The 57,009-nt window shown below is 39.1% G+C and overlaps 1 protein-coding gene and 1 long non-coding RNA gene across 5 annotated transcripts; both read left to right on the top strand.

Annotated features, from left to right (window-relative positions):
• Positions 1-322: 322 nt before the first annotated feature.
• On the top strand, positions 323-4,798 carry LOC134166495 (uncharacterized). The gene is made up of 2 exons (XR_009965901.1): positions 323-451; positions 4,624-4,798. It is a non-coding gene; the product is annotated as an uncharacterized LOC134166495 (long non-coding RNA).
• A 3,287-nt stretch (positions 4,799-8,085) lies between these two features.
• Positions 8,086-56,652, top strand: IFT56 (intraflagellar transport 56). 4 transcript variants are annotated; one of them, XM_062624172.1, is made up of 19 exons: positions 8,086-8,270; positions 8,359-8,496; positions 8,914-9,006; positions 14,674-14,788; positions 21,898-21,947; positions 23,562-23,707; positions 27,181-27,352; positions 27,740-27,814; positions 28,912-29,014; positions 31,505-31,560; positions 33,956-34,009; positions 34,360-34,423; positions 41,158-41,246; positions 47,124-47,207; positions 49,438-49,507; positions 52,294-52,400; positions 54,018-54,151; positions 55,498-55,632; positions 55,882-56,652. In XM_062624172.1, exons 1-18 carry the CDS (start codon positions 8,268-8,270, stop codon positions 55,607-55,609), a joined length of 1,665 nt encoding a protein of 554 aa, XP_062480156.1. In that variant the 5' UTR covers positions 8,086-8,267; the 3' UTR covers positions 55,610-55,632; positions 55,882-56,652. The 4 variants fall into 4 exon arrangements, 3 of the variants coding, with proteins under 3 accessions (XP_062480156.1, XP_062480155.1, XP_062480157.1); XM_062624171.1 differs by having other exon boundaries at positions 55,498-56,652; XM_062624173.1 differs by lacking the exons at positions 8,086-8,270; positions 8,359-8,496 and adding an exon at positions 18,115-18,160 and having other exon boundaries at positions 8,989-9,006; positions 55,498-56,652.
• Positions 56,653-57,009: the final 357 nt, after the last annotated feature.

The raw sequence follows: 57,009 nt of genomic DNA on the forward strand, positions 1-57,009 counted from the left end.
TTGTGTGGCAAAAATGTCTGACTTGCAATCCTCCAGACCAAAGCCTTTGTTTTTACTTACAGAGTAGGCTCAGCACAAAGTTTGTCTGCTCATACTCATCCAGCATTAGGCACCAAAGCACCCCAGGTCTGCTCTAGACACATTGCTCTCTGGCAGCACAGGTCTCACTGCCCATTGCTTCTTTGTAAGACAGCTCTACAAATGGGGCCCAAACATACTCACACTTAATGTGATTCAACCTCTTGCATCACACAAGGATTAGCAAAGCTGAAGGCCACATCTCAGATCTGTGGGACCAAAGCTAAATTTTAAATGGCATCGCTAAAAGCCATGCACTGAAGGACTCTGCGCTATCACTTCTGTGTAGGGTTCTTGGTCTTTCCTGAATATTGAATGGCCTCAGGGAAGGCAGATAGAATGAAAGGAAGACAAACATCCACAAGCCTTATGGGTAAGTCTGGGCTCAAAGGAGAACTGTAAGATAAAAGGAATCAACAGGCAAATCTAAATAAAGTACTGAGTGTGACTGGTTTGAATTTGAGGTGTTTATGCAAGCCTACATCAGCTTCTTATTTTCTACTGAAACCTGGACTAAGGCTGTCAGATAATAAATCTGTTTACTTTTATTACCTTCCTGAAATAATTTTAAGAAAAACAAGCAAATAATGAAACAAGGAGGCACAAAAGTACAGAATGTAATCAGTTCTAAGTAATGTTAAGTTTGATGGCTTTGTAATGGAAAATAACTGCTGTGCTTGAAGGTAATTGACATAGTTTCAGGCCCTCAGGACCTCTGTACAAAAGGTGTGAGAAAAGCAGAATAGAAGGACAGGACCTGGGGATGGGGAGTATCTGGGGGGCTAGCAGATGTCCGGGGTGGGCACAGATAAACTAACTGATAAGTAAAAGGACAGGATGATTGCTATGCTTGAGGTGTTAATAACCCATTAAGCTGGTGTAAGCATCTACTAGGGAGTATCAGGGACTAGCAGATGTCCAGGATGAGAGCAGTTAAACTAACTGATAAGTAGAAGGCCAGGATGATTGCTATGTCTGTAATGTTAATTAAGCTTGTTGGGAAAAGTAAACGACCCTTAAAGACCACCACAGTTTTGTATGCATGCCGGAAACTTCTTAGAAAATGATGTAATATGCTCAGTGACCATATAAGGATGATCTGTATAGCAATTCGGGGACACACGTTAGGAGGAGCTGTCCCCCGTGTCTCCCGGCGCCGCAATAAAGAATACCTGCTTGTCAACTTGAAACTCTGCTGGCAAGTTTGTTCTGGAGTTTTCTCTGAATCAATTTGGAGTTTTCTCCGAATCAATAATCAGCAGAAGTGTAAATAATAGTGCTTTTGGGTTTAAAATAGAACTGCAATTCCATGGTTTCTTTCAAAGCTGTATTTAAAGGGGGTTGAATACACTTCAAATATATTTGCATAGACATTTTATATGATTTTATTTTAATACCAAGTGATTATTGCTTGAATCTTTCTTACACCAAACAAGAAAGGAGAATGTAAGCCAGCATTCAAGAGCAGGCCTTGAACACCTCAGCATATCTCATCTAGCATTTGTTATTAGTAATACAGTAATTCTTAATTAGCAGTCTGCCATTTAAATATCTGGAGTAGTATGGCTGGCTAGAGCCACACAATGAGAACGGAATATAGCTTTTCATGCTGAGATCATGGGCTCATCATGACCCCATTTAATAGGTATTTACAAATTCCTTGAAATTTCTCCCATATAAGTCAGCAGGAGATTTCTCATTAACTTCATCAAAGCAGAATTTGCAATTTTGTACTCTTTAGTACAAAATTTTTAGCCTACTTGAGAGAAACCATTCACTATCATGGATAATACAGGTAGAACTGAGTATTTTACACTGCTGGTCACACAGGAAGCATGTAATAGCACTGAGGTCTCCCTGGTTTTGTATCTATTAATGTATTTATTTGGTTTTCATAGCACATTAAAAATACCCTTAAAAACAAAAGGTAAAATCAACAATATCCTTGGCACAGCATTTCTTTTTAATCTCTTCCTTAACCCCTGCCTTCACAGTGCCACAGGGAGTCCCCAGACAGAACACGTTATAAATAAGTTGTTGACCTCTCAACTATTTAATTGCCCACTGTTTGTAGTCTCTCAGTGTCAAGTCCCATGAGTACACGTTTAGCATTGGGTGATGTGGAGCTGGACGGTATGCAGCAAGAGGCTGCAGCTGGAATGAAGCAAGTGCTCCCTGGAACCTGCTGAGCACCGCACTTTCCCTTGTACCTCAGGGCTTTGCACATCAAACACAGTTGCCTGGCAGACTGATTAGTAACATCTGCTTCATGGTGTGAGAGAGACAAAGAAAAGCTGCGGCATCATGCTGTAAATGTGAGAGTTACTGATACTAGAGGAGATCATAAGGAGAGAAGAAAAAGTAAATGAATGAGTCATAAGTGTAAACCACAAAATTTGATGGGCCTGCTACAAGGAAAGCAAAAAAAAAATTGTATATTTGTAATATACAGTTTGTTACTGCCTGTGCCTGAGAGATCTTTAGTCCCTGAGGAATAGAAGCGGTGAGACACCAATGCCAGTCCATTCATAGTGCCCTGGCTGCAGAATGAAGCTAAAACCCCTACGATCCCAGCTAACTTCATCTAATTCTTTTGCAAACTCCAGCCTAGCAATCTATAAAACCAAGAGGTTACCAGTGACACAGATCAGCCAGATACCCCCAAAAATCTTCCATATCTCTTCAGGCCCCACTATCTCAGTAACTTTTCTCCAACTGTGAGCCAACTCTCACACTTCAAAGGTTAGTCAAGGAGGGATACAATTCAGAAACCTAGAAGCCAAGTTATGTGTCAGAGGAAAAGAAAAAAAGGCTTTTTGACTCCTACAGGCAACTGCAGCTTTAATTAGAAATACTGTCTTAGAACAGAATAGCATTGGAGCACCCTGAAGGCGATGCAAATGGCTCTGTCTACCCCTGAAAGGATGTGATGACATGGCAAAACAGAGCAAAAGTCTCAAACACCAGGAATATCTTGCCTAAGGTAACTTCTCCTGACACCTCCAGGAAACCCACAAAATTTATCCTAAAATATCTTTAAAGCACATCTTCTAGAACTACTTATTCTTTCTTATGAGTCAAGGTTTAATCACCTTCTAAGGAATACAGTGATAAGAAACTGCATCTGACATCCCCAGTGCATTTTTTCTGGCTGTGGTTTCTAGGCACCAGCTATTGCTACCGTCTTGTCAGAAAGTTAAACATATCCTAGCATTGAACAGTTTCACTATATGCAAGTATCTATCTAAAAAGACAGTTCTTAGGTGTACATCACCTTGAGTACCTCATCTCTGTAATCCTAGAATTATGAATAGCTGATGGTGGTCTACCCTTGAATCATTGAATACAAACCCTATAGTTTATCACTTATTCTGCCTTCAGAAGCACAGGAGCAAATAAGATTCAGATAGGCAGGCCCTACATTTATTCATCTGAAGACAGAATTCAGACCCTCACGAACAACAATACCTGTGCATATATTGCATAGTTACAAAACACCATAATAGATCTCTGTGGGTGTTCTTATAATCTGTGTTAGATTAGAAATACCATCCTAAATTAACTCACCAGAGAACTGTAGCATTGGTTTTAGTGAAAAGTGATTTTTAGTGCCTGATTCTACAGCACTATTTGTTTGTTCTGACTTCTGTTTTATTGGATAATAAACAACCAGATATTATAGAGTGTATATAAAACAGATAATCAGCACTGACTTCCTGATCTGAAACTACTCTGAGAGTTTTTCTCAGTTTTCTGGAATACTGAAAGACACATAGACAGGGAAAAAGAAAGCAAAAGAGCAAAAACCATGGAGTTTTTCCTCTAAGTCCCTCAGCCTGCTATGCCCTACAGAACATTTCTAGTCCTTTTTTAATGGTCCATGTGACAAGGCTTTCCTCATTTCATTGGTTTCTTTTTTGTACAGAGTCTGAGAGGCCTGAAAAATGGTAATGAGAGGACAACCTGAGCATCACAGAATCCCTTTGCCTATTCTGCTCATATTGTAAAAGTGCAACTGTATTCAGAACAAGGCACTTGTTCTGAATGCATCTCCAATTCCTTTACCATATTCATTTTTGCTGTCACATGGCCTAATTTATTTTTTACTTAATTACAAATCATTATTTCCACTTGACTACTCGGGAGACGAGAAAACAGAGAGAAGATATGAAATGAAAACTTCAGAAAGCTCAGAAAAGCCAAAGAGTTACATGCAAGTCCCAACTGCTCTCAGTCAGTCAAACTACTACTGTGGAAGTTAGAACAAATAGTGCTAGTAAGTCTGACAATAATGTAGACATATTATCAGTTCCTCTTTGGTAGCAAAGACAATCAATGTAGCATTTTTCAAGCCATTATTTTGTAAAGAAACATGCATTGTGATACAATTGTCTTATTTTGCAAAATAAAATATTTGACAGTATCCTTTAAAATAGACATTTTCCTACTTGCTACAATTATTTATTTTCTCACTGTCATTTAATTATGATTGTTATGATCAACTTACAAGTTTCACAATTGTACATTATCGTTTATATTCTCCAGAGCCAGGAACTTTTACAGTACACAAGAATCCAAGTTTCCATTAAAATAAGAGCAATGCTGCAAGTCTCCAGCATTGCAGAATTAGGAAATGTGAAAAATGGACATTTAAAAAAAAATCTGAAAAGACATGTAAATTAAAAGAACAGCAGATATAGTTATGTATTTAATTCTCATTTTTAAAAAAAAAGAGAAATTCCCTGGTTTCAGTGGCCGTGCCTGTATTTTTGAAAAACATGAAGTTGTCAATTTTGTTTATGTACAATACAGGATTTTTAATAGTAAAATTGCATGAGGTACTGTATGTTTCAATATATGGCTTTATTTAGACAACAGGATAAATGTAGAAAAACTTTGATGTTTTCAAGTTCTATCCATTCTTAATATGACTGATTGCAAATTATTTTGTTTGCTTGGGGCTTTAATAATTTTTACCCTGTCATTAAAAATATTCAGGAAATCATGTTGAAGAAAAATGAAATAGAAATGTTTCAGTTTCCTCTTTTTTCCAGTTTTATTAGAGGCTGGAATCCCAAATGTGATGACAGACAGAAAAGAAAAGATTACAGTATGTCTGTGTTTATTTAATGTCAGTAACTTACAGGTCTAGCCTGTATAGTATAAAGATGTTTTTAACTTTCAGTATTACAGAACACCAATGACATGGTATATTTTTTTCTCTTTTAAATGGTTTTTACAATCTTTCTACTGTCCAGATTTAGAAGACAGTAATGTAAATTACAAACATAGCTGTACAGCATACCTATTTAGAAGCTATATACATGTATATAGTATACATGTATAGCAGCTGCATAGCAACTACATTGACTTTCCAGAACCAATCTTTTTTCTCATTTACTATACAAGAATACAAAAGAAGATTTTACAAATATTATTCTTTGAAACAACAAGCCTCCAAAAAAGCATGCAAATATGTGGGTCATATATTCCATGATCCTGATGGTACAGCATGATCCTGACCCAGTACATATCCTGATAAAGTAGAAGTTCTGATTATATTGCCATCGTCATGGGTTATCAAGAGTTTAGGTCTGATCTTGGAGTTCGCGGTTGCTGCCACATATTAGAATGAAATTACATTGCAAAGAACTGATTGTTCTCATCAGAAGTTACTAATCTAGTGAAAGGAAATCCGCAGGTAAGAAAAAGAACAGTTGTAATTGAAATCCTTGTCTCTAAATTGGAAAGACATCAATATGATAGATGGACAACTCAGCGAATAAAGAACTGGCTGGATGGCCGCACACAAAGCGTTGTGGTCAATGGCTCAAGGTCCAGTTGGAGACCAGTAATGAGCAGTGTCCCCCAGGGACTGGTGTTGGGACCGGTCTTGTCTAACATCTTCGTCGGCAACATGGACAGTGGGATTGAGTGTGCCCTCAGCAAGTTTGCCGATGACACCAAGCTGTGTTGTTCAGTTGATATGCTGGAGGGAAGGAATGCCATCCAGAGGGACCTTGACACGCTTGTGAGGTGGGCTGATGACAACCTTATGAAGTTTAACCATGCCAAGTGCGAGGTCCTACACCTGGGTTGGGGCAATCACAGGCACAGCCACAGGCTGGGCAGAGAAGAAATTCAGAGCAGCCCTGTGGAGACGGACTTGGGGATGTTGGTTGATGAGAAAATGAACATGAGCTGCTGAAGTGTGTACTCGCAGCCGAGAAAGCCAACCATATCCTGGGCTGCATTAAAAGGAGCGTGACCAGCAGGTCGAACGAGGTGATCCTGCCCTTCTATTCTGCTCTTGTGAGACCTCACTTGGAGTATTGTGTACAATTCTGGTGTCCTCAACATAAAAAGGACATGGAACTGTTGGAACAAGTCCAGAGAAGGGCCATGAGGATGATCAGGGGCTGGAGCACCTCCCGTATGAAGACAGGCTGAGGAAGTTGGGGCTGTTCCGTCTGGAGAAGAGAAGGCTGCATGTAGAGCTCATAGCAGCCTTCCAGTATCTGAAGGGGGCCTACAAGGATGCCGGGGAGCGACTATTCATCAGGGACTGTAGCGATAGGGCAAGGGGTAATGGGTTTAAACTTAAAGGTTAGATATAAGGAAGAAGTTCTTTACTGTTAGGGTGATGAGGTGCCGGAACAGGTTGCCCAAAGAAGTGGTAAATGCTCCATCCCTGGTGGTGTTCAAGGCCAGGTTGGACAGAGCCTTGGATGACATGTTTTAGTGTGAGGTGTCCCTGCCCATGGCAGGGGGGTTGGAACTAGATGATCTTAAGGTCCTTTCCAACCCTAACTATTCTGTGATTCTATGAAATTGCATCATAGTACCAGCAGCCTGGCATGTGGTTACCACATACCAGTAGATGAAGCCAAATATGTGATGTATCATAATATCTAGCTCAATTAATAAAGACTTCTTCCTTTTAACCCTTTTCTAACACATACACATGTGAAAGTTAATATTATTCATCTATCTAACTTGTACACTACCAAAATAAATAGTAATAAATCTTTTCTCTTAACTGTTGTTTCATACTCTTTCTCTAAAGGACTTCATTTTCAGAGTGACAGGCTGTATATTTCTTTTCAGCATAAAAGTTAGACTCTGCTCTAGACTAAGCAGGATACAGCTTCGTCAAGTGACTGTCATCTGTCACTGTTTAACCTCAGCCGGCATCTAAGTACAATGCAGTTGCTCACTCACTCCCCCTTCCTGACATAGTGGGATGAGAACAGGGGAAAAAAGGTAAAACTCGTGGGCTGAGATAAGAATAGTTTAATAATTGAAAAAAAAGCTATAATAATAATGATGATGAAAATGAAAGAGAGGAATAAAATCCAAGAAAAACAAGTGATGCACAGTACAAGTGCTCACCACCCGCTGACTGATGTCCAGCCTTTCCCGCTAACACCTCCCCACCCAGTATATACACTAAGCGTGACATTATATGGTATGGAATATCCCTTTGGCTAGTTTGGTCAGGTGTCCTGGCTGTCCTCCCTCCCCGCTTCTTGTGCCCCTCCTCACTGGCAGAGCATGAGAGACTGGAAAGTCCTTGATTAGGGTAAGCAGTACGAAGTAGCTAAAACATCGGTGTGTTATCAGCATTATTCCCATACTGAATCCAAAACACAGCACTGTACCAGCTACTACGAAGAAAATTACCTCTATCCCAGCTGAAACCAGGACAGTATCCCCCAGGTTTGGGGAGGAACCAGTATGGAACACAGGACAAGGGGACAAAAGGGGGTGGTAACATGCAAACCGGTTGCTCATCAGTATGTTTCTCTGGTGTCTCTCGGCTCCATCATACACTCCATTTCCAACTATTTTCCTGAATGAGGGGACTCTCTATTCTGAACCCGTATGTGAATCTGTGTTTACGGGGGATTAAGTGCCAGCAGCTGGAATTAGACCACATTAGGCCTACGTTTCCCGCATGCCAGTGACTAAAGACAGACCGAGAGTCTGCTCCCCTGGTTCCCCGTCTCGTGTTGGCCCTGGAGACGGGCGCCCGGCGCAGTGGAGGCGGAACCCGAGGGACGGCTCCAGTCGCGAGCCGGCGCCTATTCGCCGCTGCGCTCTGGCCTGCGCCGCGGCCCTCCCCCGCCCCACCGTTACCCTGGCAACGGCGCCGTTGGCAGAGTGAGGAGGGCGGGCTTGGTAGCAAGATGGTGAGAGGTGGTGGGTTCCGGGGTGCGGCGCCTCCCTCGTCTCGGATGGGGAAACCTCTGCTTAAGCTCCGCTCTGCTTTTTGTCCAGATGCTCTCCCGGGCCAAGCCGGCAGTGGCGGATACGCCGCCGCCGTTAGACAGCCGGAGGAAGAAAGGGAAGAAGGTGCCGCAGCTGGAAGAGCTCCTGGCCCTGAGGGACTTCACCGGCGCGATCGCCTTGCTGGAGGTAACAGTGGCGACGGCCCCAGAGACCTCAACTCGAGGGCGCCTCCCCTCCTCCCCCCCCGGCTCTCGCGCTCCCCTCAGGAGAGCGGTATAGCGGTATCGTTGTTGCCAGGCCTGTGCCCGATGCTGCTGCGGGCCAAGGCGAGCCCTTCCCCAGCCTTGTGTCCTCCTCTCTTCCTTCCGCACCCGTTAGGCCTTGTTGCGGCAGCTTTCCCCTCGGTTCGCAGGGCTAGGTTCGGCATGTGAGAGTTGGCGGCTGCATCCCTCAGAAATGTTAGAGCAGCTCGACCCCTGTAGCATCCATAGCTGTCAAGCTGTCCGTGAGATAAGATGGCCTAGTATTAGTTTGATGATTTGTGGGGCTTTATAAACTGTGTGGCAGCGGACAAAACTCTTACATTATTTCTTCTGTACAAAGTTTAAACGGCAGGTGGGTGAGCAGGAGGAGGATACTGACCTTTGGATGGGATACTGTGCCTTTCATTTGGGTGATTACAAGAGAGCACTGGAGGTAAGGTGGGAAAATACAGCTCCCTGAGGCTGGAAATCAGGATATGATAAAGTGATGACGAAAGGAGGAAGATGTTCTGTAATAGAGAACAGTTTTACCAGCCAGTTAAGATACAAATGTATGGTAATAAGGTAGATGCTGTGCCCATAAAAATAAACCTTTTTTTAATGTTACCTAGTATCTGATTTAATACTAGCTTACTAGCCTAATTTAAATGGCAGAGATCATGTCCTAAGTAAGTTTTGTGGCTGCTTGGCTCTGTACCTCCAAGAGCTGGAATCTGTACACAGCAGAAGAGGGGGTGTTGGAGTGGTGTGGTGATACCTACAAGGCTGCATATAAGCTTGTCAAGATTTGAAAAACAACTTTGTCTCTCCCTAAGTATTTTTTGTCTCATTGCTGTATTCCTACAGGTGTGATTGCTGGGTCCTTGCAATGCTGTAATGCACCATTTAGGGCTTACTGGTTTCAGTCAGTATCAGCTAGGGAGTTCTGCACTGTGATTCACTGTGAAGTAGAGCTGTGAAGTATAACTGGTTTTGCAGATTCTTGATTTTCCTATTAAGAAAATATTAAAAACAGATGATAACTTGAAGTATTAACAAGCAGAAATAACCACGGAGAATTACATTCTAGAGCAATGGTGATAGTTTCTATCCTGGGTAAAATTAGGTGTTTAACTGTAGTCATACGTGGTCACATGCACAAGATGCAGATGTAAGCAGAAATAGAATTTCTAAAGTTTCCAAGTAAATTCACAAGGTGCTTTTTCCCCCTTAAAAAACTGAAGAGGAGACATCCATTAGAGATGTTAGAAATGCTCAGTGAATCAAATTGACAGTACAGAATGCAGAATAGTAGTACAGGACATAGTGGTAACTGGAGTTGCAGAATTTAAGCATTATGAATGTAACAGTCAATTGCTGTAGTTAATTTGTATCTAGACGTTAGGTGTTAGTGGATAGCGAAAGTTTAAAAAACAGAAAAATGTTTGTTTACAAATGAAGAATAGCTTGCAATTTCTTTGAAATCACTTCTGCTATTTGGAATATCCAGTGGGTGCTTTTATAGCCAAAATAGATTTTTAAATGTTTCCTTCAACGAAAGAGTAAGAGGTTTTTTTTGGTTGGTTCATTTGGGTTTTTTTTTATAGATTAGGTTTTGTATGTGGCGTTTGATTCACCACTAGGTGATGCTGTTGATTCAGGCTTTTAAAAACTGTAACAGTCCTCTTTTTCCCGGTTTTCTGCCCAAGTAAGGACAATAAAAGGTTTGTATACATGGTTTTCGGTTGGTTTGTTTATGTGCATGTTTTAAGTGAAAAATCCCAGGGCCTGTCTTTTCAGATTTAATACTGATCTTTGACACAGTGGTGAATCCTGGTAACTTTGTCATTTTGTGGTGGCATGTGGGAAATGAACCTGTGCATCTCAACCTAGAGCACTAACCGCAGCTTCACTCAGGTCATCACACTTTTCCCTTCTTAGTAAGCAAACACCTTTCTCAAAGAATATGACACTGACACTGGCCTGGTAGGATCATCCCTACTGCTGTACACCAGTTGACAAATAGTACTACACTGGGCTCAAGTCTTCCAGCAGTCATGGTGGTGGTCCCTCCCTGGGGACTCTCTAGCTTCCTCCTCTGACAAATTCAGTTTTACTAACACTGAGTGGCTAGTGTTTTCCTGGCATTGTATGGCAACCAGAGCTCCCCTAGTAATGACAGCATCTAATTACTTTTCTGGAATCTTCCACATCTACTGTTCCTAATGGGGAAAACCCTGCCTGTCTTTCTGCCATGACTTGTTCACAGCACTTATCTTATATCTTTCCTGAAAAATTTCTCAATGTCACCCAAGCACCAGAATAAGTCCAACGATTCTTTTTCTGAGATGCCTGAACTTATGAATTGTAGCAGCTGGGGCCTAGGAAAGGGAGGGTTATCATATGCTTGAGGTAGTAACAATTTAAGAGAGGAATTGGCAAGGGCAGTTCCACTGTTAGGCTGAATTCAAGAACAGGTTTCACATTTGCACTCTGCAACCTCTGCCTGGGTTTAGGAATGCAGGATGGTGGCATGGTATGGCTGCCAGACATGGTAATGCCATTTTGCTCCATCAGCTGCACATGTGAGAGCAAAGCATGATCCCTGGGCTAGAGCCTTCAATGCATTATTTTGGTTAAAATCTCACAAACTACAGTCAATGATTCCTGCAGTCTCTGACAGTGTGTGCTTGCAGCCCAGAAAGCCAGGCATAATGGGGGCTGCAACAAAAGGAGCATGGTCAGCAGGTTGAGGGAGGGGATTCTCTTCCTTTACTTGGCATTTTTAAGATCCCCACCCGCAGTACTGCATTCAGTTCCGGGGCCCCCAACACAAGAGGGACATGGAGCTGCTCAAGCAAGTCCAGAGGAGGCCACAGAAATGCTCAGAGGGCTGGAGCACCTCTCCTAGGAAGACAGACTGAGAGACTTGGGCTTGTCAGCCTAGAGAAGAAAAGGCTCTGTGGAGACCTTAGAGCAGCTTCCAGTATCTAAAAGGGTCCTCTGAGAAATGTGGAAAGGGACTTTTTACAAGGGCATGTAGTAACAAGACAAGGGGGAATGTCTTTAAACTGACAGGGGGAGATTTAGGTTAGACATCAGGAGAAAAATTCTTCACTGAGGATGGTGAGACACTGGAACAGTTTGCCCAGAGAAGCTGTGGCCCCATCCCTGGCAGCGTTCAAGGCCAGATTGGATGTGGCTTGGTGCAACCTGGTCTAGTGGAAGATGTCCCTGCTCATGGCAGGGGGATTGGAACCAGGTGATCTTTAAGGTCTTTTCCAACCCAGACCATTCTGTGATTCTGTCTGCTGCCTCCTTCCTCATGGAGACTCGGGAGTCATTCCACTCTTCACTGGACTGGACTTCCTGCCTACCCTCAGGATAATTTCAGTCAAATAGTAAATCAGGAAAGGAACAGGGCTGTACTAGAGTAATGGTTCATCCATTAACAGAATCAGGTCTTGCTTGAGTACTTCAGTGAGGTGTGTGAGAATACAGGTACACCCAAGTTCCTGAGAGATGAAGCTAGGAAATAAAAGATTTTTGTCTTGGTGAAGTTTTCTAGGCTTTTCTGACATAGCCAGGTTATGATGAGTATCTCCACACCTCCTTTGAGCACTTGTGGGGCAGCTCTATAGGTTGGCCTGTTATTGGCACTTCAAGATACATGTTTATGGGCAGACAAGGAATAAGGGCACGGAGCAGAATCCTGCTGGCTGCAGCATTGTCAGTAGGTGTCCACAGTTGTAAGCAATCAGTCTGGCAGCCTGCTTTTGAGGAAAAGTGCATGTGTCTTGTGTAAGGCATGAGAGCTGCAGGAGGTTGAAATAGCAAGAAGTTGTTATGCTCCTGGTTGGCAAAAATATGTCACAGGTTGACTGCTGGGAAAGCTTTTGGAGTATTTAGTTTGTTTGAGTTTGCTGGGTTTTTGGAGAGGAGAGTGAAGGTACTTGTGAAGCAGTCCTCCAGAGACTGATGTTGAATGTGTTTTAGTGAGGGAAGGGGCAACAGCACATAGTCTGGGCTAATGGCTCAGAACTACAGGGTAAGTAGTACTAATAGTCCTAATTTCTATTTACTGTGTTTCCATAGGTTCACTTTGGTACTTCTAGAGCACTCTTTATTTATTGCTTGCTTTGCATGGCCAAGCCAGAACATGACATGTGTTTATGCACTTTGTCTTTTCTAATTAATCTGCCTGAAGCTATAGTCAAAAGAGACCTCTGAGTACATTTCATCTGGAAGGGTTTTGAAAGATTCCAGATGGTCCCAATAAACAGCAGTGGCCTGTCTCTTAGAGCTCTGTGACAGACCTGTATCAAGATTGAACTGGCCTCAGTAGAAAGATTGGCCTCTATGTAAATATTTTGGTTTGGTTTGTTGTTTTTTATTATTTATTTTAAATCTTGAAGGACAGTTAGTCCCTGAAGTACTGGCAAGACTCAGCTGGCTCTTAAGAGCATACCTTACTAATATCTTCTCTGTTTTGGAGTGCAGTTTACTTTTTCTTGGCAACAGAAAGAAAAAATGTCTTTATGCTTGCAAAGTATAAAGTTTATTGTTGTCAGCATATTTCTTTTCTTGGGATTCACTGACCTTTGGGCATGGCTTGTTTTATCTGGTGCTACTGTTACGTCTTGTGTCTTTCCCCAAGAGGTAAGAAGTTTTTGACCCATAGCAGCACAACCTGATAAATTCTTCCTAGGCAGAGGGAAATACCAATTCATGTGTTTGTAGAAGAGTACAGAGTCAGCAAGGTGGTTGTGTTGCTGGAAGGGATGAGAGGCTGATGGTGATTGGGAGTATGTAGATGGCATTCTTTCAGGTCTGGTGAGAACTTTGCATGACCCTGCTTGCTTTGCCTTATGTTGCTGGTTGGACAGGGCCGAATGGAGAGCAGGAGCACCTAGCAGGAAGCACTTTCACTGGGATGGTCTTTCCTAGTAATTAAACAGAGGGAAAAAAAATCTTCAGGAATGTCACTGTTCTGTAGCTGCAAAGTTGAGTCTTTTCAATTAAAAAAAAAAAAAAGTAGATTGAAAGATTCATCTGTTAAGTGCTTATGTTCCACAAAGAAATGAAGCAGTCTGTGTGGCAGTATTAAGGGGTATGTAATTAATGTGGATGTGTAAGATACCAGAATATGGTATCTACTGGTTTTCTATTGCTGTTGGCTGTAAATCTTAAAATGGGAAATGGTGGAGTTATGCACAGTTTAGTAATATTTAATTTTATCTATTAGGAAATTTTGAATTTGCACAATACTGACTTGTAGGTTTGTATTTTAATGCAGTGGTTTCCAAACAATTTTGGTCATGCATCCCATCAGTAAAAAAGTTTTGAACACACCCACCCAATATACATACCTGTATGTATAAATATACAGTACCATACTAACATGTAATTATAAAAATACACAAAATAGGAATTTAAAATCATGAGGTAAAGATTAAATAAACACTATTTTTAAAATATTTATTTTAGTTATTAATGGTACCAAAAAAATTCTTCCTGCACACAATGGTATTTTCTTGCACCACTGCTGGAGTGCATTGTTGCATACGCTCCACTTTGGAGACCACTGTTTTAATCTATGCTAAGACATTACCTACAGGTTTATAAAGGCATGTTTTGACACTTGCTCCAGTAAATATTCACAAAGAGATTTCCCTGGCATTTATAGCTCCCAGGCTTTGGAGGACCACTTAGGAAAGCGTCAGAAAAGACTGTGGAAAATTATTTTGATGCCTTTATAAATTTAATACATTAATCTTTTATAAATATAAAGAATGTACTTATATACAATTATTTCTATTGTATATTTATATATTTATAATCTCAGTATTGACAGAATTCATGCTCATACAGTGAAGATTTATAGTGCTGCTTGTTCCTTTTTTCTGTTCCTATTGCTGTAAACAAAAAAGAGCTAGGGGCATAGGTTAAAATGAATAGTTTCATTGTTAGAACTGCAATGAACTTGAGAATAAGTCATTTAATATCAAGAATTTAATGATAAATTGTAAAATTGTGAAAGAAATATGGTATACAGATGATATTTAACACAAGTCTGTGCTATTAAGCATTTTTTAAAAATTGACCCTCTCTTCTGTTACAGGAATATGAGACCTTAACCAAACAACCAGCTTGCAATCCAGATGTTTGGGTGAACCTTGCCTGCACATATTTCTTTCTGGGAATGTATATACAAGCTGAACAAGCAGCCTTGAAAGGTAAGATGTATGTCTCTGATGGAAAGGACTACTTGTGGACTTGAACACTTAAAGTGATTTCCAGACAAAGTATTTAATGTCTTTTTATATATATAAAGGAATAAAGGAAGGACACTTTTGAGCCAAGTTGGGCTGGTTCTTTTTTGTGTGTTTATTTCCATTTAACAGGAGACTTTTATTGCAGTTTAGTTCCTAAAAATACTGTGGGCAGGTGGAGCAGCTGAAACTGAAAAGAAGCATCTGGAAAATAAATTATCTTATTAATTTCTAAATACAAAACCTAGCATGTGATGACCAGCAGCAATAAGTTACTTTTCTTTTGACTGATTTAGTATCTCTGTGCCAGTGCAGATGAAGCTAATTAGACAAGTGAAATTAGCACAGAATGCACAGCTGAGAGGGGTCAGCATTATCGCTGATGTAGACAATAGCTCTGTTTACATAGTTCGAGTGACTTAGTGGGTGGTCTTGTTGCCTCATAAGTCAGATATTGAGTATGTGATTCTTCAAGGTGCGGAGTTCACTGCAGTCACTTTGTTAAATTTCTACTTTAATCTGAATGGGATAATTTAAAAAAGAGGAATGAAATTAGATTCCAAGGCAGTTTTTACTGCCTAAAAATGTTTCTGCAGTTTGTTACCCATCACTTTCTTTTTATCTCCATGATGTATATTGTCTTCCATAGCCATAAGTATCCTGGTGCTTTCTAAATAGAATTAATAGTAAAGATACCTCATTCAGCTTCTGACTCTTGCCTTTGAAGGATAAAACTCTTACAGATTTTCTCCTTTCTTTCTTTCTGTATTTAGTCTTCTAGTCTTGGGCTGAAAATAGGGTAGGGAGGAAAATAACTGTACTTTCTGCTACTGTGGAGGAGTAACTTCAAAAAGGACTGTTTTGTAGTATCCCTTTAAATCCTCTGGAAGACCATTCTGTTTGGAAACAAAACACTGGAATGTTTTGTTTGTAACTATAAAAATTCACAGAGCTTTGTGATCTGTATTCTTCAAGAGGTGTGTAAAATTCTAATATTCACAAATAATTTAATTTTTAATGTACTACAGATTTGATCTTTAGAGATTACAATATAGGACTTGAACTGGAATCTGAAAATACTTGGGCAGTACAGCTTGAGGTGTCAGTATGACTTAAACCATGGGGGAAGCAAGCAGCTGCACCCTGTACCTGTTGGAGTCATTGTCATCAGCTTTACATCATATGAATTACAGTAATCTATTTTAGAGGTGACAGATACACAGCTGGGCATGCACCTTTATTACCTGTGAGTTAGCTCATGGTGAGTGGTAGGATAAGAGGTGCTGTTAGTGGTACTTGGGTGCTGGAGGCAAAGGCAAGAATATTAAGAGTGTAAGATGTAGAGAGTGTAGCCGAGGGAGGGAACAGAGAGTAACTGGGTGCTCATGCTAGTCCTGATTTTATGTAATTGTTTAAAGACAGCATGCCAGGTGTTTTAGTGAGGTGCTAAAACTTTTTTTGTGAGTACTGTAACAGTGATGATTTCTGGCTACTTAAGTTTGGTGAGGAGGCAGACACAGCTGAAGATTTGTAGCACTTGTTGTTTTTCTACTGAAGGCTTCAAAGTATTGTATATTTCTCTTCCCAATCCCATCATTTCAGTCTTTCTACATTGAGGTTGAAGGGTTGTTTTTTTTTTTCACTCAAGACAGACAGATCCTCTTCTAGGTTTTCTTTAACATCTCAGGATTGCATCAGTGATGGCTGTTTGTAATATATTATTGACAGCTGAGGCCATAACATCTTGAGAGCTCTTACATGATTTTGCAAAGATCCTAAAGAAGCAAAATATTTCATTGGTTATAGACATAACAGGTAAAGTCTCTAGAAGAATACCATTTATCCAGTACTGCCTTGAATAATAGATAGTGTTAGTGTTGGACTGCTTATCTTTGTTATTTTGGGATTATTTTGCCTAATTTCTTGCATACTACTTGCTGTTTATTTCTGCAGTTATGTTAAGCTCCTGAAAGTAGCGTAGTGCTAAAGCAAATGAGGGAGAAATAATTTATTTTCAGCTATAATTCTAAATTACTACAGTGATGGAATCTCTCTGTGAAGGGAACATAACCGTCAGATAGCTTTCTGTAATAAATCTTCTACACAAACATGTAAATATCTAGAAATCAAATAGAAGCTCCTTCTTGCCATGTACTGTAGCTGTTGCTTGAGAAAATTATTGTTAACTGTGTGAGGAGAAACATGCAGGATACTTAAAAATTAGGAAATTAGCATTAAAAGCCATAAGGTAATTATTGCATTTCATATGAGATATATAGTCCACAATCTCTTGTAGAGCAAGGTTTTACATTTGGTTTGTAATATATGTGTTCTTTCAGCTTGTCGTTACCTAATTAAAACGTCGTGGTACATTCTCTCAGGAAAGTATAAATCTGTGTATCAAAAGTCATATAAACCAGAATTAATGCAAATATAACCTCAGAAGTAGAGCAAAAAGTCAATAAAGAAAAATCTTTGAAAGTTTTTCACTGCAGTTGTACTTTACCTCCTCTAGGCTTTCTTCCAAGTTCCTCTCATATATTATAGGCTAATCCCTTTTCCCTGCTGTCCTCTTACATTGCAGTTGTTCATGTTCCTGTATTTAAGGCGGAGTTACGTCAAGGCAGCTACTGTTGTTTCATAGTCATTCCATAGTGAAGCTGCCAAGTGATGCTTTGTTTACTCCTTCTGCCTCTCTGCTGTGATACATTGGCTGAATGTGTTTTCCATGTGTGTGATAGCCCTTCTAGCCTTGGGAGGATGAGGCTGAAAGTCTCTATCTTGGTTTAATAAGTAATAACAAATACATGCTTTTTTATTATAAAACCAAATAACTTTATGGTGCATTTACAGTTCATGTGTCTTGCAAAGGAGAAGGAGTAAAAACTTAGCCTGGCACATTTGTATGGTGATCCTGGCAACTGGTCCTACTGTTTAGAAGCCTGTGTAGTGCTCTCAGAAGACATTGGCTAGCACTGCATTAAGAAAAACACAAGAACAACTGTTCTTTTAAACCACAAAATGTACATAAGTGGGGCTACAGTTAACTCTGTTATGAAAAGCAGTCTTTTTTGGATAAACGGAATTTTACAATTAAATTAAAGATTCATGTGCAGACAGAGTTACATTGCTCAACCAGTTATTAAAGTTGTTTGTAGTTTTGGGATTTTTTTTTTCCTCCCTTCTAATTTTTGATGGGCAAACCTTGTAATTACATTACTTCTTCACAACTCTGCATGTGTCAGATCTGAATGTGATTTAACTGAACAGAGATACTTCTCATTTCACAGGCTTTACTGGAAGGAGCAATGTTGTACAAAAGCAGAACAGAAATGGGTTAGTAAGAGCAATGACATTTTCCAAACCAGTTTTGCTTATGCATGTACTAATGTTTGTCAGGTGTCAGAGAGTTGTCACCAGTGAAAATGTGCAGTTACAAGCAGGCATGGAAAAGTTGCTTGAGAGCAGTAATTCATTTTCATTGCATTTAGCTGTGGTTTTGAACCAGCAGATTTAGATATATAGAACTTTCAAAGTGTGTAAGTGAAAACACCAACTTATACGTATTTAAACTTTAAAAACTACTAACCCTATTTTCTTGCTTTCCTTTTAAAGTATTGTGAAAGCTACAGAACAGTAATAATTGATAGTGTTTGCTTCAGTGATCTAACTTCCTGTGCTTAGGCATGACTGAAATTAAATGTGTATATATTGCAAGTAACTGAACATAGCTGCACTAGCTTTTATGTATCTTGGGAATAGGAAAATCTCAGTGAATGTCCTCTGTAAATTTCATTCAAGAAAATTCTAAACAGTTGAGCTATTCAAGTGTGCGTAAGTGTGAACCTCACTGCCTCACTATGGCTTTTACAGACATTTTTCCCATACTTTTGCATATTTCTTCCACCAGTGAAATTGTGGTTCTGAGGCACAGAGGGCTTCATTCATCTACTGTATTCAGGTGAGCAGGGTGTTGTATCTCAGGGACAGGCGAATAATATTCCCTCTTGTGCTATTTTGGGTGCTGTCAGGCTGGAGCCTTCTTAACCCTTTTTCATTCCTACCAGCTCCTGCTATGTATAAGAAGTGTTCTATGTCCATTAATGTGTGAAGTGTTGCTACGGCATATGCATTACATCTGCTAGATGGGATTTGTTAATACTGGATGCATGACCAGCATTGCCTTGCACTTTTACAAGAGGGCACAAATGCCACATTGTCCATTACTGTGTTTCATCATCTTCTTACTGCCTGTGGCAGCAAAATGGAACCCATGAGGAGTCTGAGCTGCCATTTCTAGCGAGCTTAACTTTTTGTTTAGTAATTAGTGAAGATAACTGTCTTCTGTTCATTATACTTTTACAAATACTTCACTGGGTACCTGTTCAGTGTCAGCACATAAAACTATACAGAAAACTTTTGAGATCAATGTCAACTATGACTTTAGTACCTGGAACATCAGCACTGATCATGACAAAAATTCTAGTGTAGGAATATTGGTGTGTTTCCTAGCTTGAAAACGGTATATTCTATCTAGCTGTCACAGTCATGTCTTTAGCACAAGGACAATACTAGATTTGGAGCAGGGTCCAGTTTATTGCCATGCAGCATTGTCATCATGTTTGTTATGATCCCTAAATTGCTTAGTAGTGATAAAAAAAGTAATAATTTACAATCATCTTCTTGAAAAAGTAGGATAGGAAAAGATTGTGTTTCCTTGTGGCGTCAATACGTCAGCAACAATGAAATTCAGTAGCAGCAAAGAGTAGTGAAAGAACAAGCCTAATGTCCCTTAAAAGTCATTATCTCTGATGAGGCAATTGTATCACTTCCTGCTTGATTGACAACAGCTTTATCCAATATTCATAACCAGATTCTTTCTGGAAATTAATCTGATCTTATTCATATGTTTTCTTGTCTTCCTCAAAAAATGCATTTGGCACTGGTAGGAAAGAAACTGCTGATATTTAATATTTCCATGGCTCTGCTTACTATATCAACAGGACTGTTTTTTTCTTTTGTTTTTTGCCCTCTTGTTCTTTGGCTGACATTAAGTGTCTTATTTTAAAGACTATCAAATGGATAGTATCATATAATACCATATGACAGAGAACATTTTTTTCTCCCTCCATATGTCCAAGCCTACCATCAGTACTCAGGTTTCATCTTTTGCCTGGTTTTAGGTGTAAAATAACATGGACTAACCCTTCAGTTTTTGCCAAGAAGTAAATAATAATTTTAATGTGAGATCAGATGCTAGGTCTAAGAAGGCAGCACTGCAGTCATTGGTTGACCAGCGAAAGAAGAATTCCTTGGTTTAGATTCTTGAGGGAGTATTGCTTGCAACCCTTCTAAACTTTGATATTGAAACCTATCAGTTAATGCTGGGGCACATGTAGAGTTGTCACACTATCATTACCAACAACATTTTGAAGAACATGCGTTTAAATTAAGGTACCTTAACTTTCTAACTCAGTGAATGAAAGAATTTCTGACACAATAGTACATTCTAGTTATCCTGTTGCTACTGTTGCTTATACAATATTGATTGTAGATCAGAGAAAAACTTTCTGGTCTTTAATAATTAGGCTAATGAAAATTCCCATTTTTTTATCCTAGATTGAAGGTCATTTAACTTCTTAAAAACTTGATGCTCTGTTGTTAAGATGTGGCTTTGTGAGAGCGCTCTCATACCACCTTGGCTTTTTTGGGACATTTGTGTTGTAGCAGTTGTTAAAAGATACAACTCTCTGTTTTCTTTTTGTAGTAATGTGGTTAAATAACACAGCTTGGGAAGGAGGAAGTGAAATAATTGCTGTACCTATCAGAAATATGTGGGCAGGCTTACACCGCCAGCCTGATGAGAATGACCTGGGTTTTGGCAATGTCCACTTTTACAAAGGGTGTTTTTACCATGTAAAGAAAGAGTAAGAAGCCTGAAAATCTGTCCCTACATGCTTAAAAAAAAAAAAAAAACCACCACAAAAAACTAACTTATTACTAGAAAATTCCATCTTGGGAGGGTGGAGGGAAGAGGTTTTGGTGGTTTGAGCCCTCTTTCATGGTTCAGGATGTCAGAAGAATTACAGCCTTGTGTTACAGGCCATTGCTTTGCTAACTCTGCAACTTTTGTGGCTTCATAAGCACAGTAAGTCATTCTGCTTTTTGAAAAATTCCATGTTCATCCTTTCTGTTGAAACATAGGTTGCCAGCTGGTTGGTGAGAGCAAGAATGAGAGTGCTCATTAGCTGAGTAGGCTAAAGAAAATACAGGAAACAAGGGAAAGCTTTTTGGAAGATTGCTTGCAAAAGAAATTAATAGCTCTGTTGGACAAGGACTTTTGTCCCTCTCAGTGAAGCACAAGGCTCTCTCTAGTGACTTGAAGCTGTACAGTTAACAATTTGTGTCATATGGAGTGAGTTAAATGGAATTTCTAATCCAGGTTCAGCAAGAAATTTAATGAACTTCAGGGGCTTTAGAAAGGATATGTCTCCCTTAAATCTCTTTCCATATCTTAGTTTGAATCTTAGCTGAGCATAATATGATGTGCATACATAACAAAATGATAGCAGCAATGGGTTTCACAATACACTGGAAATTGACAAGATTCCTAAAATTATGAATCACAACTTATTTTAAATGTGACACATTGTAGAAGGAGCCTTGATTATGAGTTTATCTGTTGCTGCTTTTTATTGTCTGAAAGATGCTGTGCTATGTGTCGCAAAAAAAAAACAACACAAAACCCAGACGGCCCTGCAGGGAAATGATAGTGCAATTCCTAAATGTTTAAAGGCTCATGGAAGACAGAGGCCAATAAAAAGTTATTTTCAAAAGATATTTAAAAAGAAATGGTCAGGTAAGAAAATAGGAAGCAGGGAGGCCTTTAAATCACTCTAAAATTGGTAGAATATGCCATGGGGTATGACCTGCAAAGGCTAAATCAGTGAAGAACTGTTCTTGGGCCAGTTAATGAAAGAATATGGGTGCATACATGTCTATTGAGAAAGGAAGTTAAAAATAAGAGACAGCTTGAGTTCTGTGAAGCTATAATTACTGAATTTTCCTTTCAGCACCTAAGAGCCGTCTTCAGAACCGTTTACTTTTTCACCTGGCCCATAAGGTATGATGTCTTTTCTTCACTCCTGCTTTGTTTGTTTTCTTTTCAATTTGATAATGTGTAATTTATGCTGACAACCTGGCAGAATAATTAAAATGTCTGTGACAGCAAGAGAACAAACATTTTCCATAACCACCCTTCTGTATTAAAATCTGGATGCAAAAGTGAGTGTGAAAACATAGTCTTAGAGTCGATGGGCTCAGCATGTATCTAAGGAAAGTCTTACAAGCACATTTCACATAAGTCATACAACAGGAACCTCATGGTATTTTTGATCACAAGGAACCTGGAACTCAAATAGAATCAGAAATGTATAAGTCACTATATTTCTTCTTCTATGTACCAATTTTTTTGCAAGTTGCAGCTGCCTTATATTTAGCAATTTGACTAAAGTGGTCTGTATGCTGTTACTGATCCTCCTAAGTCATTCAGTATCCAAGAAGTTACATTGTTTATAGCATGAAATTTACATTAGTTTCAACAAGAATTAAATGCTTATTTAATTTACCACACATAGCTATGTTCCCTTAAATTTGGGGTTGTGTTATACTGTGTTATACTTAACAAGTATTGTGCTACTGAAAAGACTGAGTTGAAAAAAAGTATAAATCGTGAATGTTAGCTTTGACATCAGATTCTCTTTACTTAAATCTTTGTTAAGAGAGAAATCTTAAAAAACATTTTTCTAGTGCTGCTGACACTGATGTTTGTGACAAAGAGAAGTTGAGTAATTATTAGTTCATCTGGTTAGTCTTTGGAATATAAAGGGTTTTACAAAATTGTGAAGCTCATTGCCTTTAGTTCTCTTCAGCAACTTCTCTTGCCTTTATGCTGGGGTATCATTTTGTGACTGACCCAAAGAGGGAGGAAAAGGATTTGAAGAAAACCTGAAAGACAGCCAAAAACCAAATACATAATATTTTGTGGGTGAAAGAATTCATGATTACTGTTGAATTGGCAAAGGGAAGCACTGGAATAACTGATTTGGGTGATTAGGTGAATAGCCTCGCCTTTACTATTGTAATACAAATATGATGGGTATGTTTAACTCTATTCCTTGACTTTATCCTTGTGTGCATGTTATGTACTCTTCAGCAGTCCTTTAAAAATAAACAATTTAGTTAAAGAAACTAATTTTAAGAAGCTAATGAAAGAGATTTAATGCTGTAAATAAGTCTTGTCAAAACTAGTGCTTGTGTGTTGGGATGTCTTGAATTTTTGTGCTATCCATGAGAAATAAGATTTGGATCTGCTAGGAGTAAGATTTCTGCTGGCTCACTTAATGACAGTCAAATCTTGTGTTAAAATTCTGTTTGTGAAATAATTTAGCTCTTTCCCTCTTATCCACCAAGGCATGTGACATGTAACTACGTATAAATCACACTTTAAAGGAAAATGTCTACTTAGTTTTCAGCCTCACATTTATCTAGTTTTAACTGGTCTGCCTGCTCTAAATGTTTGCTCTCTCCACTGGTCAAATTAACTTTAAAATAACAGAGGTTTTCCAGATGTTTAATATTAATCACCTGCTGTTTGCCAGCAAGGACAAAACTAATCCAGCTAATTAAAATGTTTTTCTCACTGAACTCATCTGAGAATATGTCACATTCTTTTTAGTTCGGTGATGAGAAGAAACTGATGAGCTCTCACCAGAATCTGCATGACATTACAGAAGATCAGCTTAGCTTGGCATCTATCCACTACATGCGGTCCCACTACCAAGAAGCTATTGATATCTACAAACGCATTCTTCTTGATAATCGGTGGGCGCCTTTACTCTGAACCTTACTGCAATTTCTCTGATGCTGTTGGTATTTGAGTTATATTTAGCTGCTTGGTTTCTGAAAGTAGGAAATTTTCCCAATCACTATGTCCCTTTCCCACCACAAAATGTGCACAAGTTGCAAACCCCTCAATTTTGTTCATTGCAAAGCATTATTGAAAAATTCATGTTTAAAAAAAGTCTGCTCTCTTTTGCTTTCTTTAAGTGATATTTTTTTTGTAATTAATTCCGAGATTATTTTTTTCATTTTGTTACTTACTTCTGAGATGATATATGGTTATGTACCTGCTTTGTCTTTTTCTTCCCCGCCCCCTGATGGCCAGTCTGGTGACCCTTGTTTGCAGTTACTGACTTCTTCACCTCTTAGCCTTTCTAAGAAGGGTTCGGTTCTTAGGTTTTATGTAGATTGTTCCTTGTATTTCTTTTAAGTCTGAAATTCTTTAATTTCTGTTTAGCATAGAATGGTTTGGGATGGAAAGGACCTTAAAATCATCTAGTTCCAACCCTCCTGCCGTAGGTAGGGACACCTCACACTAGACCATGAGGCCCAAGGCTCTGTCCAACTAGGCCTTGAACACTGCCAGGGATGGAGCATTTACCAGTTACTTGGGCAACCTGTTCCAGTACCTCACCATCCTCACAGTAAAGAACTTCTTCCTTATAGCTAACCTGAACTTCCCCTGTTTAAGTTTAAACCCGTTACCCCTTTTCCTGCTATGACATGTGCTGATGTTTTTCCTATCATATTCTGCAAGTTTTTAATTTGGAATTTAACAAATAGCAAATTGAATTCTCAAGTGGCTGAAATAATTGTTTAGTAAAATCGAAACTGCTTTCCCAGGAGACATAGCTATCTTTTTTTCCATTTGAATGCTTTAGAGAAGTCCATGATAATGCGTGTATATATGTTGTGTAATGCTCAGGGAAGAGAACTAACTTCCAAGACCCATAGAAAGAAACACTCAGAGCTAAACGGGTAACCTTCACAACAGTTACACTTTTATTGTTTCCACGAATGCCTGTCTATCTTTTGTGTCTAGTTCTTCTGGCTTGATAGCTTGTAATGGCAAGGATTTTTTGAAATAATTGTACTTCATATAAGATAATAATATCCATTAAAATATTTTCAAACTTCTATGTGCATATTAATGTATTTGCATAGAAAATCCTGTTCTGTAAGGCCAAATAGTGCTTGTCTTCTGTGCATTTTCTTAGTGAAAAGTTGCCACCATTTCCGCAATTTGCAAACCAAAAGTTTTACAGGTAATTCTTTAAAGCTGCAGTAGCTGCCATTGAAAGCACTAATGCAAATCTGGATCTGTGCAATCTTAGCTGACAGAGCTCTAATAACTCTAAGTATTTCTCGGAAACCCCAGTTTAGGCTCTTCAAAAGGGTTAGGCAAGGAAAAAGAGGTGGTGGGGTTGCATTGTATGTCAGGGAGTGCTTTGACAGCCTTGAACTCGATGTGGTGAGTGAGAAGGCTGAACATTTATGAGTGAAGATCAAGGAGAAGGCCAACCAAGCTGATATCCTGGTAGGAGTTTGTTATAGACCACCCAGCCAGGATGAAGCTGCACATGAAGTGTTCTTCAAACAACTGGGAGAAGTTTCACAACCACTTGCCCTTGTTCTTGTGGGGACTTCAACCTGCCAGATGTTTGCTGAAAGTACAACACAGCAGAGAAGAAACAATCCAGAAGGTTCTTGGGGTGTGTGGAAGATAACTTCCTAATCCAGCTGGTTACTGAGCCAACTAGGGGAGATGCTTGGCTGGATTTGCTGTTCGCAAACAAAGAAGGACTGGTGGGTGATGTGATAGTTAGAGGCAAAGTGATCAAAAAATGACTGAATTTTCCATCCTTGGAGAAGTCAGAAAGAAGGTCGGCAGAACCTTCACCTTCAACTTCCAGAGGGCTGACTGGCCTGTTTAGGATGCTGGTTGGCAGAATTCTTTGGGAAACATTACTGAAGGACAAAGGGGTCCAATAAGGCTGGATGCTCTTCAAGAATGAAATCCTTAAGGTGTGGGAGCACATGGTCCGTATGTGCTGAAAATCAAACTGGTGGCGAAGAGACCAGCCTGGCTGAACAGGGAGATATTGCTGAAACTCGGGAAAGAAAAGAAAATTTATCACCTGTGGAAGAAGGAACAGTTACCCCATGAAAAGTATAAGGATATGGTTAAGTTATATAGAGAAAAAGTTAGAAAGGTGAAAAAGCACAGGTGGAGCTAAATCTGGCCACTGCCATAAAAGATAATAAAGCATGGTCTGGATAGGTGGGTTCTTTGCTGGGTTGCAAACTGTCTGGATGGTCAAGCCCAAAGAGTGGTGGTAAATGTCATCACATCTAGTTGGTGGCCAGTCACTAGTGGTGTCCCTCAGGGCTTGATGTTAGGGCCAGTGTTCTTTAATATCTTTATTGATAATCTGGATAAGGGAATCAAGGGTACCCTCAGTAAATTGTGGATGACAGTAGATTGGGTGGGAGTGTTGATCTGCTGAAGGATAGGAAGGCTCTGCAGAGGGATCTGGACAGGCTGTGGCCAGTGATATGAAGTTCAACAAGGTAAAGTGCCGGGTCCTGCATTTGGGCCACAACAACCTCATGCAATGATCCAGGCTTGGGGAAGGGCGGCTGGAAAGCTGCTCATGGATAAAGGACCTGGGGTGCTGGTTGACAGCTGCTGAACATGAGCCAGCTTGTGCCCAGGCAGCCAGGAAGGCCAACAGCATCAGAAATATTGTGGCCAGCAGGGCCAGGGCAGTGATCATCCCTCTGTACTCTACACTGGTGAGGCCACACCTCGAATCCTATTTAGTTCCTGTATCTTGAATTCAGTTCCAGGCTCCTCACTACAAAAAAGACATTGAAGTGGTGGAGCGGGTCTAGAGACGGGCAACAAAGCTGGTGAAGGGTCTGGAAAATAAGTCTTTAGAGGAATGGCTGAGGGAACTGGAGTTGTTTAGTCTGTAGAAGAGAAGGCTCAGGGGTGACCTTGTCGCTCTCTACAACTACCTGAAAGGAGGTTATAGCGAGGGTTGGTCTCTTCACCCAAGTAACAAGCTAACGGATAAGAGGAAATGGTCTCAAGCTGTGTGTAGGCTTACACTGGATATTAGGAAAAATTTCTTCACAGAGACGGTGGTCAGGCATTGGAACAGGCTGCCCAGGGAAGTGGTGGAATCACCATTCCTGGAAGTGTTCACAAACCATGTAGATGAGGCCCTCAGTGATATGATTTAGTGGTGGTCTTGGCAGTCCTGGGGTAACGGTTGGACTTGACTTGATGATCTTAAGGGTCTTTTCCAACCTAGCTGATTTGGTGATTCTGTGATTTGACATGCTTGTAAAAGATGTATAGACACGAGAGCTTTATCACTGATTTTAATGTTCTGTAGTATAACTTTGTGGTGGAATTTAAATGTTCTCTTCAATCCTCTTTCCCACAGGGAATACCTGGCCTTGAATGTATATGTGGCCCTATGCTATTACAAACTGGATTACTATGATGTATCACAGGAAGTGCTAGCTGTTTATCTTCAGCAAGTTCCTGACAGTACCATTGCTCTTAACCTTAAGGCTTGTAACCATTTCCGCCTTCACAATGGGAAGGCTGCTGAGGTATCTATTGAACAGCCCTTCAGTTCACTTTTATTTTAATTCAAGATTCTGTACAGGGTTGTTTGGTTGTTTTTTTTCCTTATCTGTCTTAATGAGTAATGTTGATACAGGTCTTTACTTTGTCATTGTGGTCTTCTCTTAGGAATGTCACCTCTGTCAGTTTTCCTGGTGTTAAGCCATCTGTCCTCGTGTGTGCCCAGTAGTCTTAAACTTTTCCTACTTATGATCTTGTGTCTAGATATATTACCCAATTGCTAAAACATTACATAAAACTGTTAAGGCAAAAACCTTCCAGTGATCCAGAATTGCTGGAGATGTCTTTCTGTCAGGCTTGTATGAAACTCGATTTATGCTTGTGTTAAAATTTTGGAATATATGTAATTCCAGGCAGAGCTCAAGAACTTGACAGAGAGTGCTTCATCATCATTTGAGTTTGGCAAAGAGCTCATTAAGCACAATCTGGTGAGTAATGTATTTCTTGGACTTAATATGAACTACACTCATTTGTAGAGCTTTCCTTGATGATTCATAAAATGGAATATTTTAGGACTTGCAGACCCAATTGAATCTCTGCTGCCACATAAATCCCACTCCAGACATCCTACCTATATAATCAATGCGCCATCAAGTGTATTTTTATCCATGGCATTTTTTCCTGTCAGTTTGAGACTGTGTCAGGAAAATGATAATGCTGTTGTTTTTAACCCCGAAGGCATATTAAAATAATTTATGTCCTGTAATAACACCTTTGCAAGTTATTTTGTGGAACCCAGTCAATAAGGACACTGTAGAAGCAACAGTTGTCAGGAAAAAGCTGCAGTGTTCAGCATGCTGCTGTGTGTTCTGCAGTTAAAAGGTCACTAATCACCTGTTAATTTTCCCTGCAGTGATATTATTTGCTGCTCAACCCCTAACAGTATATTGCTTTTGTTTAACAATGAGGAGTTGCTTGCTTTGTCTTTTTTCAAGAGTAGTCACAACAAACTAACACTTTTCCCCCCAAGAGTTAAAACTGCTTTCCAACTGAGCTTTTGTAAGTCAACATTATTTATTTTGAATTTCTGTCTTTTTGCCAGTGGTTTACTGAATAAGTATGTTAGATTCTGTTGGAGGAACTGTCATGTGAAACAGGAATGTAATTGACTGCTCCTAACCAATTTAGGATCTTGTGGCATTCTAAGTAAATGCAGAGTTGTTAGCCTAATTTTTCCATATGAACACTTCATAAGCAAATTGTAATTCTGTATGTATTCCCCTCACTCTTGTCTCAGACCATATTATTCTTTAAAATCTTTGATATATAATGTATCACTGCTTTGAGTTGCTAAAAGCTGGAATAAGTTATTATTTACTGATGAGGGAAATACTTTATATTCTTCAGAATAAAGATTGTCACACAGCATAATTCTATAGTTATATTAAAGTAGGGAATATGGTAATGTCAGTACACTGCCCTTTTCCTATTGTTAATATAGGAATTTAAGGATTAATTTCCTTGAATTAAGAGATCATAGACAAGGTTTTGATAAGAGTTATCAAGATGCTGCTTTTCTCTGCAGGTGGTGTTCCGAGGAGGAGAAGGGGCTTTGCAGGTCCTGCCTCCTCTGGTTGATGTTATTCCTGAGGCAAGACTGAATCTTGTGATTTACTATCTCCGGCAAGGTAAATAACACTTTCCTCTTCCATAGCTTCAGGGATGACATTAATTCATCTGATCTCAACTGACTATTCAATTAAATGCTTTCTTTTTTCTTTGTAGTGAAATGCAATTTATTTCATTTTCTGCTCCTCTGGAAAATAATGATCTAAGAGCTCCCATGGCTTGTAGAGACGGGCTTTCATTGTGTGCAGTCAAATAAATCTACTTCAGCAGGGTATTGGAGGTTCTTGGGCTGCAGAAGATGGCTTTGGGGATGACGGTGTTTATATGTTTATAGTGAGAGTTATACTAGTTACACTACTTCTGTAAATATGACACAGAGTATGAGCCAAAATCACTGTGAAAAAAAGACTATAGTTTGTGAGCAAGACATTTCATTCCAAGTCTACTATACAACTCTCAAAGAATGCAGGTAGATAGCCAGAACCCGTTGGAAAGTATTGTTTCTCAGTTGTCTGGCTTCTTTCAGTTTTATATGATTTTACTTTCAGAGCCATTCCTATTCCTTCATTGTGTTCCTTTATTCAACTGCAGCTTGACTGGCTGAGCACTGAGTAGGTGTTAACTGCAGTCATCTAATAGAAGGTGATGTGATAACTGCTTTTCAGTCCACTACTTTTTTATAATGTGTTTTATAAGTTTAGATGACCAGAGCATCTGAAAGCAGAAAAACGTATTTTATTAATTTTGAAATAAATAAAATGCATGCCTACTTCCCCCCCCCCCCCCCCCATATTAAAAAAATGCCAGGAAAAAAGGAGATCTATACTTCTGGCAAAAGTAAGTCACACCACCTTGTTATTCTTTGTATCACAGTAAGCTCACCAGAGAATCCGAGCATACACAAGCACAGTACATTGAAAAAGCTTTGTGAGTGTGATTGACTTGGAGTTTCAGATACTGATTCTAAGTAACATCTGTAGGATTTGTAATTAACAAGACCGGTGAGATACAAATTTGCCACAATACAATAAAATCACATTATACAGCGTCCACTACTATCCCCTTATCCCTACAAGCAGTCATACGTCAGGGTAGTCAGTACATTTTAGCATTGGTAAATCTGTGCCTGCTGTTCCCAGCCACCTTTCTGTGCAGTATTTTGTTGCCAATATCACCACAGATAATACTGGTATTATTACCAATAATATTGTTAATAATACTATGTTTCAAATTAAGTTCTACTTACACAGAAGGAAAGTACATGTTCTGCATCACTTAAGAGTCAGCCTTGTTTATAAATTTGCTGTCAAACTAGCAATAATTTTCATTAGTTAGTTTCTGTTCTTCACTGTGGTATACAAATGACTTGCATACTGACAAAGGAGCCAGTACAGCTGTCTCTCGAAAACTTAGAGGTTTCTGATAAAGGTAGGCTTGTGTTACAACATGCTCTGAGCTGGACTGACTGAAGCACAAACATGCATCCCATTTTTTTTCAGCTTTTTAAGGTAGTGACTTTTAGCAGGGTTTGGGGGTTGTTGGAGCCTGAAGAGCATAATTCCATGCCGATGGTCTACATTAATGAAAATGAAGGCTGCTGGTTTGTTTGTTGGTTTTGTTTTTTTTTTTTTCTCCTGTTGGTTAATGGTGAGCTAAGCTAGCCAAAATTAACAAAAAAAACCCAAACTATTTGTAATTAAAAAAAACCAAACTCTTCTGGCTAGTCTAGTACTTGTGCTGGCTTACTACATGACTACTCAAGGGAATGGGTATATAAGCAGAGGGGCTGGATGGGAGCCATGCAGCTCCAATGTATATTGCCTTAAATCACACTAGAGTACTGTCCCCACAGTGTATGGATGGTATGTGCTAACAAAAAATAGTTTTGCTTGATGAGGCTGGTACAATGCTGTATTAACAAAATTTTGCCAATAAAAAGGGCATCTTCACTAGGTTGGTTTACGAAGCTGACCATAGTGCCAGCATCTTTTTTAATTTAGGTGTTCAAGATCTTTTCAGTTTGTTTATTTCTTGGGTGGAAGGAAGTTGTTTGTTGAATTTAAACTTTACATTTAAACTTCTATACCAGTAGTGCTTTTTGCTTGTTAGAATTAGGATCAGGTAAGAGCTGCTAGATAGATTTTGAAATATTGACAAGGAAGAGATGAAGTTTACCTCCAGATTCATGTTACCCTATCCTCCTTAAGGGGTAAATAAATACGAGAAAAGACAAGAAGGTGATGGATTTATTATCTTGACCTTGTACTGTTGAAAAGGCAGCCACTGGATAATGAACAAGGGGAGCAAGTCATCTCTACTAGGAAAATTGTAGTAATAAAGAAGCTATTACTCACTCCATGTTTGTTCAGTTCTAGAAAACCATCACCATTGTGATATAAATTCACACTGATTTATAGTTATCTTTCTCCTTCTGTCTGACTGCTTTATTTCTTAGTCTATGACTATTGGGGAATGTTGTAGAGGACGAGTGACTTGTTGTAATACAATGTGCTATGAGTTGTCATGCATTCTAATGTCTGGTATTTCAGATGATGTGCAGGAGGCTTATAACCTGATGAAGGACCTGGAACCTACAGCTCCACAGGTAATTGGAAACTGATGTCATGATACATAAAGACAGAGGTTATAAGTGGATATGAAATCTGCCACGTACAAAACTGGTATCCTGAGGACAGCTTGTGCCATTCCCACTCTTAAAACTCTTGTGTTTTGCATCCTTATCAACAATAGACTTAATGTGCACGCATAAATTATATATGTGCATGTATGAATACTTAGGATGTTTTTTACTGTACCTCTTGGGGTTAACTAAGAATACAGCTCTGTTGTGTACAGACTTGATTCTGGGGAGTTGACCATTAGTGCGTAGATGAAGGCCCTTTTCCAACTACAGCTACTTGTCACTTCTGCCCTGGTGATGGTTACCATCCCTCAGATCTGCTAGCTTAGATGCTTATGTGGATTGTCCTGAAGCCATTTCTTCTACCAAAAATTAGGTAGATTAGATTAAATGGTTTAAATAACAGGTCTTTTCTAATCCTATCTCACTTTGGCTGCAATGAGTGGGACGTGCAGTGTCCCTTGGCTGCTACTGTAATTTTCTTCTGTGGCTGTTCCAAAGTCTCTGATTTATTCCTCTTTGCAGTTTATTTTCCAAAGGTCACATAGCTGGGCATAAAAGAGACCTTTCATGAGTCTGTGGGAGGATTAGATGGAGGGAGGGGAAAGAAAACCTCAAGAACACAGATCTGGTGATTCTGTGCTAAGGAGTGTCTTCTGCTGTTGCTTTCCACTTCTTGCATTTTTCAGTATAGCAAGACTTAACGTGAACGGTTGTTCGGCATCTGTTGATCCTTTAGCCTCTGTTTCTGATATATGTGCCTAATACACATAACATAGTGTCATTCTTGGTCACATTTTGAAACAAGAATCTTTGTGAGTTTTTTCCTCCTATTTTTTCACATGGAGCTCCCCACTAAGACTTGCAAGACTACTTGTATATCCTTCTTCAGGTCTTCTCAAATTTCTTCTTTGTCATGATACATATAAGGTAATAATTTGGCATCTGTAAGAGTTGGTAAGAGTGCTAAAATTATTGTTTAGCATGCTGCCTAGTATTCTCAGATTATTTCTTTGCATTCCATTTTTGGTCTATGTAGGTGTTTCTCTTTCTCCATGTTTACATCTCATAGAATCATAGAATAGTTAGGGTTGGAAAGGACCTTAAGATCATCAATTTCCACCCCCCCTGCCATGGGCAGGGACACCTCACACTAAACCATATCACCCAAGGCCTCATCCAACCTGGCCTTGAACACTGCCATGGATGGAGCATTCACAACCTCCCTGGGCAACCTCTTCCAGTGCCTCACCACCCTAACAGTAAAGAACTTCCTCCTTATATCCAATCTAAACTTCCCCTGTTTAAGTTTTAACCCATTACCCTTCGCCCTATCACTACAGTCCCTAATGAAGAGTCCCTCCCCAGCATCCTTACAGGCCCCCTTCAGATACTGGAAGGCTGCTATGAGATCTCCACGCAGCCTTCTCTTCTCCAGACGGAACAGCCCCAACTTCCTCAGCCTGTCTTCATACGGGAGGTGCTCCAGTCCCCTGATCATCCTCATGGCCCTCCTCTGGACTTGTTCCAACAGTTCCATGTCCTTTATATGTTGAGCTCACCAGAACTGCACACAATACTCCAGGTGAGGTCTCACAAGAGCAGAGTAAAGGGGCAGGATCACCTCCTTCGACCTGCTGGTCACGCTGCTTTTGTGACAGTGCTGGCCAGATTTATCAAAAGTACTTATTAAAGCAGGTTTATAGAAATAATTCTTAATTAAAAGATTTTAGTAAGACAAATGAGTCTGTTACATGCTGAGAAAATCTTGTTTAGAGAAGAATTAAACTAGACTTGTATCTCAGAGTAGAGATTACAGGGTACTCTAGTCCTGCTCCTTATTTCAGTAGAGTAATAAAATGACCACAGAGCACAAATCCAGTGACATTTTTGCCCTGATGAAAAATGCGGTGCATTTTGGAGCAAGGATGTTAGTGGTTATACTTAACCAATATGCATACTTGATGTGAGATCTGTGCCTTAATATAACAATATAGCACTTATGATTCTTGGTTATATGACTGTGAAGAAAGCATGATAGTATGTTATGGTGTTCCTTCTGGTGTATTGTCTTTGAGCATAAGACTTACCAGAAACCACATTACACCTTTGCATCCCACATACTTAGCAGAAGTGACTAACTAGTGAGTAAAATGCATTTTTGGGGGGGTAACTTTGTCCTACTGTGCTGAAACACCATCATAGTATCATATTAACCAGCTACCTGTTAAACTGATTTGGGATAGAGTTTGTATTTAAGAAGAAAATATGTACACATAGGGAGCTCTTACTCGTCTCCTCAAATCTTCACTTTGTCCTCTCTAATACTTTTAACTTCTTTCTTTTTTTTTCCCCCCAGGAGTACATCCTCAAAGGAGTGGTAAATGCAGCAGTTGGACAAGAAATGGGCTTGGTAAGTGAAGCCCATGAGATTCTCCAACTTCTTCAATAGCAGAATATGAACAGATCCATAGGGACTGGAATGGAATAAAAGAGCCAGTCATTTAATTGCAGGATCTCTGAGTCTCTTAATCTTTTTCTGTATAATACTCAATCTAGAATGAGTGAAATGCAAATCTCTGTTGCTAGTCCTGACAATAAATCAAGATGAATTTGGCTTTTCTGTCCTGCTTCCAAAAGGCCTGTTTGCCTTCTAGGCATATATAGTGGTACATCCCTGTCTGTTCCTCAGCGTGTATTTTCACTGTGTATTGGAGCATCAGCTCTGGAACTCATGTTGGGTTTTTTTCTTTTGTCTCCCAGAGAGATCATCTGAAAATTGCTCAGCAGTTTTTCCAGTTGGTGGGTGAATCAGCCAGTGAATGTGGTATGTTTGAAATGTTCTTTCTCCATTATGTAATCCTTCTTACAGTATCCAAATATATACCATCATATCTCTGTCTAACTGCTGACTGTTAGCATGACACTTGCTAGGTATTTTGTTGCTATAGTGTAACAGTCTAACATATATTTGAAAACAAATTTGCAAGCTTAAATTAGCAGTCTCGATTCTAAACCTTACTACATGAATTTGGCTGGAAAACAGGCTATACTGCAAGCTGCTAGTCTTCACTGATAGATTCTGTGGCAGTTTGCCTTTGACTAATAATCCCCATTACAGAAACAGAAGACAACAGCATAATTAGAGGAAGTGTGTGGCTGATGCCTCACAGGTACAAATCTAGGACTGCTAGCAAATGCCTATCGAGTTCATAGAGTTCTAGCACTGAGTGTGCCCTGGAACTGAGGATGATAAAAATGTAAAGAAGAATTGGACTATAGAGAGAAATGGAGGCTCTGTGACTAACTCTTTGGTGGAATTAAAAAAAAAAACAAGAAAGCAAAAATGAAACTTAACAACAAAATCAATATATTTTCAATATTTACTTATTCAATAATATACCAAAACAAGACCTTGTTTTCCCTTCTCCTTACCAAAGTAAAACCAAAATCCCAAATAAAAAGACAGTAGCTGGAACACAGAAATTCAGCCAAAATGGCGCTTCGATTGTAGGCATTGTCTCTAGAACTGTTTCTTTAGGTGGATAACTTAAGCATGTTTATGGTGCAGAGAGCTTATAGTCCTCAGAGACAGAACACTGTCTCCTGTGTCCATGGTGACTAAAGAGAAGGAGCTCAAGAGGCAGAGTGGCAGCACTGATGAAACTTTCAGAAATACTGTTGAGCCATTATGTTCAGCCCTTGCAGCCCTTATTCTGTTGAGATTATGCAGCAGAGTGCTTCATGTTGGAAGGCTGGAAGTGATTCCATAGATGAGGTTTTTCTAACGCATTCCTTTTGCATTGGGTCTTTCCCTTTGGAGCTGGGATCCAAGTTAACAGAAGGAAGCAATATGAACTGCAGTAGTGGAGAATTCATTGGGCATATAACTAACAGGGTTTGTGATGCCAGTAAAGTCACAGCGTGAGTGATAAAATGGTGGTAGACCTCTTAATGCCCATAACACTCATGCAGGTGCCATGAGTGACTGTAGCACACATGGATAAAAATAATGCAGAGGTAGTCTGAGAAGAGATACCCTGAAAAGATGTATAGTGAAGATGTAACCCAGACCCCAAATTGAAATTGTTAGGAAGCTAGAAGACTTAATTTTATTGTGAAATATTTTTAAACCCATATGCAGAACAAGATAGAGGCTGAGACTTGAGGTATGGTTGAGGGGAAGAGAAGAGGAAAAAAAAGAATAAAAGAACAGAAATGTAGTTCAATTAAGAAGGTGGGTTATTTGGGAAAAAATGAGCCTATGGGAAGGATTGGTTCCAACTAAAGGTAAGTGGAAACATTGGTTTCCACTGCAAGCATCTTAAGAGTCTTGGTACTTCCATGTAAAAACTGCTTTTTCATCTTTTTAGAAACTTGTGGGAGAAAGCTGACATACAGAAGAGCACGCAGTTCAAAGTAACTCCTCCTTTAAAGGTGAAATAGTGTGGGGGGTTTTGTAGCTTCAAATAAAGGACAGGTGGAGGTAAACAAACTGTACACAGGAAATAGAAGAGGCAAACAGAATTCACTTTAGATAGGACAAAACAAAAAGCAAACACATGAAAACCAAATATGTAAGTGGTTTTAGACAAATATTAGATGTTTTAAAAGAAGATGAATAAACTAGAGCACCTGGGTTTAGAAGAGGAAGGTATCAACCTAAAATAATTTTTAAATGTGATAGGAGAAAGGTAACATGTAGAATATTGTTCCTATTTAATCTATAATGCAGTATTACTAAATAGATGATGCTAGTGGAGAAGTGGTTCTAAATGTTATAGAAACCTTCTCTCAGAGTAAAGTAAATATATTTTCTTTATCAGTGATTAACATGAAATTGTTTTAAATGACATGCTCAAATAGGAGTTATCATATTAAGGCTAAATATTCACCAGCCAGCCTGGATGGGAACAGTGAGTGGCATATTAAGGAGGTTAGAGATTTTATATAGAAAGATAATTAAATAATTGTTGGAGACTTCTGTTCTGCCCATATTGGCCTACTAAATGCAATGACATAGCATGATATAAAGAATTCATTTTTAAATGCCAAGTTTTCATCTCTCTTACAGGACACACAAGTGAGCAAGTGACTCTAGACCAATACAAAGATTACATAGAACCTGATTAGAAATTTTATAATGAAAATCCCATTTCGATATAGTGATCCGAGTATAATCAAATTCAAAATCCATGTGTTAGCAAATACCTCAAAAAAATCCCACAGTACTAATTTCAAGAAAGGAAGCTACATAATAACCTTTCTCATTTCTAACAGAAATTTTTTTATTGAAGTAGGAGTGAAAAGGATAAAATGCACCTGATTTGAACACTTGAAGGAACCTTTTGTTTCTTTAAAGAAAGGGCTTGTATTCATAATTAATGAGGTATAGGGGACAAATAATGACATGACTAGGTTTGCCAATGGTACGAAATTACCCAATGAAGGAAAAATGAAAGCTTTCAGAATGATGAAAGCTGTGGAAGAATATCTAAGGCTTGGTATTAATATGCAAATTGAATTTAGCTTTGATAAATGCAAAGTAGTCCATGGTGGGGGCGGGACACCTTAAACTGTATTTGCAAAATTATCAGAAAAGTTGAAGAGAATTTTAGGAATTAATGAGGAAAGAGAGAACAAAACAAAGTAATTACTGAACCCAGGACACATTGTATACCAAAACAGTTTCCTTTCTGAATACTGTCTGCAGTTCTAGTTCTTACATTAAAAAAAAAATGAAAGGGTACAATAAAGACAGCAAAGATGATCAGAGAAAGAGGATACATGGCCTGGAAAATAATGACTGGGTTTAGTTACATTCACAATACAGAACATCATACATGACAAGAAGAGGAATAGAAAAGAATTAGTTACTGTACCATACAAAAACCAAGGATCATTGACATTATGCAAGACAATTAAAATAAAGAGCACAAACTACTTTTTCAAATAACACAACTTTTTTTGATACAGAATCTTGTGAAAATGAGAAGGTATGAGAAAAAAAAAAGACAAGAAAAGCCCAGTGGCTGTTTAACACAATATTTCAGTGATGATTAGGAAGTCTTCAGTGCAGATTGTTGGAAGCTAGGAGAAACTTCAAAGGAAGTGGCATTACATAGCACAACATGTATTACATTTGAAATCAGAATATATTCTTTTGATACCTATATTCTTATTCAGCAAGATTCTAAACCAGATAGACTTTGGCTCCAATGGGATAATTTTAATGTTTTTACGTAACTTAGCATGTTAGCCACTATGTTGTATATTTGTGGTCATTTTTGTTCTGCTGCCTTTGTTTTGCTGGATTTACGATTAAGAACAGAATTCTTGCTGTTTGGGGTTTTGCTAAATAGCCAGCCCTGCTCCTGCTATTCAAGCATGTAAGTCATGCTTCAACACTTCCCATTGGGCCAGTCCTTGCAAGGAGCTTGTACCACTAGATTGTCTGTTTAAGATCTTTATCAAATCACTTAGCTGCTTTGTTACAAAAGTAGATTGTGTTCACTAAAGTGAGTAAATCCTTTGCTCACAACTGTGTCTACAGGGCTCCTGATTTTAATGTGGATTATCAAAAATTAATGGACTAAAATGAAGATGTGGAAAATTTTTTCATTACAAATTTCTTTCTGACTTGCTCTTGTTAACTGTAGAAATCCCATGACTGCATTAAGAAAAAAGCAACATCAGAGAGTTTAGGAAAAACACAGTGTAATGATGTGTTTGTACATGTGCACATTTCATCTCATGTGAAAGTTATGTACTTTAGGAGGATTAGGGACACCCAAACAAAAAAAACCCACCAAGACCAACCCCCAAATCCCTCAAATCGGGAAGCACTTACGATGTAGGAGTCTATACTCTCCCTCTAGCAGCAATAAATAACACCCAGAACAGCAGCTTGGTTTACTGCTTTGGGTTTGGTTTTTTTTAAGCTTATTAAGCATTCTTAATCCCAGTGACATGACATAGAACTGGGATTACAAAGGAGGGTATAACTAGATTTTTATAGTTAATTCTCATGCTCTTCTCCCAGAGTCTCAACTGGGTGGAAAATTAAACAGACCAGATTTCTGAGATAAGTTAAGGATGAAACAGTGCAAGAGGAACATTAGTGAAAGTAAATTAACATCAACATTTCCATTAAGTGCAGTGTTTCTTGGTGCGTAACATCAGCCTTACAAACTGTCCTAAAAACACTGGAAAGATAATGGAGGAAAGCACCCCTTTCATTTTCACTGTTCCTCTTTCAGGACCAAGTGAGTGGGAGAAATGAAACACTTCTTCTGGACTTTGTGCAGTCTTTTCTTCAAAGTATTCTTAGGTCACCCGAAGAAATTTTTCAAAACAAGAACTTTTTTTCTCTTCCTGCATGAGTCACATGGGATAAACTAGTACTATAAAATTCTAGGGGTTTTGCCAGTAGTTTTTGCTGAGATGTGAGATTTACAGATGTTCTGCTTGGTTTTTTAATGAAATCTTTCACTAAAAATACATGGAGGATGGTATACTGTGATAATGATCATTTGACATCATGAAGTAGTAGTGATTTGACATCACTTGCATTTGTGCCTTCCTAGCTGTTGCTTGGGTTCATCCAACAAAGTGAAGTGCAAGGTCCCACACCTGGGTCAGTGCAGTCCCAGGCACAGCTACAGGTTGGGCAGAGAAGAGATTCAGAGCAGCCCTGCAGAGAAGGCCTTGACCAACATTGACATGATGGTCAATGAAAAACTGAACATGAGCTGGCAGTGTGTGCTCGCAGGCCAGAAACCACCCATGTTGTGGGCTGCATGAAAAGGAGCGTGACCAGCAGGTTGAACGAGGTGATCCTGCCCCTCTACTCTGCTCTTGTAAGACCTCAGTTGGAGTATTGTATGCAGTTCTGGTGTCCTCAACATAAGAAGGACATGGAGCTGTTGGAGCAAGTCCAGAGGAGGGTGATGAGGATGATAAGGGGGCTTGAGCACCTCCCGTATGAAGACAGGCTGAGAAAGTTGGGTCTGTTCAGCCTGGAGAAGAGAAGCTGCGTGGAGACCTCATAGCAGCCTTCAAATATCTGAGGGGGGCCTACAAAGATGCTGTAGAGGGACTCTTCATCAGGGACTGTAGTGACAGGACAAGGGATAATGGGTTTAAACTTAAACAGGGGAAACTCAGGTTAGATATAAGGAAGAAGTTCTGTACTGTGAGGGTGGTGAGGTGCTGGAGCAGGTTGCCCAAAGAAGTGGTAAATACTCCATCCCTGGCGGTGTTCAAGGCCAGGTTGGACAGAGCCTTGGACAACATGGTTTAGTGTGAGGCGTCCCTGCCCATGGCAGGGGGGTTGGAACTAGATGATCTTAAGGTCCTTTCGAACCCTCACCATTCTATGATTCTATGATCCCTCTCTGACCAGTCTCTGCTGCTTGAGTCTTATTAAAATTAGTCCTAGTAAGCTTACTTCAGAATCTCTAAAAAAGTTTCAAAATAGTTCTCAAGTAGCACAGCATGCAGTTTTGGGGTAGATTACAGCATAGTATGATGGCAAAAAGTTTACAATAACATAGTGGCAGCAAAGTTTACTGACACTTATTTGTACTGATATGCCTAATTATTTACGGTGTCACCACTTGTGAGCAATGTGGTAATCCCAAATGCATGGAAGTTAATTTTCATATTGTCTTTTTTCATTCAGTGGTTTTCCTGTGTGGTTTTTGTTTTGTTTTGTTTTATTGTGTTTTTTTGTTGTTTTTTTGTTTTGTTTTGTTTAATATCAGTATTTTCAGCCTATCAGGTTTACTTTCTTAGGGAAACTGAAATTAAAATATCACAGAATCCCAAGGGTTGGAAGGGACCTCAAAAGATCATCTAGTCCAACCCCCCTGCAAGAGCAGGGTAACCTAGAGTACATCACACAGGAACTTGTCCAGGCGGGCCTTGAGTATCTCCAACGTAGGAGACTCCACAACCCTCCTGGGCAACCTGTTCCAGTGATCTGTCACTTCTCACAGTAAAGAAATTTTTCCTGATGTTCACATGGAACCTCCTATGCTCCAGTTTACGCCCATTGCCCCTTGTCCTATCACTGGACATATATTGAGCTTCTTTGTCCAGGATAACTAAAAAGCTTAATTTTAAAGGTTGGACTTGATGATCTTAATGGGCTTTTCCAACCTAGTTGATTCTATGATTCTATAGGAAAAAAAAAAAGGCTAGCTAGGTTAGAGTAACGAACTCAGGCTTTGTATGAAGAGTCCTAAGAGTGAGAATAACTCTCAGTAAAATTATGCTACGGAAATTGTGTCATGGAGAAGGCCTGTTACTTAAACAGTTTGTCTCTGTAGAATTTGCTGTTGAATACAGTCTTGCAATAGTTATTGAATGCTGTAGAGAAAGTTGACAAGATGAACTAATAGTTTTTCTAACCTCTAGTATGGTCCTTTGCCTGAAAAGGCAAGCTATGCTATTTTTAGAAGTTAGCTGCTTTCACAGTTGCCAGCAACCTTGGCAGTGATTTCCATTACCATGTGACTTTTAAGTTCTACAAGTTTGCATTTCTCTTTTGAATTTTAGATACCATTCCAGGAAGACAGTGCATGTCCTCCCACTTCTTTCTTCTTAGACAGTTTGGTAATGTCCTGATTTACCTCAATTCAGTCAAGGTTAGTAGTATTATTTAGTACTCTAATGCATGGAATGAATAGTAATGGAATTAGACTGTACTGTATGAGACACTGTGTAAACATAAAAGGATACAGAAACAACAGTAACAACAGAACACAGGAACAAGTGAGATGCATGTGGTCAGGTACAGCAAAAGGCTCAAAATGTGAAGAAGCCGCTTTTAGCATTGTGCAGCATGATGGTCATGATGGTTTCCTCATACTTGCAATTTAACCATTATCAGGCTTTCTGGTGGCATCACAGAACATGAGGAAGATAATTATAGGAAGACAATGAAAAAATGTGGGTATTTATGGAGTGGGCAACATGGAGAAAAGCCAACAAACCAACCAAACAAATGTTTTCTCAAGGCTTACCCAATAAGCGATGGAGATTATTGTCAATTGCCATATTGTGAACATCATTTTAATGAACAAGACTGTATATGGAATATAGGACATGAAAGATTCTGAAAGTAGTAATACTTATATTTTACAGGGAGAGCAGCCACTGAACAGCTAAGATAGGGCATTATTACCAAAGCAGTAAACTAAGAATATTATTTTTGCAGAAATAATCTGAGTGGTACCCTTCAGGCAATGTTGCATTTTTCAAAGTAAGAGAAGGTGTTTGCGGTTGTCATAATACAGCATTACCAGATTACCAAAATTCAATGGATAAAATGGGTATAATTTACAGATACCCAGTTATAAGTCAGATGTGAGGAAAGAGAGGCTGGAGTGTGATTATAGAGTTAGACAACTGGAGTTTTGTTCCAATTATTTGAAACTAGAGGTGTAAGAACTCTGTATTTGGTAGGAAGAGGACTAAGTATCTAAAAAGAAATTACTAAGGAGATACACGTGATAAGCAAAATCGCAATGTTCTAAGGTGGGTGAGATCTCAAGAAAAACATGCCCTGGGGGTGCTCAAGGCCAGGTTGGACAGAGCCTTGGGTGACGTGGTTTAGTGTGAACTTTCCCTGCCCATGGCAGGGGGGTTGGAACTAGATGATCTTAAGGTCTTTTCCAACCCTAACTATTCTGTGATTCTGTGTAATGGTGGCAAAAGCATCTGGTGGGTGAAAAATGAAGGTGCAGTCTTTTTAAACTTTATCTGGAAAGACATCACTGAAGAAATCCCAAGTGGCTGTAAGCCAGAGGAAAATTCATCCTATGTATTTCTTACACTTTCCTTAGAATGCAATGAGTCACCCCATAGAAATGCCTAGCTCATGCTATTTCCTTTAAAAAGTTCTTAAACAACTAGTTCTAACCTGAAAAGTTTAAAGTTAAACGTGATTACTCACCACCTCCAAGGTATTTGGAAAAACTGAGAAAGGATAGAGAGAGAGAGAGTATCATCTGGGGAAACAAATGGTTTTGTCATTAATATTGGAAAGTAAGGCTAGTATTTGTAAAGAAAAGAGCCAGAAACAAACAAGACGCTGAACAGAAATTAAGAGGGTGAAAGCAGGCAATGGAGTGAGCAGAGGATAGGTCAAAGTCATGAGGCAAGAGAATTGCTACGGGGGGAGGATTAGGTGAGATAATTATGCATCTGTGAGAGTATAAAGGAAAGTGTCATAGGAAGGGTTGGAAAGAAAATCTGAAGAGAAAAGGAAGAGCACAGAATATTTGGTGTTATTTTGTAAGATGTTAGTAAGAGCCTATGCAGTGAAAGTATAGGTGAGGAATAGATTTAATGTTTAAAAACTGTCAGGAGGGAGGCAGAAATAGTGACAGGTACAAGTATGCAAGCCTTCAATCCTGCTATATTTATCAACTAGAAGGAGAATTTGACCTTGTGAGATTTGGGAGAAACAATTTTATTATGTGTGCATAGGAGAGGGGAAGGGTTATCTGACCACTTGTGCTTGGGTATTTTGTTTTAAAAACTTATCTATTCTGAAAGCATGCAGAACTACTGTGACACATAACATACATATGTGGATCTCAGCTTGCAAGCTGGACTTGCCCACACATACACACCTTGGCATCAGTAACCATATGTCTGTTTTGATTTGACCCATATTTAAGCAAAGATAATACTTCCTTGGTTTTCATTATAAGGGTGAAACAAAATATTAAGCTAAGTAAAGAAAATTCAGTGTAAAAAAAAGATTGATGCCTTTCATTGCACAGTGTTGTACTCTTATTTGAAATACTGACCATGACCCCCTCAAATTCTGGAAGTAAGGTGATTTGGACAATAACTAGAAATTGAAATATTATTTAAAGAGATCTAGAAGATAGACATTTTCTACAGAGGGAAGTTAAGAAAAGAAAATCATACAAAATGAGGATTAGAATAAACCAGGTGTATTTGAAACCTCCATTTGTATTAGGAGAGGCTGAAAACAAGATACAGCTTGTTGGAATTACAGCAAACTCAGTGTCTTTTCCAAGAAAATGCATTTTGTCCCTCTCAGAACACAGTTGGTTTATGGAACTCATTGTCATAGTTCAAGGTAGGGTTGAGATTGCAATTTTGGATGGTTTTATAGATTGCATCTAGGAAGTTGCAATATGATTAAGCTTAAGTAAAATACATATTTGTTAAATTCTTGAAGGGAATCATAAATGCTGGTATTTGAAACATAATGCAGTTGATAAATATCGGGGACTAAGGACAAAAGCCTTCTGCCTACTACCACTTTCATTGCATGATCCTTTTGAAGTAGTTCATCATTCTCATAATTTTTTAGCTGAGACTAGCCACTGCTCAGATTTACTTAGGTCATTCCCTTTCTCTTCAGGGCATAGGGATGCAAACAGTTCTTCCTGTGCCATGTTATAGGCAAGGTTTAGGTGGCTTTACAATGACTTTTGTGCTTCATTCACAGGAATAAAGTTTAATAGAATCTCTGCAGCTCTTTAAGTGGAGCTGTGCACTCATGAAGATTGTTTGCATTATGTTCTCTCAGGAAACACCACCTTCATTCATGATTGATTAAAACTGCTGTAGGCATGAGAACGTCTCAAAAGGATACCTTATTATAAATGTATTGCCAGCTGCCCTGAGGGTGACACAATAACACTGACGATCGACTGAGAAGACAAGCTAATTCAGGCTCAGCTGAGTTCTAGCCACAATTAATGGTTCATTGTTCAACTGGGTATCTGAGCATGTCATTGAAATGGACATCACTCAGAGCACAGTTAGTTTTATGAAATGATTGAAGACCACTAAAAAGACCTCACAAGAGTGAAGTGCAGTACATGTATTGTAGTTTGAAAAAACAAAACAAAACATCTAGTTGCTGTGAGTGTGTTGCACTATCAGCAGCGCTAGTTCCTTTCTGTTGGTTTTGGGTTTTGCAGCAGGTGTGGTCTCTAGCAATTATGCAGTTAGGATAAAATGACATTGTTTTTGAGTTTTGTTGTTGACAGAATTGTTTTTCCATTTTCATTAAAAAATACATAGGGGCTGTTTGAACAGAAGAATCATAGAATTATATAATGGTTTGAGTGGGAGGGGACCTTAAAGATCATCTCGTTCCAACCCTGCTGCCATGGGCAGGGATATCTTCCACTAGACCAGGTTGCTCAAGGTCTCATCCAGCCTGGCCTTGGAACACTTTCAGGGATGGAGCAACAACAGCTTCTCTGGGCAACCTGTGCTAGTATCTTACCACTCCCATAGTGAAGAATTTTTCCTAATATCTAGTCTAAATCTCTTCTCTTTGAGTTTAAAGCCATTCCCCCACGAAACTACTCATGCAGTAAAAGAAGAAACTATTCATGCAGCAAAACTAGCATTATGCTCACCAGCTTTGCTTAACCTGGGACTTGTGCTGATGCACATGAAACTATCATTGAGGAAGAATACAGCAATGTGTTGTAATTCTCATGTGGTGAAACCCATTAGTTCACCCTAAGGGTACTGAAATGTTTTCACAAACTGAGTGTAAGATTCAGCTGATTGGTTCATCCTCATGCTTTTACATAGCTTGCTATATTTGCTATAGCTTGCTATATTTGAACTCTAATATAGACATCTGAGAAAATGTGCTCCCTCTCCCTCCCATCTCCTATCAAGGCACTAGCTTGATGTATGTGGGTGGATGGGATTAACACCCTTTGTTATCTGCCTGCAACAGGAAACAGAAGAAGTTCCTCAAGTGTCCCTACATCATGAAAGAAGATAGAGAGCTCTGGGAAGGGGGTTTACCCCTTTCTTCCCATATCTTTTGTACAGTCCCAAGTATGCCTATGCCTTTTGCCTCCTCCTTGCTCTTAATGAGGGAACAAAACAAAAATTGTATCTTCCTACAGAAGTTCTGTTTCTTTTGTAGATGCTATATAAGGAAAAACATTTCTTCTTGCTGGAGTGGGTCCAGAGAAGGCCAATGAAGCTGGTGAAGGACCTGGAGCACAAGTCTTATGAGGAATGGCTGAGAGAACTGGGGTTGTGTAGTCTGTAGAAAAGAAGGCTCAGGAGGATCTTATTGCTCTCTACAACTACCTGCAAGGAGGATGGAGCAAAGAGATGGCTGGTCTTTTCTCCCAAGTATCAAGTGATAGGACAACAGGAAACAACCTCAAGCTGTGCCTAATATCCAATCAAGTTTAGATTGGATATTAGGAAAAATTTCTTTACCAAAAGGATGATCTGGCATTAGAACAGGCTGCTCAGGGAAGTGATGGAATCACTGTCCCTGGAAGTGTTCAGAAACTTTGTAGACAAGGCCCTTGGTGACATGGTTTAGGGCCCATCCCAGGACTTGGCAGTTCTGGGGTAACAGTTGGACTGATGATCTTAAAGGTCTTTTCCAACCTAGTTGATTCCACGATTCTTCCACACACCTTGCTGTTATGCACCCAGGAAGGCCTTTGTTACAGCAATTATACTGCATAAACCACCCTGCTTTTTTCCCATGCTTTTTCATAAGCACTGCACCTCTGCTCGGCAGTGATCCTCAATTCCATCTACGGTTGTAGTTGTGGTATTGTGTTCCACCTTAGCTCTACCAGGTCTACTTGGTGTAGCAGTGTAAGTGCTGAACAGAGAACACAGCTTTTGGTCATCTGAGTTATACTTCAATCCGGACATATGACCGTTATCAAATCTAAGCTATTTGGGTCAAACCCAAATATCAGGCTAACTTATACCTAGAGTTACATTTCCTGTTTTGTCACGTACAGCTTTTCAAAAAAGATGCAGATCAACCTGACTTGTCATTAACTGGGTTTGTCCAGTTTAATATCATGGGAGAGAAAAATGTGGTGTTGCACATCGAATAGAGTGCATGTAAGCAAAGCCTGAGCTCAAAGAAGTCTCATTGCACCTTTTACACACCAGGCAGGTGTGCTGCCTGCCTACAGCTGCTACTGCAGCTCCACCTCCATCATGGGATCCAGTGTGTCAGACTAGCATGTATCACACAGCCAGATACACAGGATCTCTTGTTGCACCTTGAGAAGTCGTGGAAAAACAAACTGTTTATCTCCTTAAGCCATTAGGGAGTCAACTACTTATTTACCACCCTAGTGGTGAAATAAGTGCTTGGGAGGTGAAAGAGACCGTGGCAGCACAGCGTGTCTTCACAAGCCTAAAGTGAAAATTATACCCACAAAAGCTGCCACTGCAATTTTGATCTTGGAGCACTCCCCAGACATCTCATGGTTAATATTGTGGAATGTTCCAGCTGTATTTGTAGTCACGAATGTAGGATGGAAAGTCAGTCCATAATTTTCTACCCACTGTTTATAAATGCCGTATGCTCATAATGTGGGTTTTTCTTTTTCCTTCCCATTGTCATGTTACAGTCTAACTCAGATTGGAGAGCAGGGGTATTTTTAATGTTGTTATACCATGGGAGGAGGGATTTTGTCTTATTTATTTGGATTTTGTCTGTGCGGCTTATTTTCCAGAGTTACTTCTACAATGATGATACTTTTAACTTCAACTATGCCCAAGCCAAAGCTGCCACAGGCTGTTTTAATGAGGCTGAAGAGGTATGCATTTACTTTCTTTAAAAAACAGTGGAAACATTTCCCACATACTTTCCTCTTTCCTTCATTTTTTTTGCTCCAGATCTTCATATCGGTTGAAAATAAGCAGGTTGTGTAGAATATCATCTTCCCCTTCTTAGAGGAAGTGAAATTCTCAGTGAACACCATTCAGAAAAGATTATCTTGCTAATCTTGTAATGTGAGCTATACGGGAAGCCATGCTGCTTATGGTGCATCACAAGAGTGCTTGCAGCTATCTCTAATTGATCAAAGAATGCCCTCTTAATCAGATTTCCTACACTTTGTCTGGGATCCCAGGCAGTCTTATTGTTCAGGCTGACAAGGGCATGCTGAGTAAAAGACATCAAATAGTTAGGAGCTTCTAGGTGTCCCTAGAAAATTGTATATAAATAAATAAATAAATAAATAGATGTATGTCTTCCTCTGGGAGATGTGCAGGGAAATGAGGAAATGCTCACTATCTTATTCAGCAGCATCCAGATGCAGCTGGAAGAGATTAACGTCTACACACAGCATTTTTTGTGTCTGTGTGCACTAGAAACTTAATTACAACAACTAAAATATGCAAAAGCAAATAAGTATTATGAAGATGGAAGCAACATTTTTTGTAAGACCAGAAAGAAGCCAGAAAAAATCCCAACAAAACAATCATGTAGTCAAAAGTGAATCATACAGGGAGGTTTGGTTTGGGTTGGGGTTTTTTTTTGTTTTTTTGTTTGGTTGGTTTTCCTGTCTTTTTGACTTTTTAACTCTTCAGGTTTCTCAACAATGGAGGCCCCTGTTTTTTTCTTTTTCTCTTCCCCCCTCTCCGTCCCCACACCCACTCCCTTAATTTCTGTAACTTGAAATTGCATCTGTCTTTAAGAAAAATATCCAAGACCGTCATGCAAAATGGATATATATTTTGATTCACCTACCTTAAATTTAGTTAGCTTAATGAAAATGTAGCTGACTCTTTCAAAACTATGCTACCAGGCTACAGTGATTCCTGAGACTTCATAAAAATGATAATGCTGCAAGTAAGCTTTAGCTGCAGCCAGGCAACAAAGAAACACAGATCTGTAAACTGCTGTTAATCCACATTTTCCCTCTTATGTTCTTACAAATGATTCTATATAAATTTGGGCTTATAGCTGATGCATTTAAATAACAGAATTATGTAATTACATTGATTAGTCTGACCTAAGGTGTGATGTTTGATTGTGACGATAGTCTCATAGAAAGATCACCCTCCTCCAGTGTCTCATAAACATGTAAAATACCTCCACATATAGCACTTAAGTTATTTAAAAGCTTACCTCCCTGGAAGTAATGAAATAAACCTATGATAAAGTGCTACTTACAGGGACGATGCTGCTTTCTTTTTATTTCTTCCCTCCTACCCCTTCCCCTCCTTTCACCACCGCCTCCCCTCTTCCCAACCCCTGCCCCCCCCAGCCCAAATTATGGGATCAGCAATGTTTAGCCAATAAAAATGTCAGTAATTTGTCGAACTTCCGGTTCCAGCACATATATCTGTTCCTATAAAGGTATTTGGAGTTTTGCCAGTAGCATCCTAGTATGGCTACGGATACACCTGCAGAGGGGCATAAATAGCTGTTTTCTGTGAGAAAAACCAGAATACACTATTAAATGTATAACTTTTCCACACACATCCCTTTAGATGTAGAATGTAATAAACCGGTATTTGTACAGTAAGTTAGAAAAGACAAATGTTTTGGCTCAGAACCTTACTGAATCCGAAATGGTTGGAAATGGTGACCTGGAATTCTCTCTGACATGTATGGGGAGGAAAGGCTCATATATATGTGAAACTTCTGGTATTTCAAGAAGATGCTAATGTAATTGCTTGCCCTGCTTTCTAAACAAACACATTCCAAATAGCTTTTCCCACAGGCCCAGTGTTCCTTTGTGCTGTTTGTGTTGCATAGCCGCCCACTGGCACTTGTTCAGAGTAGGCCGCACCCTCCTCACAGCTTGCTGTTTTGAAGCTGCAGAAGTCCCTTGATAAGCATGGCCCTTTTTGAATCCTCCACCTACTTGACACAGAGAGATGAGATACCCCCACACTGCACTTGCATATCCTATCTCTTCTAGAAGCAGCCGTTCATGTAGCTTCAGCCTTAGCTGCATATTGAAACGAGGCAGATCTGCCTTCTGTTTGTTTAAAAGTACGTGCATGTATAATCTTTTATTTTCCTTCTTCCTTCAGGTGTTCCTTTTGATCCAGAGTGAGAAGATAAAGCGTGATTTTGTTTACCTTAGCTGGCTAGCTCGCTGCTGTGAGTCACTTTACTCTCAACATTGCAGAATACAGATCCTCCTCTATTGCATCAGTCTTGGCTATCCACTTTCCTAATTGAATTTAATGTTGTAGGTGGATTCAAAACTATGAAAGTGAAACGCTGATCGCACTAGTTACAGTGTGGGTGGTTATTGCACCTTTCATACATCTAGCTTTAGTAAGCAATTACTGCTTCACTGCAATGCTGTTACAGCTCCATCAATGCAGCTTTGTCCTAACTAGTGACCCTTTTTCTTCTCAGTTGTGTCTACTCAATTGCTTGAGTGAAGATTTTCAGTCTCAAAAGACTGAGTTGCAACTTTTAAAATGTTCAGACTAAAACACAGAAGCATCCATACTGGGTCAGTCCCAACGGTCTGTCTACCTACAGAAGGAGCCAATGTCACTTGTTTAGGGAAGAGAAGAATCAGGCAAATTTACACAGTATTTTTCTTCCTACTGCATTACTGTTCATATTCTCCAAACTTCAGTGCCTGAGGGATGTCCTTTATAATCTCAGCATGTTTTTCTTCCAAAAACTTTTCCGTTCTTCCCTTGAACCCAGAAAACTTTTGCTATGTTTAATATCCTATAGCAAATTATATTTAGGTTTTTGAACCAGTTTTTAAAACATTGCAGAGTACACCTCCGTACAGATACAGCTGTCGTGCCACATGTAAAATAGTATAGAAGTGGGCTTGTCTAATGATTCAAGACTCCGTAGGTTAATTTGTTTTCCTTACAGTGCCTCAATACAAAAATGTTCTCTTATCGAAGTAGTTGTACTTGGAATGTAAATATGCATGTTTTGGGACATTATGCCATATGGCAGATGTGATAAACATCTCTAACATGATCTCTCAGGCAGGCACATCGCACCCATGGGTGCCTATCTATGACTCCATTTTAGGACATGCCAGTTTATTTCCTTTTTCATTAAGCTGTGGTACCTGATTGTGTTTGAGTGCTTTATATGTGAATGTTTTATGTGAATTTTTTTGATACGAGAGCTCTCATTGAAAGGCGAATAAGTTGTTCAGTAGACAGTGTTCATTCCTGTGATTCTGTGCTATAGTAATTCTTTGATATACATCTGGGGATGCAGAACTCTTTGAAGGCGTCACTTACTATATAAGTGGACTTAACACCATGTTATCAATTAAAAATTTTATAGCTCTTTCATAGGAGTTACTCTTTATTTTTGAGTGTGCCTTTTGCCATTCTGAATCCCTGCTGAAGTTTCTGTAGAGCTGCTGTATACTTCTGTGTCAGTCTTAAAATTTGTTTTTTCATTCTGTGCTAGTATTCCGGCTGCTAGAATTCTTTGCAGAAAACAACTGCTCAGTGATGAATGTAGTTATCTTTTTGTGGCAAGTACGTAAATCACTATTAGATCCTTCTGGATAAAGGCTGCTGTAGAAATTACAAAGGATCATAATACATTCATGTCAGAATATGATTAGGTATTGAGTCGTAAACAATCCAATGCTGAAATAGTTCTAAAGGGCAAAAAGTACCAGAGATGCATCTTTTTTGGATGCAAGACATAACTGTACTATTTATATCAAATTCATCTTGATAAGGTAAAAAACCTCAGAATTAGCACAGTACTCAATTTCTCTAGACAGATGGGTTGGTATTTGGAGATTAAGACGTGGCTGTTTGCCACTGTGTATGGTATCTGGAGCTGATGAGAGAAAAACCTGATTTGATGTCTTGCTGTCTTCTAAATTAAAAGTGTCTATAAATCCTGTGATTTGGTAATACATGTTTATTGTTGATGACTGCCACCCGTTCTACCTGGAACATACGCATTAGAACAGTGGTCACAGATATAATAAGCTAAACTGTCCCTTTTTTGAAGAAGCATGAGTAGTACATGTGTGACCAGCCAGCTCCTCTTTGATAAGGAGACTGCTAAGACTTGAAAAAGAAAGGGATACTTAATTTTGTTTTCTTTTCTCCCAGTACTTGAATGAGTCTGGAATTACCAATATCAACCTCAGTATCAACAGAATGGGTTCTTATCTCCAGAAAATCAAGTACTAGCACTTTTTTGTGTTCAAAGACCCTAGTAGAATTTCACTATCTGAGACAGAAGATTCATATTCTTCTGTTTCTATTTGTGTATAGCAGTGGTGTTTAAATTTAAAGGCCAATGAAAAATTCTAGTCATATAGACAAATTTAAAGCCAGCACAAAATCTCAGGAATTTGGAAACATTTTTTCTAGTAAACATATAATGACAGGTTTCATTACATTTGGAGGGGCTTCGTACTCACAAACACACACCCCTTTTTGGTTTGTTATGAATCATGGGAACTGAATGTTTAGATCAAGGTAGGCATCAAGTATTAAAGACCTCAGTTTGGTGCCAGTTAAAATTTTTCCATGTGTAAGAATACATAATCCTAAATCTCACCATCTAAATGGATTTCTACAGTTCATTGTCTTGCATAAAATAACTTGTCTAATGCTTTCCATTCTGTGCCTTAATCACATCTTAAATCACGAGAGTTGTGCTTACTGCTGTATCAGTGAAATACAAACTGAGATGTAAATGCTATAATTATTCCTCTTTACGTTGGTATTCTCTGACGAATTGGCTGCTGTTTCTAGTAAGGCAGAAGATAAGGACAAGTTTCCCATCCCAAAGTCATGCTCACAGGGCGAGGTATACATTTATATTAAGTAAAGAAATTTTGGAACATTTATTCCACCTGCCACTGGGTATTATATGGGGCATATTCTTTTCACAATCCCAGCTGTTTGTTGTTATTGCAGATATTGTTAATAAGAAACCACAGTTGGCCTGGAAGCTCTATCGGGAGATGGAGACGTCAGGAGATTCATTTAGCCTGTTGCAGCTCATTGCCAATGATTGTTACAAAGTGAGTCTTCTCTTTAGAACTTGGTGTATGGCATGTTAATTCAGTGATTGTACCAAAAGGCTTTTTTTTTTTTTGATACTTTCCATCATTGTCATCACTAGCGAACTTTCTTTTATAACAGCGGGATATTTAATAATGTGGATGAGTTGGCAAGGTTTAGTCAGTATTTCAACCTACAGGCCTTCTTGATAAACAGCCCCCCGAACAAAACATTGATAATTTACTCCATGCTTGAGCTGTCAATAACAGTTTCTTATACTGCCATTATTGGCAGAAATGACAAGAAACTTCTTAGGAAAAAAAAAAAAAATCTAGCATAGATTCAGCAACGAACCTTATGCTGCATTTTTTTTCCCTGGACAGTTATTTTTTCCTTAAAGCTCGTAGTGGCTTCACTCAATAGAACGCTGAATGAATGTGATGGAGCAAGGTCAACAGCATCCTGAGACTAATTGTAGCTTGATGCCCCGTTGCTATGCTGATAGCTGCGACGCAGGACTTCTGGCTAATTTCTTGCTGCTTTTCATGCAAGATCTCATCTTGTCCGTATAGGGAAAAGCACATGACTTGGGGTAAAGCATTTACTGCTTTTGTGTCAGATAGAAGGACATTGAACGAGTATCTGCTTAATGGAACTAGGTCAGATGCCAGTTTGGAGAGATCGGTATTAATTTTTTATCTTTTTAAATGACACATTTGATCCTGCTTATACTCACTATCTTTATTCCCACCTGTTTAAGTGCTTGCCAGTCACCTATGGTTAAAATCACCATTTATCTGAAGAAAATTGAATTTTCTATTCATCTGTTCATCCCGTAGTACCTGTGTTTCTCTGACTAAAGTAACTCCCACGGCCCATCCAGGATTTTTCTCAGCAGATAACGACTTCCAACCACCAAAGGATGGGAGGTTGTTCTCAGCCTACCTTCTGTGTTCTCTTATGGGAAGATGCTAGCCATAAAGAACATCGTTCTTCAGTCTTGCCCAAGTTAAGAATACTCACAGCCATAAATAAGGTCCATGAGTTATGTTGAAATAAAAAGTCAGTTAGTGTGGTCACTCCTTTCACACTGACTTGCCAACCAACTTGCTTCTTGTTCACATTTACAAATAGAGAACTGAAGGAAGAAATGATAAGGTACAAAGATCTTCCTAAGCTTAGGAAAATTTTGTATTACAGAGTCACTGAATCTTACTTTGTACTGTACTGCAACAGTGAAGAAAAACTTCAGTTCCAAGTTAAAGCCAAAAGACATCAAATATGTCCCTGTGACATCACGAGGTCTCTGTGACCATCCTCTGTGACCTACATAAGGAAAAGTGGTTCTGTTTTAAAATGTTTGGACTAGTCGGAAGTTGATGTTTTGTCAAGGACTTCAGTATAGTCAGTATATATACAACACTGGATAGGGCACCTCATAAAAAAAGATGTTCTGTAAGCTAGTGTTACCTGTATACGATCAAAACAACAGTGCAGATCATTGCCAACTAATGAAGGCAAAATGCACATTGCTTCCGTGACTTAGTGCTGATTTCAGAAAACTGAGCTCACAATTTTTAATCCCCTTCTAAAAGATGGTCATATTGTCAGGAATGACATTTCACTTTTCTGTGCAGTTGCGTCAGTTTTACTATTCAGCCAAAGCATTTGATGTTCTGGAGAGACTGGACAGCAATACCGAATACTGGGAAGGCAAGAGAGGTGCTTGTGTGGGTGTCTTTCAAATGATCTTAGCTGGACAAGAAGCGAAGTGAGTATTCTGTGTTGTATCTGAATTTATTTTGCTCTTTTCTTACTTCCAGTCAGCTGTACACCAGAATCATCATCTCGGCTTTAGGTCTGCGTATCCTCTTCCAATTCTTTATTGACCTTTCAGAAAACGGACACTCTGGCCAGTGGTTCCATATGCAGTATTCAGTTTTAAGTGTATCTTCCACACGAACAGTTCTGGAATATATAGTGGAGAGTAACTGATCAGTTAATGCCATGAACTGTATGAAACCAAAATACATTAGTTGTAATACTAGGACAAGTTAAATTATAAATGTACTATATTCATGAACTGAGGGAAAAGCACCTCATTTCACGTTAATGGCATAAGAATGGAAAACGGTCCCATGATATTTTAAGGTTCACAGAACAGAACTAAGAAAACATTTACTCAGTGCTGTTGGGAGGACACAATTTGTCTAAACAATGTGAGTAGATGTGACTGTGTTTTCACTAAAATTTGCTTTCTGAAGACACTGTACATGTCAGATAAATATACTCACTTGAAAGCTTAAGGGAAATTACCTGTGTTACTGATAATTTGCTTTCGGCCCATTTCACTGAATGGGAGAATAAGACAGAGTACTGGGGCTATATTTAAGAACTGATCCCTCATGAATATTCTGTGATGCCAGATGGCCATTCTCCCCTGGCCAAAGTTGCTGTTTCATACATGACTGGTAGGTGTGTATCTTGGCTTTTACACCCTTCTTGTATTCCCCTCTCTGCTGGAGTAATCTCATTAACTACTGCACCCTTCAAGTGTCCTTTTAGCAATTACTGCAGTAGATACAGTGAAATACACATAGGTTGCCTGTTTTTCAGTATGCATACAAGTTCTTGCAGTAAACTAGCTGGTCAACTGGAGCTTCATACTGGTTTATCATATTGGTAATGTTCATTTCCATGTTATTTGTATTAATGTGTAAGGTGCTTTGGCAGTATTAAGCTAGATGTTTCCATACTGAAGACTAGCAAACAGCATTAAAGTCAAAACCAAAAAAAGCTTGCTTTATTCTGGGGAGCTGTTTTGCAAAAGTAAAGATTTATATATGAATATACACACATGCAAGCACTAAACTCCAAACTAATTACATTTTGCTGACTTTCTTGCTTTTAATTTCTCATTGCAGTGAAATACAAGGTGGGGGTTTTGTGTTCCCTGTGATCACATCTACTGTGCATTTTTACCTCTAACTGCTCTGCAGATGAATGGACCCCTCTGTCTAGGAACCGTGCTTTGCAAACTAGTTTGGATATGGGTAGCTGTTTATTGTATAAGCTGGGTCTTGCCCTCATTTAAATCTTTGCTTTTCACCTTTATAGAGAGACTCTACGGGAAGTATTGCATCTTCTGAAGAGCACTGGCAATTCTCAAGTAGAATACATTGTCCGTGTCATGAAAAAGTGGGCCAAGGAGAACAGAGTCCCTGTTTAAGTCAGTGCCACAGAATGAACTGGGTCAGTTACTGCTCTGTGTGTGGCTTCAAGATGTGGGTCCTGGTTTCTTCTGTGCATTCTGGGTATCTCCTTCCTTGCAAAACTTTAAATGATCAAGCAGATTGACCCAGCTGAGCAACAGTGTAGTGGAGTGAGATTGCAAAACATGCAGCAAGTTTGGTTTGGGGTTTTTTTTGGTTGGCTGGCTTTTAAGCCTTTACTGGTACTTTTTCTGTTGCATCAATCTCTATTCCTCATTCTAATTTTCAGGTTTTTAGTAGTAATTCCAACTGTCCACAAGTCAAAGTGCTCCTCAGATTTCTCCACACAAGTTACTGGACTGCTTTGTGGGCTTTTTTTCCAGCAAGCCTTCTGCCCTCTGGAGAAGACTTATTTGTTGAATGACTGAGAATTGTTGAATGACTCTACTCAGCAAGTGATGGAACGTGCATGTAGAGAAGATGACAGTGACTACCAAAAGCGAGTACTAGGGTATCAGATAATATGTAAACACTTATGTATATTACCTGTCTGGAGTAAAATACAAACCATATTCTGAGCACTGTCCTTTTCTGGATAAATCTCAATAACTAATACGATCATTTATTTGGCTGACTGTATTGTTCAATCTTGCTTTGAGGTTTGACACTCAAAACACTTATTCATGTTAATATAATTCATGTGAGTGATCCATTTAGTTTAGCAATCTGATGGATAAAAGAGCAGGATGTTTTGAATAATTTTCTTCAGCATTTACCACCCTCATTAGCAATATATTTCTTATACTTGGGATTTATTATACTCTCCTGTTCTTTAAAGAGAACAGTTCAGGGAATACATAATTCTAAGAAGGCATCAGTTGTAACATAGAAATGTATTATACTTTTTGTAGTGTAAAACGTGTACATTGTTTCTAAAAGGCAAATTTACATTTTGTTGATCTGTAAAATAGTGACAAAGTATTTTTTTATCTTTTTAGGGGAAACTCGGAATACTGTATTCTCTACTGTCTATGCTTTGATTAAAGCTCTGAATGGAATGCCTTGTTGGTCTGTGTTGCTTCATACTGCAAAAGTTGAAATAGTATATTAATTTTGCTGTGGAAGAGGGTAGATTTGTGACTGGTCATTAAATGCATGTTCATTAATCTGTCTAAGGTAAGCGAGTGACCTTGATCCTGATTTTATGGTAGTTTGCTGAAAATAAGGAGGCTGGGTGTATGTGGACCATACACGCATTTCTGCCATATAACATGGGCTCTTTTTTGCTTTAAGCAAAAACTGTGGGTATCATCATTCAGGTATCTAGAAGTACATTGATAGTTGTGGCTACTTGCATTTATATCTAGAACTCTGATCCATCATACTAACAATAATAGAGCCTTTCAGCATGGGCAGG

Source organism: Pezoporus occidentalis, unplaced genomic scaffold (assembly GCF_034315485.1).
Source record: "Pezoporus occidentalis ecotype Australia unplaced genomic scaffold, CSIRO_AGI_Poc_V1 ctg263, whole genome shotgun sequence".
Taxonomy (NCBI): domain Eukaryota; kingdom Metazoa; phylum Chordata; class Aves; order Psittaciformes; family Psittacidae; genus Pezoporus; species Pezoporus occidentalis.

What these genes read in the sequence shown, in the direction of transcription:
- IFT56 (XM_062624171.1), top strand. An exon ending in TTTACCTCAATTCAGTCAAG is followed by an intron (nt 41,247 to 47,123) that starts GTTAGTAGTATT and finishes CTTATTTTCCAG; the next exon opens with AGTTACTTCTACAATGATGA. An exon ending in TTGCCAATGATTGTTACAAA is followed by an intron (nt 52,401 to 54,017) that starts GTGAGTCTTCTC and finishes TTTTCTGTGCAG; the next exon opens with TTGCGTCAGTTTTACTATTC.